Here is a 60,948-nt window from a genome sequence, read left to right on the forward strand (position 1 = left end):
TCAATAAATACGGCAAGGTTATTTGTTTCTTCTGGAACATATCTTTTTTGAACTTTAGTTAATCGGCCATCAAGACGCACTGCGGAAATCGAATCGAGACAGTAGCTGAAGAGGAAATAGGATTTTCATAGAAAAACCACAATAAGGTCTTTTAAATCAACCGGCGAATCGGATGGAAGATTCATCAGTGATAGTCTGATAACCACCTTCGACTTTAGGTATTACATGTGACCTAAAATAGCAAAACCTCACGTCAAATTTTAATCTACACTAGGCCGCGGAAAATTGTCATTAAAGAGAAAAGATATCGTAATTTAGTTTTATTTACAGCTATTGCCAGTAAGATTATCTGTAAAGGTGGTGCGAAATGCGAATATGGGCGACCGCCAATTATCTATCGTGGTTCAAAAGAACGATGACTTTGACGTCAATTCTTAAAAATTTATATTTGACGTCAGAGATAATCTTATACAGTACAGTATCTTTACTTCAGCATTTAGTTGAAAAAGGACATTCTGCAATAAAGTCAGAAGTTGGTTTCAAGAAAAAAGTACAAATCAAAGTCGCATATTTCAATCTTTTCAAATCTTTGCAAGTAAAAATGTCTTCGATAAAAGCAACCGCAACCGCAACAGTCTCCGACGAAAAATTATTGACAAAAAATTACCAAAACTCTGGAACATCCAAACGAACATCTGGAACATTATTCTTATCCCAAGAAAAATACACTGAACAACACATCACAATGACAGAAAAAGAAGAACAAATTAAGAAGCTTCAAAATCAGATCGCCCTTGTTGAAGTTCGTTTTGCATGGGAGATGGAAGGTTTGGTGAATCAAGTGGCAGAACAATCTGAAGCGATTACGTCATTGACCGATGCGAATAAAATGTTGAGAGGAGAGTTGGAAAATTGGAAGAAAATGCTTGAGAAACTTTCTGAATAATGTCTATTAATTTTAACCTTAACTTTAGTATGTAAAAATATTTTTAATTCATAGCAGTATTATCTTTTCATAAATACAAAATTTATTTATAACTCCCCGAAAATGGATCATTATTATATCGAGTTTGTAAAGACTCTCTACATGATATCAAGCTGCATATCCGGCCAAACCAATTGCCTGACACTGCATAGTCTCGGGTTAATAAACGGGCTGAAATAGGGTAGTGGATGGATGGTCTAAATCTAGTGGTCGAAGGGGTGGTCAGAAAATTAAATGTCCTGGGTGGAAAATCTTAAGAAATTTCTTAATATAGTTTTATATAGTCTTTAACCCTATTCGGCCTAGGGGGGGGCTCTTTCTGTTCGGACGTCAAACTATTGGTAATAGCTCCTGAAATAATAGAGCTTTTGCCTTGAAATTTTCTGTAAATTCCTAACTTTTATTTAGCTTCAAAATAAAAAAAAATTTGACACCTAAGAATTTTCACACCTTGAGTATGATGACATTTCTGACAGTAAGGTGTCACAAAAATTGACACTTTTCCAATACAAATTTATTTTTAATGTCTAATATATCGTTTAAACCGTAATTTATTGAATATTTAGGATAAAATAAGCATTTTAAACTCAGACAACTTTTTTCTAAAGCTTTTGTTAGAATACAATAGCTATTTATAAGAACAAAGGAAATTTTCGGTTTTTGCTCACCTTTGGCATGATGAGTGACGTCATCAAAAAATTTTTTTTGTCAAAAGTTACCTTACGTGACAAAGATCTTGTGTGCCAAATTTCACCCAAAAAGACCAACTAGATCAAAAGTTAAGGGGTGGTACAGGAAAAGCCCCCCCCTAGTTCTGAACCGCCCCTAAAAGCCTAGGTTGAATAGGGTTAAATTACTTTATCTTTTTTTCATCTATCTATTTTCTGTTCCATTAGCGAAAATGTTAGTAAAAAGTTAGTTCATGCTAATCAAGTTCCTTGTGCTAATAAAGAAATGGAAAATAGAAAAAAGGAAGGAAATTAGGCTTTTCCAGATAAAGTTCGTACCCTGTTGAGGATTTTATTTTTTTTCGGTCGTACCCTTGGAATTCCAGGTAACAGATTCCTGACCCCCTTGGAAATCCGGGCCTGCATGACTCCTTACCTCTATGGAATTCTTTAATCAAAATTTCTGATCCCCTGGAATTCCGAGCCTACATGACCCCTGTGGAATTCTTTAATCTAAATACTCTTTACCCTATGGAATTCGTCTTGATTTTTAGAGACCCCATGACTCCCACTCCCTTAATTTGAGGTATCCTATGGAATTCTGGAATTCCCAACTACAGGGAGGGGGGTGTACGGACTTTATCTGGAAAAGTACATTCAAAATATTTCTCTGAAAATTATTAGGCAGGGGGTTTGAGAAAAACAATTACCGAATAGGGCCCTTATTAAGTACCCGAAACCCTTCCCTTAAGCATGCCTAAAAGCACACACTCCCAAGGCCTCTGCGCTTTTCAAAGTTAGAAAACAAAGTGTTTTGATTAACTTCACTATTAACCGCCTTAGAAATGGGCGACAAATTTATTGCAAATTCGACCGATGCCCCTTTGAAAGTACAAAAGTAGAGAGTGCAACCCTGAATAGAGTAGGAAAGAATGTGGACCCACCCCTTTAAACCTATTTCTGAAGACAATATCCAGTCTCCCCTTTCTTCAGTTTTTCAGAAAGCGGCATCCCTCATTGAAGGAATTGAAGAAAAGTTCAGTCAGACCATGAAAAAAACAACTGTAAAAATCGAGGTAAAAAACCGCAGGAACCGAGTCAGGACATAATAACAATGCGTATCGATACTCTGAAAGCAATACAGGGTTAATCTAATCACCTCAAAGTCAATTTTGGACAAACAGACAATGGATTTCATATGGGAATGAAATGTGCCCTGCTAGCGCGACGGCCGTTCACCTTCAAATAAATTGTTCCGTCAAATAAATCAAAAAAATGTTTTGACGTCAAATATAATAACCAATTTTTGAGTTTAAAAAATTATCGTTTGTATTATTGTTTAAAGTCAAGTCCAGGTACTGGTAGAGTACTTAAATACAGTACTTAAATATCAAAACAAGATGTCTTCTAACATTAACGATTGTGGAAATTCCAGCATTGGTAAACTTGCAACAACAGCAACTTTACACCATGGTGGTTGCAATTTTACCAGAGATTCACCAGAGCTGAAGGACGATCGACCAAAGAAATATCAAAAGTTAGAAGCGAACAATACAGATATCAGTGAACTACAAGATCAGTTAGAAGAGGTTGAAATCAACTTAGCGTGGAATGTAAATTGCTTGCAAGACAAAATTGTCAATCAGTCCAAAAAGATTTCAACCCTTACTATGGAAAATGAAGAACTGAAAAGGGATTTGATCGATTATAAGGCGAAAATTGAACATCTTATTCAAAACAAGACTTGATGTGATGTAATTATATCAAAAACTGCGAGACAAAGATGTATATTTAGCTTTTCTAAACCACGGTAGTTTCCTAGTATCTTTCATTATCAATTTCCATCTTATCTTGCACCAGAGTGGACCCAATTTTTATTTCTAACGCCATTGTAGGCGTATATTTGTGAGCTTGTTCAAGTGTTGCTCTACAATCTCCCAAACAAAATTAATCTGTAGAAATACTCGCTAGTAATAGTTTCTTTACCAAACACATACAGATGTTCTTGAACTCTGTGTCATTATAGTCCTTATAAAAAACACTGGTCTGGAAGTTTGTTGTTTTAACTTTTTGTTAGATTTTTAATTTCGCATAGCGAAAGTATTACAATCGGTTTTCTGCGGTTGTAGTGCTAAAAATCAACACTCAGCACTCGTTCTTCGTGTTCATAGTGCTCCACATGTTCTTCTAGAACATTCTAGAATATTCTAAAGATGGACTCACGCACAAAGATGAATAACAGCGTTTCTTTAATGGTTCTACAAGGTGAATGTAACCAAGGGTGTGTAAACATTCCTTGTGAAAGCTTTTTAATGGCTGCTTGAAGTCAACACTTTTTGTACACTTTTCTCCTGCTGTGTATATATTTTTATTATGTTTTCTGGTAACTTGTAGAGTATTTAAAGAGGTTTGTCATTCGTTTACTACTTAGTATTTTATGTTTGTGTAGTTATTGAATGCACCAATAAGCTTTTACAGTGCTCAGTAGAGTTTTTTGGCTATTTTTTGATCACACCCCCACAACAGACAACAGAACCCTTCAATACAAAAACACAGGTATAATATTTTTTAACAATTAGTCATAGGTGTTGATAGTGAGATGAATAGAGCTTTTCGTCGTTGATCACATTCATATGGAAGCAGCCATTTTTTATACAAATCATAGATTGCCGAAATAGATTTGCATGGTTTTGCATATATAAATGTAGAAAATGACGTCATTTTCAAAATGATTTATCTTTTTTCAATTTATGATTCACCTGTACCTGTACCTCAAGCGCTGTTTCGTGGAAATAGGGCTTTCTGTGGTTATATAGACCACAAACTTTTTGATTTTTGGTAATATTCGATCGTGTGTTCGATTGTGCGTTGTTCGAGTAAAACGTTTGATTGGTTTGATTGATTGTAAATTACCTTCGATTTTGTTTGATTACGATTATGTTCTATAAGTTTGATTGGGATTAAATTAAATTGGATCACTTCTTTAGAGCTTTTTTAGCGTGGAAGGCCAAGCGCGTAAGTATATACGGTACGATAGTGAATAAAATCAAAAAAATGAAGAATTTGAGATTGACAACAACCGTTGTACGGAGCATAATTGCATTAAAGATAATGAAAAAATGAAGATTCAATGCCATAAATGTCAAAGAATGCTACATTATGCCTGCACTGGACTACCATCATACCAGCTGAATATGTTTTTGAATAAAGGTTACAGAAAATACCAATGCATAACTTGTTGTTCTCTGGCAAAATACCTCAGCATAAAAATCCATCATCAAGCAGAAAGAATAGAGTGCTGTACACACAGCTATAAAAAAATTGACGCATGTGAAACCATTATACACCATAAAAGTGAGAATGAAAAGAGACTTAACACCGTGGTCAAGGACTTACAGGCAAAATGTCAGGAATACCTAAAAGACAAAAATCAAGTAACTGATCTAATCCAGAGCCAATTTTCCGTCCTGGAAAAGAAGCTATCCACCAAAATTGAAGAGACAATGAATGCTAAGATTTCGAAAGTTCAAGTGGCTAAAGAACCAAAAAGTTTTGCCGACGCTGCGAAAGTAAATAGTTCGTTGAACCTAAACAACATGAAGCAGTTACTCAGAAGGGAGAAAGTCGAAGAACAAATCGAAGACCAAAGAAAGCTTTCAATAGACGCAAACATCATCATCCACGGGGTGCGTGAAAAAGAAAATGAAGAAGATATCGATTTCGTAAACGAACTTTTGAACGACGTCAACGTAAAAACTCAACCAACCTTCGTTTCTCGAGTTGGAGAACAATCAAATGGTGTGCGTCCAATCAAAGTCGCCTTCAAAGACAGCCATATAAAGTACCGCTTCATGAAGAAGTTGACTGAACTAAGACAGCACGAGAAGTACGTAAAATTGAGCATCACCGACGACTTAACGAAAATGGAGAGAGAGCAAATCAAAGAATGGAAAAGAAGAGCAGACGAGATGAATAAAGCCAAATGAAGATTTTAATTGGAGGGTGCGGGGAAGTCCTCGTGACAAACTGTACCTAAAAAAGATTTTTTGTACAAGATCGGTTTAGAGGCCCTCGTGTGCCTGGACTGTAATTCTTTAATAAATAAATAAATAGATTCATTCGATTGACACCGTCTGTCCATAACATGTGAAGGTGGAAATCAATCTACAGTATATCTTATCCACCATTGTTGTCATTGTTGGAAAAACTTTTGGTTGTAACGAGTGGGAGAATGTTAAATAGATCTATTGCTAGTCCGGATGTCCTGTTGAATAATTAAAAACTCTAGCACTAAAACAATGACCACATATAGCACATAATTATTCTGATTATGCATATATTTTTCTTACAGTAATCATTGTTTTGAGGCTGGTCTTTTTAAATTATTCAACATCCTGACTAGCAAAAGGTCTATCTTGAATAGACCTTTGTTTTCATAGGACACTGCCTGGACATGTCCAGGTTAATTAAGGCTACAACCCTGCCAGCACAGCAGCCTTGCTGAAGCACCGGACACAAAATGGCTGGTGTCAACCGAGAAAACTTTGTTTCACTGAACAAGGGACCAGATTTGAATAGACCTTTTTTCAAAGAAGCCACCCTTTTGAATAATTATGTAGTCCAGCAGAAAAACAATAATAAAACCATGCATAATTATTACAATATACATGATACAGTAATTATGCATGGCTCTATCATTGTTTTTATGGCTGGACTACATAATTATTCCACAGGACGTCCTCTTTGAAAAAAGGTCTCTGTTGCTCGGTAAAAGGAAAAAGTCTGGTGCTTGTCCAGCTTCAAGTATTTGTGCAACTTAACACTAGACAAACACCAGACAGTTTTGAGCGGTGTAATCTAATAATACTTTTCAGCATCCAACAGAAGATGAGCAACAGTCTGGTGCATCGGCAGGGTAGATGAAGCTCCAACATCACAACAACAAAACACAAAAGAATAATTTATAAATGAGTTTATTCATTCTTATTGTTGCTTTGATATTGATGCTGGAGTCTGGAGTTTTTAATTGTATTCAACTTGACATTGCACTCCTGAAGGGGCCATCAACAAATCATTTTCAATTTTTAATGGCATTCGGCTGTTAACGGGTAGAGGAAGGTTGACCCCATGCTGCTAAGAAGATTTGTAAAGGTCAATAATATTTTTTTTCCATAAGCATAACATTGCCTTTCTATAAGCATGCATTTTGATATCCAAACAATGGCTCTTATTGTTTAATAAAATTCGAACCTGGAATAGGGGTACAGCAGGTGGGAAAAAAATTGAGTGACAGTGCTAAATAAGCCCGTTATTCTGTCTTGGCCACAAGCCTTGGTTGAGCTTTTTTAACATATTTTCATTCGGTTGGAAAATTTGGGCTTAAAACAGCCAAATTTAATTTATTTTATTAATTGATACTCTCATTTTTCAGTTTGGAAAAACTTAACTCAGATTGAGCCTTTGGGTAGGTATATTAACTTTTTTTGAGTGCAAGTTACACTTATTCTGTATACTTTGTAAGAAGTATATTCCTAAGAAGTATAAAGGGGGGTATAAAGTGTTAGACTACTGTAGCCTAGGATAATTTATACTATTCTTCTGTATGAAGTCAATTGTGAAATTGCCATCTATAGAAAGCCTTTTCTACGCTTATAAAAAAGATGGAAAGGTTTTAGGGGGGTTGTACTTTTACAGTGTGACGGGATTGGCCCTTTTTAACTACGGTATTACGGGATTTGACGAAAAAAAGACGGGAAAACGGTATTTTAAAATCAGACGGTGACGGTATTTAGTCTATTTTTTGCCAATCTGCCGGTATTTTAACCTCTACAAACTGGTGTGACAGTGTTATCATTTTTTTCAATTTTCGGGATTACGGGATTCAGCCAAAATTTTGACGGGAAAACGGTATTTCGAACCCCTACAAACCAATGAAGTATAAACCCGAAGGGCTAGAAGTCAATCTCTTTGGTAGGATTTGAAGCCAACAAATCCTACCAAACTTGCGCGGCCTTGAGCGGCTCCTCTGTTTTTTACACAAATGACAGATTGAAACTAAAATTTACCGCTAAATTTCGAAAAAAATATCAATCGTAAACAAAGGAATTGCTACATTCAATCTGTCGTCAAAAATGCACTTTTTCTTGCCTGAGAAAGGTTTCGGGCTTTAAACTCAATGCTACAAACCCCCCCCCCCATTTAGGTTCTCTATGAAAAAGTATATAGTATGGTATCTACAACCTCGTGTACAATATTCTTCATGCATGATGATTGTACAGATGATTGTCTGTCGTTGTACAGCAGATACCCCCCCTGCTTGACCTCGTTATTTTATGGTGAATTTCTCTCATTTCGAATATTATGCGAAATTTTCGACTTCCGAGTCGTCTTGTTTCCTTTGGTATTATCAAAGGACGAAAATCGATTTGCTCAGTTTTTTATGACGTTACCGAGTACTCCTCTTGGGATTGGTTTAAGATTTAATCACATGAGCAAAAAGTGAGCAAAACAAATCTATCAACGCAAGTTCAAGTAAGAAACAAGGGAATAAAATATAAGGCTTCCAGACCGGGATTTTTATACGGACTATGGTGTCATGATGTGTCTTACAAATGAATATTTTGGTGACTTACTCTATACCATGGCCTATTTCTTCCCTTGCTTCTGTATATTCCAGTTTCTTGATCTTTTCTGTGAAAAAAAAAACGTATAACATTTTAGCTTATGCAATCTTTAGACCAGAGATAATACGTAGGAATACAACTAAATCACTGTCTCCTGTAATTGTATAAGAGCATGCGACTCAGTTTTGGTCAAAACCTTAACAATTCCAGCCTCAGATTTCAGAAATGGCTGATTTTAAGTCCATAAGTGCGAATAAAGTAAGCATATATTATATCAAGAACATTTCATTCTGAAAGTCACAGAATAAAATAAGAATAGTTGAGCCTCATATAAAATTAACTTGTTCTTTTTAAAAGAATGTTTTGGTGAAGGAATAGGGCAGTATGAAGAGAGGGAAGTATAAAAAAATTATCACCTTCAGCTTTGAGGTTTTTGAACATTCGATCCATGATGATGGGTACAGGTTGTAAATTCCTAACTGACGTTCGCCCGTCCTTCTCAAACATCTTTATGAATTGTGGAAAGATTTGCGCTGATTCTGCATTGTAAAGTGAAAGTTAGACACCTTTCAAGAGGTCAGGGTTCGATTCATACTCAGTGCTACGATTCACTTGGCAAGTGAATATACTTTCGCTCAGGCCAACCCTTGCCATGTGAGGGGAATTGGGTATACAGAAACTCGGTGACTTGCGTCAGTGTCTCGCATGCTGGCAGACAGTATAACCATAGCGAAGACAGATCTAACGAGACGATTAGACAGCTCAATACAAGACTGGGCTGTAAAAGAGAAACCATTCATCATCAAGAGATGAAAAGACACACTTATAGATTAGCGATTAAGAGCCATTTTTTTTAAGAGTCTTCAGGGTGTGATACCTCATCCTCTTGGATTTTGATGAAATTTTGACCAAATGATCCATCACACAAGAAAATAAGACCCTGAAAATTTCACCTTGATATCTCAAGTAGTTTTGAAGATACAGCGTCTCAAAGATAGGCTACTAAGCGGAAATTGACCCCTAAAAATCATGAACTCTGGTGGGGAGCAGATTTTGAAAGCCAATGAATTTTTATTCAAGTACATTAGAAAGCTGATTTACAGTGGATTTCAAGAACTTTTTGTAGGGAATCAGAAAAAATCAAATTGAGTCTCCAAAATTTTCCCCAAAAATCTCTAGCACCTCCTGTAGAGGGCTTCAAACTTTGTGTAATCTGGGTTTGGAAGCACTTTTAGCTGTCTGCTGATGGTCCTTGAGACTTTTTTGAAGCAAACTTTTGACCTGGAGTGGTTTACTGGTGGGTTTTGGCCACAAAAATAACATTTTCAGGATTTCTATTTTTGCGTAACCGTCAAAAATGGCCGAAAAATTGCTATTTTGGCTGATCTGGAGCAAAATTCAAGATGGCGTATCTTTTTGAACCCCCTACAAATTTTTTTGAAACTTTCAGTAATGCTTTCTTAGTAGGTCTAGTTTATAACCTCAAAAAATCTCAGTGGGGCCTTGAAGTCTCTTAAAGATATGATCGATTGAAAATTTGCTTAACTTCGTTGTTTTTTCCCTCCTAAAATGCTAAATCAGGCCCACTTAAGGGCTCTAAAGGTAAATTCTTGTCAAAATATTGGTTGATCTTCTCTAGCCAACTAATCATTGGCATTAAGGGAACAACTGTAAAAAAATTCAGGTCATTGCCATTAACAGATGACATTTTATGACTGTTTCTTTATTTTTAAGTATAGAATATGTAAAAAAATGAGACTGACATCTGGCCTTTCCTACCATTCCAGGGCCTATATTTTCAGGAAAAGCCTCAACCTTTCACAGTTTGGTGAATATTATTCTTAAATATAAGCAGGTTACTTCAACTAAATGGGTTTAACAGTACTTAATTCCTATTCAAAAACTTTTTAGACTCATTCAGAAATCCTACTTTGACAATAATTTGCGCTTTACCGCAAAATTTCTAAGTCCAAGTGTCGTGATTAACTTTAGACTTTCCAATATTTCTTGTCCAGAAGATTTAAACATCATTGTTTGCAGTATCTCATAAAATATCACCCTAGTAATGTTGCTTAGTTATTTAAGAATCAACAAGTAAGGCTGTCAGTGTACACAAATATAGAGATATTGGACAGTCTAAAGTTAATCACGACACTTGGACTTAGAAATTTTGCGGTAAAGCGCAAATTATTGTCAAAGTAGGATTTCTGAATGAGTCTAAAAAGTTTTTGAATAGGAATTAAGTACTGTTAAACCCATTTAGTTGAAGTAACCTGCTTATATTTAAGAATAATATTCACCAAACTGTGAAAGGTTGAGGCTTTTCCTGAAAATATAGGCCCTGGAATGGTAGGAAAGGCCAGATGTCAGTCTCATTTTTTTACATATTCTATACTTAAAAATAAAGAAACAGTCATAAAATGTCATCTGTTAATGGAAATGACCTGAATTTTTTTACAGTTGTTCCCTTAATGCCAATGATTAGTTGGCTAGAGAAGATCAACCAATATTTTGACAAGAATTTACCTTTAGAGCCCTTAAGTGGGCCTGATTTAGCATTTTAGGAGGGAAAAAACAACGAAGTTAAGCAAATTTTCAATCGATCATATCTTTAAGAGACTTCAAGGCCCCACTGAGATTTTTTGAGGTTATAAACTAGACCTACTAAGAAAGCATTACTGAAAGTTTCAAAAAAATTTGTAGGGGGTTCAAAAAGATACGCCATCTTGAATTTTGCTCCAGATCTGCCAAAATAGCAATTTTTTCGGCCATTTTTGACGGTTACGCAAAAATAGAAATCCTGAAAATGTTATTTTTGTGGCCAAAACCTACCAGTAAACCACTCCAGGTCAAAAGTTTGCTTCAAAAAAGTCTCCAAGGACCATCAGCAGACAGCTAAAAGTGCTTCTAAACCCAGATTACACAAAGTTTGAAGCCCTCTACAGGAGATGCTAAAGATTTTCGGGGAAAATTTTGGAGACTCAATTTGATTTTTTCTGATTCCCTACAAAAAGTTCTTGAAATCCACTGTAAATCAGCTTTCTAATGTACTTGAATAAAAATTCATTGGCTTTCAAAATCTGCTCCCCACCAGAGTTCATGATTTTTAGGGGTCAATTTTCGCTTAGTAGCCTATCTTTGAGACGCTGTATCTTCAAAACTACTTGAGATATCAAGGTGAAATTTTCATGGTCTTATTTTCTTGTGTTATGGATCATTCGGTCAAAATTTCATCAAAATCTAAGAGGGTGAGGTATCACACTTTCTTTATTCTGAAGATTTTTAAAAAAAATGGCTCTTAATTGTTATTGATTTTAGATAAAATAAACCAGCTGCGCTGGAAGGTCAGCCCAAGCTTAAAACGATTAGAAGGAAGTGAACAATCAAGAACAACAATCAAGAAACCTAATTCGATGTTAAAGCCAAAGAGGTTGAAAAGTTCATTTTGGTTGAACTTCAGACAAAAAAAAGTTTCACACAAAGTTGAATTTGTCCAAAGCAGACAGAGATGTGATAGATTATTTCATCCTTGGAATTTCACATAAATCTTTTCGTTAGAATGTCTAAAACCTGTTCTTTATTTTCTGAGAAAGTATCCGAGGCGGCCGCTTTATAATATGTTCACTGCGGCTTTCGTCACTTTTGTTCATTTTTGGCATTTTTATGTTAATTTATTTATTTTTTCTCCAGTCAAGGCCGCCCCTCGTTTATAGTTGAGTGTGCACGGTTCCCGGGGGGGGGGCATTTACCTTGACAGCCGACGGGGACGTGCCGCTGGAGTTTGAAAAGTGGACCCTGTCAGATATGAATTTTTGGCAAAATTGGGACCCTGTCAGAACGAAAAATTGAAAATTTTCCCATTTTCGACCTGAAAATAAAAGTACTGAAAATTTGAAAGATTTTCTGTTTTCCACCCTGAAAATTGTCCAAAATAATAAAAAAATCGAACCTGTCAGATACACATCTTGAAAATTACTAAATTTGGGAACCTGTCAGATATCTTCAGAGCCTAAAAAAGGAACCCTGACAAGCGACACATCCCCGTACCCAATTTTGCCTATGTGCCTCCCCCGGGGCACGGTTAGCTGTCTAGTACACGCTTTTTTTATAAGAATGGTGTACATCCATTTCATCAGGGATATTCTTATCTTTTTGGGGAAAATCATCCTAAAATATTCTTATAGCATTCTTAGGTTAGGACTAAACTTAAAATTTCGTACATACGTCTCAAGCGTAAAATGACATTTTTGTGAACTTACTTGGGGGTAATTGTCAATTTATAATTGAAAATGCTCTAAAAACTGTAAAAACAGGGGGGGGTCAACATCCAGATACCAGACCCATAGCCGGGTGGTGGTGTCTTTTTTTCCTTTAAAAGTCTGAAAAGTCAAGTTGGTATTGATGGGGGTGGGTCCCCCTTTTTTAGAAAAAAAGAGTTATCCTCGGTTGGTATTGATACCAAAATAGGGGGTGGGTACCCCTTTTTTTAAATAATATGATTCAGAAAGTTGGTATCCATATCAAAATGACAGCAAAACTTTCCTAATTTTTGCCCTTTATAGCTAGAAAATACCCCGGGGTACATATCAGTCTAAACAGGTTTCAATTGGATTTGTTTTAGCTTTTGAGTATAATGACTGTAAATGAGTAATAAGTATAAATGACTTTGAAGTTTGTTTATTTTGGACGTTTTCGATATTTTCAAGTTTTATTTTTGATCAAGCCTGAAGCGAAAATATTTTTTCTGTGATAGCATTTGGTAATGAGTGAATCTATTCTGTTCTAAAATTATGTACTAATAATAGCTTCTCCTAGTTTTTGCACATCAATTATATTCAGATAATATTGATTCAGATTGATTTTGCTAGCTTCATCGGGTTTGTTTTTATTGTATTGTCAGTTTTCAGTCATTTTCTATTGTAGCACATAACATTTTTTGTGTTGTGTTGAAGAAAGAGTATTTCAAAAATGAGTTTTTTTGAAGTTTCTCTTAGTACCCTGTTTGTGTGTGAGGGGGTGGGTCCCCTTTAAACAGCTTTAAACTCAAATTTGTCAGATTGGTATTGGTACTAAATTAGGGGGTGGGTCCCATGATATTTTGTCAAATTCAAAAAGCCATGTTGGTATCGATACCAAAATAAGGGGGTGGGTCCCCCCTTTTTTCTGAAAATTATGATTTTCAAGTTGGTATCGATACCAATTTTGGGGTGGTGGTGTTAACTTAGCTCAAAAGGTCAAAAGTCAGGTTTTTGGGCTATGGGTTGGTATTATAAATGTTGATCCCCCCCCCTGGTAAAAATGGCATTCTTAGCTTGAGTAGCAAAATTCCATGATGGTGATATTCTTAGCATTATTCTTAATTTTTTGGCCATTTTCATCATGGACATTCTTATAAAGTGTATTCTTATAAAAACAAGTGATACTTTTATGGACCTACCTGGTTATGCATATTTAAGCTAATACCTAAGTAATTGATAATGTGCTTATAAAAAATATCGAATTTGGCCAGTTTTTTAATGAAAGCACGCCAAGCAACCAAAATTTCATGTCTAAACACACATATTCTTCGAAAGTAAGCCCTCATGAGCAAAATAAACATCTTTCTCATAAAAAAATTGAGTAATTTGACTAAGAACATTGATGTATGCTTATTACAAGTAATTCTTATAGATAAACATGCGTTTTTTGAGCTAACAAAATTTTTTTGCAAAAATCTGCTTGAGCCATCTTTTACCTATGATGGTACCCTATTTTCATGCAAAAAATCAGAAAAAATTAATGATCCATTTTTTCACAGAGTCCAAAAAACCCGTTTTTTAGCCGTTTTTTGGCCCAAATTTGCCCAAAAATTTTTTTCCCGAAAATCGGGCTCCGTCACATTTTGCCCACCACCATTTTGCACCTTTGTTCCAAATATCAAAAGATTCCTATGATTCAATCCTGAGAAAAGTTGGTAACAGACGGACGGACGGACGGACGAACACAGGTTAATTTATAGGACCTCCAGGTAGGTCCAAAAAGCGTGTAATCACTTGAAAAGAATAGTCAATACACCGTTTAACAGTTTCGCCATCTCCACCGTAGAGGCGGTAGGTAAAAATGCTCACTTTAGTACTGTGGAAGTACTTGCGAAATTTGTAAACAAACTGTATGCAGCGGATACAAAATCAAAACAAATGTCACATGTCAAAATAAAAAATCAAACCAAATATGGCTAATTTTGATTGTTCAATTGTTTTACAAGTTTGTTTTGGACACGTGATTTTAATTGTTCTCTTTAATGACACGTGGTTCGCGCAATGTTTACTTTTTACTACTGTAATGTCCCTTTAAAGAGAATTTTTTAGATGTTTGAACGTGATATTAATGACAATTTTATGTATCTCTCCTGAAAATTTCACAACAATTTATCTAGAGGAAAAGAAGTTATGATTAAAAGGAGTTCTTTACCTACCATTTCTCTGCTGGGTTTTCTTATGAGAACTGGATGTTTACCTACCATTTTTTACGGGGGAGAGTGAAGTTTCCCGTGGTTGCCAAAATCAAAACAATGGCAAATTGTTCATACGCACGTGCGCAGTCGACACTGTTAAACGGTGTATTGATTCAGACTGATTTAAATGGCGTGTTGAACCTAGTATAATGTGAATGAATAGAGGCATTTTATATTGAGGAAGCTGCTTAGAAAATTCCGTCCAGTTTCGATCAAAAGTTATGACGATTCCAAGTTTATGTTGCAATAGCTTCTTTCAATTTATTGAATAAACAAAAAAAATCATTTTTCGCGCAAATCTTTTAATGATAAGTTATGTGTTTCTTTTCTCTTCCAAGAAAGAATATTTTTCGCGCCAAAGTTTTCCCGATAACTCGTTTTCCGAAAATAATCCGAAATCGGAATTATAAGTTGAGTCTTAAACGAAGAAAAAAATCGTGAAAGAGATTTGAAGGGTCGCCGGGGCAAATTTTTTTCCGTAGACGGGCGGAAATATCTTTAATGGTCGGAAATATCATAGCGTAATGGTCGGAAATATCATTTGATGGTCGGAAATATCTTTTGATGGTCGGAAATATCCAAAACTCTGAAAATTTGAAAATTTAATGGTCGGAAATATCATTTAATGTTCGGAAATATCTTTTGATAGTCGGAAATATCATTTGATGGTCGGAAATATCATTTCATGGTCGGAAATATCCAAAACTCTAAAAATTTGAAAATTTAATGGTCGGAAATATCCCGCGCTTTTAAAAATGCTTCAACAGCAAAAAAATGTAAACAAAGATGGTAGCAAAGGTGGTGTTGTGTGGCCAACTTGTTGTGTGTGCCAGACAAGCTTTTTAGGGAGATAAAGTGGTATTGACCTTTTTATTCAAACACGACTCTTGTCTTTTTTATATCCTTTCCTCCTCTAGCCCCCAATGTAAGGGTCATTTTTTGGCAAAATTTTCTCTGCATTCACTGCCAGCTGGATGCACTGTAAGGGTTCGATTTTGGAAGCCAAATTTTCCGCCGAACGTATGGTTTTCAGATCGATCCACCGGGGTAAGGTCTAGAATGGGAGGGTGTCCAGGTAGGGTTGGGACTAGCTTTAGGGTGATTTGAGAGCAGTGGGGGCTAGAGGAGGAAAGGATATAAAAAGACAAGAAAGAAAGAAGAGTCGTGTTTAAATAAAAAGGTTATACCACTTCTCTCCCTAAAAAGCTGTCTACGTATTGTGTATAATACTGTATAAAGAACTAAGAAACAGAACAGTTCTCAGTCAGTGTCCCAAAAACTTAAAATAAAAAGCTACTCTTGTCTGGCACACACAACAAGTTGGCCACACCACACCACCTTTGCTACCATCTTTGTTTACAATTTTTTTGCTGGATGAATCATTTTTAAAAGTGCGGGATATTTCCGACCATTAAATTTTCAAATTTTCAGAGTTTTGGATATTTCCGACCATCAAAAGATATTTCTGACCATCAAATGATATTTCCGACCATTACGCTATGATATTTCCGACCATTAAAGATATTTCCGCCCGTCTACGGAAAAAAAATTTGCGTCGCCGGGGCTGACCAATTACTATCAAACATCAAGAACATCTTCGTTTTATGAAAATTTCTCAAAGAACTTCAGGTTGGCAAAACAAAATGATAGGTATATGAAGCCCCCCAAGCGGTTTTCGTGATGACGTAATAGGGATTTTTTGCAGCGTGATTACGTGATTTGGAAATTTTTTCTTCGTGATTGCGTGATGAGAGGTCAAAAAGTCAAATCGTGATTTTTGAGCCGTGATACATGATTTGGACTTTTTCAAAGGGATGCGTGATTAGCCATTTTTTTGCTGATTTTCGTGATCGTGATTAAAGACAAAAAACTGCGTGATATCGTGATCAGAGTTACCGCTGGGGGCCTCGTATATCAAAACAAATATCCCAATAAGTTACGTAACTTTGTCAAACATGAATGACCTATAGAAGTTCGAGTAAGCGAGAGTCTGCTGCAATACAAAGAGCAAGAGTTTTCTAATCGACAGGCCAGGAGGGGGTCCGGTACTAAAATCTCGGGCATATATAAATACTGAATTCTTGCATACCACCACCCCAATTTTGAGAAGTGGCATTTTAGTACCCGTGTACTAAAATTTTTAGGGACATTTAGACACAGAGACCACCCAATTTTGGTATTTTCAGGACAAATTTTGTCTTCTGGGGACCATTTTTCATGTTGATTTTTGCAACATAATAATAGTATTAAAAGGATTTGAAAGTTTTTTTGGTATACCACCAAGTCACTAAACATCGTTATGTCCTAGACTTTAGTATCGACCCCCCAATGTTAGGTATCCAGTCACTGTTACTTCATTTGATATAAATACACCACTTACTTTCCAACGTTACTTGCATTTTCTCGTAGATACCACGCTTGTTTTTCACACCATTCAGATGGATGGATCAGTTCTATGGAACGGAGAAAACAAGAACTAATAAGATTCAAGATCCTGTCATCCACGAAATTAAGTCCTGGCGAAAACAAATTTCAGTATAAGCTGAACCCTGAAATCTCGCGAAATTTAGCGCCATAAAATAAGTAAAAAATGCTATGCCAAACTATTCAAATGCGAAGAAGATTTTTTCTGGGCTAGTTTATCACTGATTATTGCTTGATAGTAGCTGCCCAGCCTTTCCATCTCGAATTCACGGCGAATACGACGCAAAAATGTCCTGGTATAATTTTGTTAAATGAAGTTAATGAGAAAGTAAAATAGCGTGTCTTACCAACAGCCTGACTTGTGTACTGGTTTGAAGCTTCCAACCTGACGAGAAAAGATCAGATTTCGGGGTAAGCATACTGCATCTCTTTCAGCAAAAATTGAAACCTTTAAGCCCTTCCCAGAGTATCTGTTAATTTCCCAAGCCAACCTAACCTAAACCTGATTCACAAAGACGTGAGACTACAGTCGGTGCCGAAATATTTTGCCAATATGATTGGGTATTTTAACACTTGTCAGAATATAGTGCTCGGGCGAGAATTGGGATTTCAATACTTTCACTTTGTTTCATTGGTATTTTCGATAAACATTGCCGATATTCGGTATTTTAACGCTTGCGGTATTTTTTAGCATTAAAGTTCCTGAGATCTCAATACTTTCAAACCGTACTTTAAAGCATTTAAAAATCGCTAGCGGTTAAAAAAGCGGTTTCCGTTTATCAGGCTAGTGATTTACAAGTACTTTAAAAAAAGTACATAAATAAAAAGTTTCGCTAAAAAATCACTTGCGGTTTCAAGATTTTGAGGGAATTTTTGTGCTAAATATTACGGTGGGGATTGTAGAGGTATTTTGTCGCTCTAATTTTTCTGTGCAATGTGGCTGACTTATAAACAAATTGATGACGACGATTAGAACTTTGCATTTGGAACTCTCAATAAACAAAGAGATCCGTAAAAAAGATAAACAAATCTTACTTCTCGTCTGCAAGTGAATTCTCTAGACCATCATCGCATTTTTTCAATAGTTCCAAGTATCCATTAGCATTGAAAAACGGTCGATGTCGAAGAAAATATACATCTAATATACACGAGGACTCTGTTGATGTCTTGTCTTGATTATTCAGTTCAGAATATCTGACAAACATGACGCAATGATGGCGTAATCGAGACCAAGAATAGTCGACACCTAAGATGGACATACAAAAATCAGCATTAATATCAACTAAATAAATATAATGCTTAAAACGGCATTTTACGAGATAACCGAACGTGCTCATCGCATTTAACTCAACTTCTGTAGATCAGCCTTTCTGATTCAGATTTATTTGCGTCGGCAAAAAATTCCTGGAATTGTTGTACAGTAAGCACTTTTACATCGACAAATTAACCGAATGCCGACGCGAATTAGAATGGTTACAAACTTGAAATTATTTAAAGATCCCAACGTTGTATTTTGTCAGGCGGTGTTACATGATAATACGAAAATTGTTAGGTTATTTTTAATTGTTACAATAGTTAATTGTTACTAAAATCAAACAGTGGTAGGCGTGTCTGACATGTCTATAAATATAATGACATTCAGTTTGTGTTATAACCATACTCCAGACTTTCTGTTAAATTAGTCGTCGAGCTTACTAGACGAAAACACGAGAACAGTGGTCAAATTGTGAAAAATATGAGCCGATTCTGATTAATTTAGCATTTTAGTCTGCAGTTTACCTTTAGGACATTCTCAAACGTCAAACGGCGAACAACGGCGTTTTATCTTACACAGACGAAAAGTCTTATCGTAAGTCATAGTATAAGTTATTCATGATATGCACCATTGCAATGTCTTCACAGACCCAACAGCTGATTGATTGCAAGTGACGTATTGATTGATTTACGTCACTTAAACCCAATCAGCTGCTGGGTCCATGTAAGACATTGCAATGGTGGATATCATGAATAGAAGTGAAAGGTAGATTTCATTTACTTACATAAATAATGTGATAAAGATTCTTGGATATGTTGCATCCATTCTTCTCTCGTTCTTTCAGGTGTAATAGTTTGCTTGGAAAAATCATATCTTAAGAATGCCATGCACCAACAACCCTAAAGTCAAGAAGAGGTAGTAACTATTCATGATAGGCATTATTGCAAAATCTTCTAACATTACGTCACGGACCCAACCGCTGATTGGTTGCAAGTAACATAATGACTGATTTTACGTCATTTATATCCAATCAGCTGTTGGGTCTATGGTGTGATTTTGAAGACATTGCACTAAGTGATGCATATCATGAAGAGTCTTCATGACGCGAACTTGTATAGCTTGGATATCTCTTTAACTCGAACATGTTTAATGGTCCCTTTAACAATGTTTTATAAACCACTCTCCGTAACTGGAAATTTCACTTACTCGAACAAATTTGTATTCCCCGGACGGACGTGTTCAAGTTATGGAGACCGTTAAACAAAAATTCCACCAATTATAACGTTGGTAATTGTGGATGACCGTGGTTAAGAGCCCTTCAAACTTCAAATTTTTTTTGATATCTTTTATAGCCTTCAGCTTAGCCTCTTAGAATTCTCGTCTTTCGGGCTACGACCAGACTTTCAATACAAGCGATACATTTGCAACCGATAATTAATCACTAACCAATTGATAGATTGATATCGGTTGGTTTCAATAATCCATAGGTAATATATAACCATGATTTTGAGGGAAGCTCGATTAACTATCGATTACCTATCGATCAATTAATCATCGAATTTAAGAAGATTTAAAAAAAGCATCGAAAGGAATAATTAATGAATTTTCGACTCACCTTGATTTTGGAGCAGAATTTGAAGAAGTCGAACCCAGTCTTTTCATTCAAAGAATGACTTGTATAATATTCAAAAAATTCAAAAAGTTAAAGAAAAAGAATATTGGTATATAATAATAATATTATTACGCCAGCGACGAAAAATAACGTCTATTAGGGTCGGCAAAAAAGTGGCTGATAAGGTATATGATAAAAATTAGCATTTCAAATATGACGATGAAGCACAAGCAATGCCAAATCATGTTTCTAATTTGAGATTTTCCATACAACTGACGGTAGACTTCACTAAGAATAAAACATACTCACATGTACATGTTTTTTATATAAGAACAAACTATATAAGAACATAAGGCTTCGATGGCCAAAATGTTAAGAACAAGTTAAGAACATTTTAAGGCTTTGTGAACTCTTAAATACCCGTTTCTTCGGAATATTGTAGAAAAATAATCTTAAGAAAACGTATCCAAAAGCTTTGAAAATTCTGGATGTTCTTATATAAAAGATGGATATGAGCCCTCCGAATCATTTGGGATGGGTTCTACTCTCGAGGGAGTAGGAATCACAGTGCTGACAGACACTGCGACTTGACAGACGCGAGCTGCCAAGCCATTACGTATACCATGACACTCGAACAACGATGGGAGAACGATGCTCGCGCGAGGCCAAACCTTATGAGTGCACCGGCGCGTCACAATGCCAGTCTAATATAACCACACTCTTGTATCAGAGTAAAGGTACCTAATTCCTCTTACATGGCTCACTTATAAAAAATGTGAGGTAAACTACTCATCTAGTATAGAATGAGCCATTCCATTTTATGACCATACAGAGGGGTGAACAAACATTTCCAGGGGGTAATCAGAGAAGAATTTCCAGGGGGTCTAAAAAATTGTTTCTTTTAATTTTTCCAGGGGGTAAAAAGTTATTGTTGAATTTCCAGGGGGTGAACAACTGATTTAAGTTCGTCCACCCTAACTTTAAGACATGAAAAAAAAATTTTCCAAGGGTTCTTTTGCAAATTTTGCCATTTTCAGGGGGTATTTAAATTTTTCTAAGAAATTTTGTTTTCACTTGAAAAGGTTCGTCCAACTCCACCCCTCCCCCTGTATGGAAATTTTATGGAACAATCCAACAAAGTTAAATAAGAAAAGGATACAGCGTGTATTTGACAGGGTACATGAGATGATATGGAAGGTCCTCTTGTTGAACACACGCCGCAATCTCAATGTTATTCCCAAATGCGATTCCATTGGTTAATCTGAAATGGAAAACATAATGCTTAATTATATTCCATGAACAATTTAATGCCGGGTTAGATATTCGAATGCTGAGCTTGCGAAAACACTGCAATTGTAAACCAAATCATAAAAAACAGCACGTGCTACGTTAGTTGATTGTTCTATTTGACAAAAGAATATCTTTTTTCGAAACTAATATGAATTTAGAACACTAGAACGTTGAAAATGACGTGAATAAGAATTAAAACGAGTATTGGGCTATTCCAGAAAAAATTTGTACCCCTATGTTGAGGTATTTTTTTGGAAAAGTGACCCCCTGGATTTTATTTAAATTTTTTAGGACCCCTTGGATTTTTTTATTAATTTTTTTGGACCACCTTTTTTTGGATTTTCGACCTCGTTTTACTGACCACCCTGGATTTTTACACACGGAAAACCTGACTCCCCTGGATTGAATTTTCCTAACGACGGGGATCCCTGTGCAGTGTGGGCCCGTCGCTATGCGAAAAGAACCAATTGCATTGCGCCAAAAGCCTTGTAGCCCGCTTCGAAAAAGTAACCGGTTAACAATGTATTAGAATGATGATTAGAACAAATTACGATACAAATTTAGCCTAAAGTTATAATGATTTGTGTTTACCATATCGAATCTAAATAATTTCACCTTTTTCCTAAGATATTTTTGAAAAATTCATCTTTACGGTCCTTTCCATCTTTTGTAGATTCTTGAGTTGCCTGTAAATACCATTTTCCAATGGGTAGATGACTAGACCTCTAAAAAGAAAGATTTTCAATAAAACAAAATTCACCGAACCCCACTTTGACATTAGGCTCACTAGGCTTCGGAAAATTCAAATTCAAGCATAACTTCAAAAGAATGTTAGAGAAAAGCTAAAATCATCTTCAAACTAGCTATTAATTGAAGTTTGGAGTATCTAATTGTTGTTTACTTTCACTGCCATTTTTCGTATTTGGGACGATGTGGCAAAAACTTCTAACTCTCGATGGTTTCACTTGAGAGTCAGACATACCCGTCACATGCCAAACCTTTTACCCCCTGGGCATTTGCTTCACCATATTGGGCTTTTCCAGGAAAAAACCGTATACCCCTTGCTGAGGAGGTCCATCCCTATGTGGCTGGAAATGTTGTGGCCCCTGGAATTCCAGGCAATTTCAGGTTTAAACCCCTCTGGAATTCTGAATTGTAGTAGTATTTAAAAAGCTACCCCGATGGAATTCCAGTTATTTTTGACAGATTTTTGTATCTCCCTATGTAATTCCACCACATATTAAACCTTACCCCTTGGAACAGAAATGGCGACCTTCTCAACAGGGAGTATACGTTTTTTTTCTGCAGAAAAGCCCATTTGCACTTTGCACCCTAGCAGTACACAAAACGAAAACATCCTTGAGGAATGGGATTCGAACAAGTGTGCCAAAGTCTTTCACTGAAAGATGAAGCGAAGTCACAGACCCCACCAGACCCACTGATATTTTTGACCAGTGGAGTTTTATCTCAAGAAACGCGGCACCGGTAAAAATCAGATTACATTGCACTATTTTTAAATAAAAGCCAGTATTTTTTTGTTGAAGCTCGGCCGTCCTTATTTTTTGGCACTTTCAGCCTCAAAATTGTGATTATCATGTTCTCAGTTTCAGTGTAAAGGTAAGATATTTTGGGTCTTTTACCCGATTTTTACTACTTTGACCCATAAATTGATTGAAATTTAATATTTCAGGCTCAACATTTTTGTTCTCATTTTTTGATAATTTTGATCCTCATTGTTCTAGTAGAATTGTTTTTAAAAAAGGACTAAAACTAAAAAAGGACACGACACAATTTCATTATTTATCATCATTACGAGTCTAAAGCATCAAAAAAGTAAAAAAAAGCATCACTATGGAAATACTATTTAAAACAAAACTATTTTTTTTCAGAAACCCTCAATTCATCGAACTAATTCAAAATTGACATTTTTTACAATGAACATTGAATAAATAATAAATATATTGCAAACATTGTCAGCCTGTTAAAATTTGAAGTAATTTTTCAAAAAAATATTGAAAAATAAATCAGTTATATCTATTACATGCTATCATTAAAACATGCTTGCTTTTATTATTTTCGTTTTACGAGCTACCTTTGTTTATTCCCAATGGTATCAAAAGGACTTAAAAGACGTTATATCTTTTACTAATGATTCGACAAACGGGCTATCCGAGTCGATCCCCGTAAGATCATCAATCGAGTGTGTTTTAAAATGTAAAGTGAAATATATGACAAGTTATTATGTGGAGACGAATAAAAAATGTTTTTGTTTGAAGAATGAAGAACAAGAAATTTACTCGCCTAACGAAGAAAATTTGAATGGTGAATTACTTAAAGAACACGAAAGCTATGACTGCGAGTCCAAGGTGAGGACCCAGCCGGCACACATCCATTTGACATTCATAACGTCCAAATAACGTTATTTGAACGTTAAAACAACGTTGTGTGCCAGCTGGGGAAATTTCCAATGAATTACGCAGAGGTTTTTCTTTGTTTTCTTTAGACCGGCAAATGACAATTTAACTCCGGCAAATTCGAAAACTTACTTAGAAAATTCATTGAAATGATTACTATGACTTTCTCCGTGGACCGACAAATGAATTATCGGTAGAAAATACGTCGGTGACGTCGGTGGCTCTTTACCGACAATAAGCTTTTGCCGACGAATTATCTATCATAGTAGCGTCGGCTTTTTAGAGGAATTTTAAGATTGAAAAACACAAGTAAAATGATAAATTATTCCATTTCCGTTAATTTCTAGGTTAGTCCTTTGCAGTAAGTAACACATAAATACAAAATTTAGTATTCAATTTTAAACGAAAAAAGTCAAATCAATAAAAAATTTTACCGAGCAAAACATTTACGTTTATTTACTTGTGGCCTTACCCCCGCGGGTTGCGGGGCGGTCGTTAGGGCACATTGTTTTCTCTGATCGGACAACCAGATCACACTTTTTACCCTTATTCTGATGTGGGTAATTTTTGTACTACAGCCTGCAGTCTCCGTAACTCGACACACACACAGGGAACACAGATTTATTCGAGTTAAGTAATAAGGTTTATAAGGCATTGTTAGCTGAAGGGATCATAAGACTTGTTCAAGATAAGGAGGTATTCGGTTTATAGAGGTTAGAATTAAAGATTTCAACCAAATATAATGAAAGGTTTTGCGGTTTTTTTCAGAAGACTGATTCGTTGGAACCTATGCTATCCTGCAAAGAAGTTAAAGAGAAATGTCCTGATTGTTCATCAGGCTTTTACGATATCAAATTTGACAACTTTACACCAATCAAAGCCTTTTGTGATTTAGAGACCGACGGAGGTAAATTGATTTATTTTATGTACACTCTTTTTTTCATAAGCATACGGGAAAATCGGGTCAGGTCAGGCAAAATCTCATATGCTTAGACTTCGATTTGTTGGATTTCTTTGGGTTCATGGAAATTTCGAATTTTTAAGTCGGAATATTGATTCGGTTCAATGAATTAAAAAATCTTTTGTAATTGGCGCTGCATGCGAAAATCTTTGGTCCAAGAAAGCAAAAACAGTTTTAAAAGTATCCCTAAATATTATATCGTGCCGACTTCGTTGCCAGCAGTGTTTTAGAAAAGCTGAACAATTTCTTTTTGCATTTCAGCTCGGAGCTTATTTTTTACCAAAAAACTTGTTCGAGTTAAGGAGACATTCGATTTATAGAGGTTCGAGATAAAGAGACTCCACTGTAATTCAATACTGTTTTTTTTAAGGCAACTGGTTAAAAATCGTCAATATAAATGTCTCTATGGCAAACGAATGGTCAACCATTATGGATAACCCATACTCACTCGACCAACTGAAAGAGATTGAGAGCAAGCAGTTCCTGTTAAACCCTAATGATGTTCTCGATTTATTCAAAACCAAAGGATACACCGAAATGAGAGTGAAATGCTACAAAGATTATCATCAAAGAACATTACATGTGGTCATGTCTGGAGATCGACTCATCAACTTCATTGCGCATGACACCAAATCAAGCGGTTTGTGTGGTAATTTAAGATTCTTGGAAGACTCATCTGCCACATCTTCATACAATTGCAACAATCTCTCAATCGGTTACCATGGTCATACCAACCCTCCTTACTACAGCAACTTAATCATGTCAGCAGGCCCGCATATCAATTTTGAGAAAGGAAGCGGTAGATATGAATGCGATGATAACACCTGGCTTCACATTACAAAACAAGTAGCTGGCACTTGGGAATTTTATATTCGATGATTATTTTATTGATATCAAAGACCAATTTGAGTATTATGTTTTGTATATAATACATACGATGCAATTCGAGAATAGTGAATTTTCGAATTTTCGAGTTATATGTGCGATTACGAGCTAACGCACATGGCTTGACACTTTCCCCCGTGAGGAAAGAATTACAACTGAAATTTTTATATTTTTCTCTTTAATGTTTTTTATTGCTGGGAAAGATTTCTTTCTTACAAAATGAATTTCGAATGCAATTAAAACGTTCGATGAAAAACAAAATGTAAGAAAAACATCAAAATCAACCTTTGAAGGAGTGCCAAAAATAAGTCATCGGGCGATTATAAGCATAGATTTATAAAGCCCGAAGGGCTAGATATACTGCTTTTGACCAATAAGACGCTTCGCAGGTTTTCAAAAACAATCGCAGCAATATTTATTGCGATACTCACTTTTTTTGATTGGAAGAGCTTAACGCACTCCATCTAGCCCTTCGGGCTTTATAAATCTATGATTATAAGGTGTTATTCATTGTTATTAATTTCCATGGCATCAAACATCAGCCACTTTATCAATCTAAGATATCGTATTAATGATTTGGTCTTAAAATATAAGAAAACAAAACAAGATCCATGCAAAATTTAATTATTTTTATATTTTCCATAATCACGTGATTGCCCGTTGCCTACAAGGAGTCCCACGCTCCTTTATAGAAGTAGATCATTTCATCATGGATTTTCTTTTTTGGGAAATCATCCTAAAAAATCTTACGCATTTTAGGTTAGGATCCTAATTATTAACATTTAGTACATACGCGAGCCTTACTTAAGGGTAATTGACCATTTATAATTGAAAATGCTCTAAAATGTTTAAATTCTTAGCACGAGTAGCAAAATTCCATGATGGTGATATTCTTAGCATTATTCTTAATTTTTTGGCCATTTTCATCATGGACATTCTTATAAAGTGTATTCTTATACAAAAAGCATGTATCAGACTTTTTGCTATCTCTCGTGAAGTTAGACAGGAGAGAAAAGAATGGGAAACAATTCACAGACTTATCAGATTTTCAGATTTTACCTACATTCAGTTTCTATGCATAGAAGAAAAACAATGGATTAAATATTTAATTCACAGATTTTTTTCTAATTTTAGAAAAACCCGTGGATCTTGATTCTTAATTTAACTGATTTGTTTGGCACCATTAATTGTAAATAATTTATATCAAAATAAAAAAATTTTAAACCATAGCATGTAAAGTAAACAAAAATTCATAAAGACATTGTAATTGTATCAAAATACTTTTTCTCAATGATCTTTTTAGCCCTTCAATCCAGAGAAACGTGTATACATGTTCTAAATTTGCCAAATTACCGAGTCCCAGACTCAAGGCTATAACTCCTGACCACTTGATTTAAAAGGGCATAAATCGAATTATTTTAGGTAACGAAAACTATTGTCTAACTCTTAATTTACAAGCTTTTATGCCAGTTTGAAATTTGTTTGGATTAAAAAAAAAAATTTGAAATTTTCACGCTGGAAAGGTTAATAGTTTGATCAACCTTTGCATTAGACTAGAGTCTATGCAAAAGCTGAACTTAGCTTTTTAATAATTTCTTATGACGCTGAGTTCAATGCAGTAGACTAGGTCATTTGACAAGGTCACCGTTTTGAAAGAAAATGTTAAAATTACAAATAACAAAAAACTACTTTCAGTAAAGGAAAGAATGTGAAACAAACATGACAAACAGATTTGCAAAAGACATTTTCATAAATTACAAACGTCACGAACATCACTTGTCTCGTTTTAAAATTATTGCCATGTTGATTAATTTCCAGCGGATTTTATTACAACTACTTTCTATTCATAAAAAATCATTTAATGTCTCAAAGGGATATGATCACCATGGAAATTTTTTGAATACGAGGCAAGTGATGTTCGAGGAGAGTAAGGAAGAACAATTTCTGGATGCGCTGCGCGATTCTTTCTTACACCAACACGTCGATGAGCCGACAAGATGCCATGGATCTGATGATCCGTCGACCATCGATTTAATCTTTACAGAAGAAAAGAATCAAGTTCGTGATCTACAGTACCTAAGCCCGCTTGGAAAAAGCGACCATAATGTTCTAGCTTTCAACTTCACAGCCTACACTGAGCGCAAATCAAACTCAAAACGTTATGCTTATAACCTGGGCGACTACACCGCCATGAAACAAGAAGCTAGTGTATGGTCTAGAGAGTTTCTTGAAGGCATAGATCAAATACCAATAGGGGAAACTTGGAATTTATTTAAAAGTAAGCTGTTGGAGCTTAGGAATCTTTACGTCAAATAAAAACTGAACGGATGTGTTGTTAAAAGATGTAAAAATGGCGGAGAAAATTCAGGAAAATCTACAAAAATAGCCGAATTCAGCATCAATTTACGACCTTTGCAGCCCATCTGAATGTGTTACAAGTGAAGAAGGAAGATCCAAAGACACACTTGAATGTAAGAAGTGCAATCGAACCGTACACTACATTTGTTCAAAGCTCCCGGTCTATCAAATCCAGTTATGTCTAACATACAAATCGAGAGCTTTTATTTGTCAAAATTGTGTCGTGATCACTCCTGATCTATTGGAACGGGTCAATTCATGTGAAACATCAACAGTTTCAGGATTCCTAAAGGAGATAAAAGCTTGTGAGAACATAATGAAAGCCCAGGACGTAGAGATCACTCAATTAAAGTCCAAGCGAAATAAAGGATAGCTTTGAGACCAGAATGGCAACAATAGAAAAGAAGATGGACGACATAATTGAGAAGAAAGGAGAAAATAGATCACAAAGCTACGCAGCAGTCGCGTCGAGGCAAATCGAGAAGAACATAGAAAACGTATTTCGAAGGGTCAAAAATCTTACCTATGATGCTACGCTTAAGGAATATAAAAATCGAAGAAGCTCAAAGAATCGGAAAATTTTTCGAAGGAAAGAGAAGATGAGAAATGCTATCGACCAATAAAAGTCCGATTTGCAAACGAAGAAGACAAAAATACAGTGTTAAAGGCAATCACCAAAGGAGGATTACCCATAAGATTACCCTTCCGGGTGACAGAAGATCTTACGAAAAGTGAAAGGCAGACAATCAAAGAATGGTGCACCAAAGCCCAAGAAATGAATACCTCAATAAAGGACGCAAACTTCAAATTTAAAGTCAGGGGGAGCCCTAGGAAAAAACTCTATCTTAAGAAAATTGTAAACCGAACAAAGAGCGGTTCATAGAGGCCCATGTGCTCGCACGGTGGCCTGCGAACTTGTATAACATTATTATTATTATTGTTATTGTTATTATTTATGTGCCATTGAAAGAAATTGATCGTCAGAGTTGGAGAAGAAAAGGATCGATACCGAAAGGAAAAGACCTACAGAGAAAAGTAAGTGAAAAACGACGACTACATAGAAAATGGGCTAGATCGGTTTGCCCCATTGAAAAAAGACGCAACCGTCAAATCTACATAACAACAAGAAACAGGGTGAATTGCATGATGACAAGAGCTCGTCGGAACTACGAACAAAACATATGCAACAAAGCCAAGTCCAATCCGAAAGTTTTCTGGTCACACGTGCGAAGTAAGATGAAATCTGCTAGCGGAGTTTCCTCTCTTCTAGAAACACCAAAAGATAAATCATCCCTGCGACACGAAGATAATGAAAAGACGAATAATTCTCCAAAAACAGTTCTGCAGTGTTTTCACTAATGAACCAGAAGGCGAAGTCCCTGATTTTCCAAGGAGGACCAAGGAAATTATTGACGATATCGTCATAACCAAAGAAATGCTATCTAAGAAAATTAAAGAGCTTGATACCAATAAATCATTCGGTCCCGATGAAATCCACCCACAAATGCTAAAAGAGCTTGTAGACGAGATCGCAGAACCTCTTTCCCGTATAATGAACAAGACCTTGACTGAAGGAGAATTACCTGAGGATTGAAAACTTTCCCACGTTACTCCTATTTACAAAAACAAAGGTGCTCATAATGTAGCAGTCAACTATAGACCAGTGAGTCTAACATCAGTAGTTTGTAAACTAATGGAGTCTATCTTAAAAGAGCATATCACAAGATACCTTACAAACCTAAAGTTTCTATCCAAAAAGCAATACGGCTTCATTAGCAGACGTTCTACTGTCACTCAACTACTGATGTAAATAGACAAATGCTGTGAAAGTATGTCGGAAGGTAAAGTCGTCGACTGCATATATTTCGATTTCGCGAAAGCGTTCGATACTGTGCCCCATCGCCGACTTTGCAAAAAGTTAGAAGGATATGGAATCACTGGAACAACCAAAAATTGGATAACATCTTTTCTCAAGGGACGAAAGCAACTAGTGAAAGTGAACCAATCTCACTCGAAGCTAGACGATGTAATCAGCGGTATACCACAAGGAAGTGTATTAGGACCTCTACTTTTTTTGCTGTAAACGATCTTCCTGACAAAGTTGTTTCCGACCTATTACTTTTTGCAGATGACACAAAGATATATTCAAAGAGGTCAATTCCATCAATGATTCACTTGTCATTCAGAAGGATGTAGATACATTGAATGAATGGTCTAAAGATTGGCTCTTAAAGTTCCATCCCGATAAATGTCATGTTTTAACACTTGGCAAACTAGCAAACATAAAGCACGCACATCCATATTCTCTCGCTGGTAATCAACTGGAGCATGTTTTCGAGGAGAAGGACTTGGGAGTTTTGGTGGATGCTGAGCTGATGTTTGAAGAACATATAGCCAAACAGGTAAACAAAGCGAATTCGACACTTGGTATTATCAGAAGGGGGTTTGATAATCTTAGACCATAACCACACTATACTTTGTGAGGCCGCACCTTGAGTACGCGCAGTCAGTCTGGTCACCCAAACTACGCAAACATGTGAACATGCTCGAGGGAGTCCAAAGACAAGCTTCAAAACTTATCCAAATATATCGACACCTCCCGTACAGTGAAAGGCTAAAAAGGCTTGGATTACCAACCCTCGAATTTCGGAGACAGTTTTGTGATATGGTGCAGGTCTATAAACATCTTTCCTATTATGACAAAGATACTATATCTTCAAAACTAATCAGCCGTGCACGTCCTAAACGAAAACATTCCAACGAGCTTTTACCAAACTTTGCTAATGACGGCTTCAATGGACCCCAAACTAAGTCGTTTTACTATAGATGTGTGCCAACGTGGAATAAACTACCAAGAGAAGTTGTATCTGCACAATCGATTAAGTCGTTTAAAGAGAAACTGAATGATGCATGGAAAAACCATACCCACAAAAATTTGTTACAAGAGGAATGTGAAAGAAGATCGGTTAGAGGCCCACCGTGAGCCTAGCTTGTAAATCTGTATAATAATAATAATAATAATAATAGTAACGAAATTTATGAAAAGGTCTATTCGAGCCTAGTCCCCTTGAAGCGTTAGGATTGATAGATTGATAGGTGTATTAAATAAAGCGAAAATTAAAGTATTAGTCACCTTTTCCATCAGAAGCGTCACAGCTCCTCCCCAGAGAGGAGTTAAAGTGTGATGTTTGTGAAACATCTCATGAGTGATCACTTCAAAGTTAAAAAGATCTGTCCAACTCCTCCTAAAAATAAAGAAAACCTCATCAGAAAATAGAATTAAAACCAAAAAATATTAGCAAACTTGATTCAAACCAAAGTGTTTTTTAGTCTAGCAAGCTAGACGACTAAATCAGACATAATAGAAATAGTCGAACGTGCGCAACGCACTGGGCTCAACTTCAGTGCCTTCAAACTATTCATAGGCCCAATTGTAGAGCCCCAGATATTCACCCAATGAACAAGTGTGCAAAATTTCAGCCAAATCGAACAATTTTTGAAGTCTCCAGGCTGCCCCAAATTTTTAGCCTCGTTTTGGCGAAAAACTTGTTCCCAGGCCCCAAAAATCAAAATTTTTGAAAAATGAAAGAAATGCCCTCAGATATTCACCCAAGGAACAAGTGTGAAAAATTTCAGCCAAAACAAACAATTTTTGAAGTCTCCAGGCTGTCCCAAAGTTTTAGCCTCGTTTTGGCGAAAAACTCGTCCCTAAGCCCCAAAAATCAAAATTTTTCAAAAAATGAAAAAACACCCCCAGATATTCACCCAAGGAACAATTGTGCCAAATTTCAGCCAAATCCAAGCATTTTTGAAGTCTCCAGGCTGCCCTAAAGTTTTTGTGACAGACAGACAGACACACACACGGACAGACACACAGACATTGTCAGATTGTAGCTCAACTGAAGTTGAGAATAAAGCAAAAAATAATGGAGGGAACAAATTTTAGTTTATACAAACTAAATGCCGTAACAATAATCGTATTATCATATAACACCTATACTACTGTATTACACGCATTATGAACGACTCCAGTCTAGAGTGTTTTCAGTTACTTTTTTAGAATAAAAAGATGCGAACAGAGAGTTCTGGTCTTTTTCCTTAGCTGATCACTTGATAAGATAAACGAATGAATAACCTTTAGAATATTTATCCAATTGACTTCAAATTTTACAATTGTGTACTAAATATAAATTGGCATCTTCGGTTAAAAAACTTTGGCACCATTGATGAAACATCACTACCTCATGATGTCACAATTATTGGAAATACCGGCGCAAATGCATCCAACATTTCATCCAACATTATTGTTGCATGGGATGTTGGGTTCATTTGCGCAAGTCATAAAATTGCAACTTTTTAATAAAAATGTAGCCAGTGCCTTCCCACAAACCAAATTTTTTCTTTGTTTTAAATCGCGATAAAAAAGCGGTTTTTGTCTAACAGGCTAATAAAAATGCGGATCATGTTGATCGCCACCAAACATTTCATCCATGAGATTGACGTCATTTTGTCGGCTTCAATGTTGGATGCATTTGCATAATCATATCGGATAAAAATGTTTGACGTTTTTGAGCAAATGACTTTTCATGCAACTTTTCGAATTTTTCCACGTGACTTTCATCCAACAAAGAATTTGAAATGTTGGATCAAATATTGGATGCATTTCATTTCTTTTTTTCAATTTCATTTTCTTTTTATCAATTTTTTTGTGGCATCTCTGGGCAACTCCACCTAACATATTTTTTGAGGTGCAGGGTATGTTTTATTCAACCTGCCCAGTATCGTGAGTTTTACAGACCAGCCTTAAATTGCCCTATTGGGCTTAACCTTAGGTTATAGTATCATCGGATTGGGAATTGCTATTGGTTTGAAATTTTTAAAAGTCTAAAGTATTTATGACAGGTCAAAATTGACAGGTTAAAATTGGTAAGTGGTTCTGCTGAAAATGAGCATTTTGGGTCTGTAAAATATCAACCACGTGCGTGACCAATTTTAAATTGTGCACAAGTCCTAGATGGCCAATATCTTTCAATGGTTCACCCTGTAACTTCCAGTTTTGTCACCTTTTTGGCCACCATCTTGAATTTTCTGCCAATTTTTTGTGCTACATGTTTTTTTATAAGCATTGCACTTGTAAGCATATCTAGGCTCAGATATGGGAAAAAATTAAGCATATGGCAAACATTACTCGAGCCTGCGAAAAATGTTTTTTTCCTGATTTTGGCTTTTTTGGCTGGAATTTTACGGATTTTCAGTATTTCCCTAAATTTATGCTTTGGATTTAAGCATCCCTCAAGCATTTTTTCAGCCTTATTGAAGCTTTCGACCTAAGCATCTCTGAGCCTGTTTTCGGATTTTTGTATGCTTATAAAAAAAAACATGTAATTTTGGAAAGTACATGCCAAATCAGAAAGCAAAAATAAGAAAAAAACAAGAGGAGTTTATCCGCTGAATTTCATAAATGACCTGGTGAATTTTAATCATTTATTTTTCTTTAAAACAGACATCAGCTATTTATCTTCCACAGCCATTTTTTAGTGCTCAAAGCCAACTTTCCCGATTGGAAAATATGCTTCCCTGCTGAATCGAAAACTCTGGCCGTTTCGAGAAGTTTTCCACATTACTGTTAGGTAAATGTTTCTTGTTATGGTAATATTTACCATTTGAATATAGTTTTGCCGACTGCCAAGTGCAAACTCATTAATATATAGCCATGCTCGCTGAGAAAAAGATTTATTACCTTTTGGTTTCGGTCAGCTTCCAAACATACAAAACAGGGGCCGCGGCTCCACTTTGAAAGTGATGGGGCCATGATATACTGACAAAGGAGACGCCACCATAATTGGCGCCGACGTGTGGAAATTTTTTAATTTTAGCCCTTCTAGATCCCCTAAAACATGTCTGTTTTAACGTTATTAAACAAAATATGGCTTGATTAGTAAATTGTCTTTTTACTTTGAAAAAATGTGGTCGGGCCAAGGCACGGGTGCCCCCTCCCGGTGCTGCGGCCCCTGCAAAAGATGATATTAAGTAAAAAAAGTTTCTTACGTGGAGCCGTCATTTCCATCCTCTTCTATTAACATCATTAGAGCGTTATTCCACAACTCCAATCGTTTCAATGCCAAGAAGAGATCCATATGTAGGCTACAAAATAGAAATTTATACTTTACAACACTAGCAATATAGAAAGATAAAGATATCATGCCCTAATCTTCTCTGATATTTCCCAGAGCAAATCGAAGTAGTGATCACAGTGCTCCAAAGGATGATAAAATACTCGCAAAAAATAACAGTTTATACTTTGATATTAAAAGTTTTATCGGTTCCCATTTTATTTATTTTCTTTTTTAATAATTGTCTTTCAGGCTCTTCCATATTTTACAATGGCTATTCGTCCTATGTAAAAATAATCATATTTAAATAAAAAGATAATTATATTCTATGAAAAAAATATGCTGTAGAAACAAAACACAAAACACAAAACAAAACTCAAGGATACTGACAGAGCTCGCAAAATTGCAGAAAAAAAAACAGAAAGTATAGCTTGTGGTGTTGTAGTGGTTTATTAGGAAAAGTTCGGTTGAGTTGTAGTAGTATTAAGTGGCTAATCCTGCGAAAATTTCAGTGTTGATCAGACCACCAGACTAAAATATCAAGTAAATATTGTAAGGTAAATATTAATAATATAACCACTAGACCTCTTGATCATAGAATCTACAATATATTGGCTTGAAATAGGAAAAATTTTGAAAGTGAGTGAGGTGCCAAGATTGAAAAAAGAAAAAAAAACAAAAAAAGCCTGGCACGACCCGAAAAACGTTGCTAAGACTTGAACATGATGAGAACTTGTATAGAGTTGAATACTGCTAACTCGAACGAAGAAAACTATAAGATTGAGTAATGTATAGATTGCTGTGAGTAGAAGAAAAAAAATTAGATATAATGTGTATAAAATATTGCCAGAATACGATCTAATAAATACTTTTTTTAAATATTACGAAATTTTTTGTGATCAGGTTCTTCCCTGATCGCTTTTGAAATATCATTCAAAAGGCGACTTACCTTGCCAACAAATAATTTTTCCGATACATTAGTCTCGTATTTAGATTCAACTTCCTCAACATTACGAGTATTACGTCCAGCGACTCTTAATTTAAAACCTTTTAAGTACGATGGAAACTCATCATGGTGAATCGATTTGTGTGCGAGTTTCAAAAGTTCAAAATTAATTTGCTGCTGGATCGGTAACCAACCAAGCTGTACTACATCCTCGATTGTAGAATATCTTAGCGTCACAAAAGCTGCAATTCTGCATAGCAGTTTATCAAGTTTTTTCAACTGGATTTGTGGCAGGTTCCAGAACAATGAACAACAGTAGTGTAACTTCGATATAAGAAGGGCTTCGGCCAGTTGCTTCCGCAGACGAAAAGTTGCTGTACGACGAAGATAGCGTAGCACGTATAATTTTGCGTAAACTGACTGACAGAGTTTATCGAAATGAGTTTGCCTATTTAGATTTTGATCGAATTGGATGCCAAGAAGTTTATAAACGGTAACTCGTTCTATCAGTTGGTCTGTGTGAAAGATATGAAAGGTTGCGTGATCGGGGTTCATGAAATCGTGAAGGTTTGACATTCTCAGTGTTGACAGTAGCATGATTTTGGTTTTTTTGTTGTTAAACGCCAGATTATTAGTGCTTGACCATTCTCTAAGTGGGTTTAAACGATGTGTTAAGTTGACGATTGAAGCTGGGAGGTTTACTGTCTTACAGTGTTCATAGATACCGGGTGCGCCACAAAAAAGTTTCTCTCTTTAAAACTAATTTTCCCGAAATCTAAAAATTTTAAAAGAACCATTCCTATTCCATTGGAAAGAAGAAAGATAAACTTAAATTTTGATGGGTCATTTATTAAAGTCGGCTCATTAGATCGAAAGTTATGCTCTATTGAATAAAAAAGTTACTTTCTGAAAGTGCTCGAAAACGTTAAAAATCGACCTATCAAATTAAACAGAAGCATAATAACAAGATGCATCAGTATTTTCGCTTCAGCCATTAAAAATGATAATTAGCTGTCTAAATTACCGTTTGTTATATAAAGGAAGATTGAATTTCAATAAAAGGCAGAAAATTCGTCGAAAAAAGCTAAAAAATCTGGTAAAATTCATAAAAATACATCAAATATGAGTTTCGAGGTATATAAAGCCTTACAAAGACTTATTCCAGTCTAGAATCAAAAATCTGAGGAAAATTTCGTTAAAAGTAAATTGAAATGATTTTGGTGAACATTTTAAACCCTTTCGTTCCATCGGTTTCAAAATTTATTTGTTTAGTTACTGAAAAATGGTCTTAATCATGTAAAGCCTCTTGCGATTGCCAATTTTAAAATTAAATTTGTAGGTTGATTTTTAACGCTTTCGGGCACTTTCTGAAAGTAACTTTTTTATTCGATTGAGCATAACTTTTGATCTAATGAATCGAATTTAATAAATGACCCATCAAAATTTAAGTTTATCTTTCTTCTTTCTGATGGAATAGTGATGGTTGTTTCTTAATTCTTAGATTTTGAAAAAATCAGTTTCAAAGAGAGAAACTTTTTTGTGGCGCACCCGGTAGTAGTGTCGTCTGCATATTGGTTTTTACTCCCACCATCAACGTTATCTTGTAGGTCGACGGTATAAAGGTTGAATAGAATTGGTCCAAGTATATAGCCTTGAGGTACCCCAAACGATACAGTTCCGTAGTCAGATTTTTTGTCGTCAATCTGGACGAATTGGCGACGATTACATAAGCACGAAAGCATAAGCATGGCAGCACTGTTCGAAAAGCCTATCTTTCGTAGTTTTACCAGTAGCGTTTTGTAATCGACGGTATCGAAGGCTTTGGAATAATCAAGAAAGGCGGCTAGTGTGACTTCGCTTTTGTTCATCGCACCAATGATGTCGTCTCGTATCTTCATTAGGAGCGTTTCGGTAGAATGACGCTTGCGGAAACCAGACATGGTTTGTTTCTTTCGATGTACTCAACGATCTACTTTGCCATTAAACGTTCGTAAAGTTTTGATAAGATAGGCAAAACAGTGACGGGTCTGAATTGGTCAAGTCTGCGGTAGAAAGTCTTTTTAGTGTGTTTTATCTTTCTTTTTAATGCAATGCGAGCGTCACGAAATTCATTCCAGTCGGAGTCTGATTAAGTTCGATGAGCAGCGATGCGCTTCTGGTGGCAGCTTTGCTGTAGATCGTTGATTTGTAAGTCTTTCATCCAGGGTGCTTGCGGACGAGTGACTTTGATTCTTTTTAAGGGTGCGTGGCGTTCGACGCACTCAAAGAGTAGATGATTGAGTGTGCTTAGACTATCATCTGTACAATCGGTTGCATCGTCATCATCATCATTGCTCGACCGCAGTCGAGACAATGGATTCCACTCGCTGGCGCCAGGAGTCGCGGTTGCGCATAGCAGTGCCCAGGTCGCTAAGATCAAGGCCTGTATCCCTGCTCACCACATCCGGAAAGGTAAGTTTTCTCGATCTCTGAGCCACACGTTTAGGTTTCCAAAGCAATAGGGAGGAAATAACCTCAGATGAGGCACGGAAACAATGACCAGCAAATTGAACGCGCTTGGCTTTAAGGAGGATAGAGATTGGTTTCAAGGAACCGTATATGGTACGTTTTGTTGGATGGTCACGCCAAGAGAGATTTTTAACCCTTCTCAGAAGTCTGGTATAGGTACCGTCTAGTTGCTTTTCAAACTTTTTGGTAAGGGACCAGGTTTCTGAACCATACATAAGAATTGGCTCAATAGTTGACTTGAAAATTTTAACTTTGAGACTAGGGTCGATGAAGGAAGATGACCAAATACTATGCAGCTTATTGCATGCACTCCAAGCTAAACCTTTGCGAATTTTAAAGTCTTTTTCAGAAGAAGAGATGTAAGAACCAAGATATTTGTAGTCTTCTACCTTTCGTAGGTTTGTACCAGATATTGTTTTAATATTGTCTGATGATTCGTTAACATTAAGAGTCAAATATTCGGTTTTGGACTCATTGAGGTATAGGCCTGTACAGTTTGCAGCAGATTCAAGAGCAATTAGAAGATTTTGTGCATCCTCTAGGGTAGAGCTGATAAGTGCTATGTCGTCAGCAAAGTCTGTATCTGTTAAATGAACGGCAGGATTACGTGGACCAAGCCTACGTTGAAGAAGAAAACCGCAGCTAGATATTTTATCAACAGAAACGCGCATAAGGTAATCGACAACTAGAATAAAGAGAAATGGTGCAAGGGTATCACCCTGGAGAATACCAGCTAAAATAGAAAAAGTTGAAGTCTCACCATCAGGTGTTTGTACGCTACCAGTGAAAATTCCAAGCACTTTTCTGTGGCCGTTATACGGCCAGAAAACTCAATTTTAAATTTTGAGTCATAAAAAGTCGGAAAAATATAGACAGTAAACCTTAGTAAACAATAGTCAAAGTTATTTACTCTATAATCAAAGCTTTCAACAATATAATATTTTTTCTTCTCTCTTTGTGTGTTTTTCTCTCTTGCCGTTCTTTTGACGAAATCAAAACATCAAAACATTCGAATCGAAGGCTCATTAGAAAAATATCAAAAAATTTGTTTTTTTAGGGCCATTCTTTTTATTGTTACCTACAGTTTTATTTTTTTATTCTATTGTAGAGTAGAATTATTAACTGTTTTATTGATTTACTAAGAAGGCCGCTAGAAATATGTCCCATTTTCTGATCAATTTTTCTTTTATATTCACTTTTAAAACTCCAGATTTGTTAGAATAATATCGAGTGGAAAGTACATTCCACAATGTTTGCTCCTTTTTTATTTTGAAATCTTACTTTAATAAATAAAGCTTTGTTTCTTTTGTTCTTGAAGCATTTCTTTTGTTCTTCAAGCATTTCTTTCCATCAGGGGCCGTAAGCTTTAAAAAAGACCTGTTTTAACCAGTCTAGAAGGGCTAATTTTCAAAAATTTTCTCCCGTCGGTGCCAACCATCGTGGCGCCTCCTTAGACACTAATTAAGGGACACTAAACTACGGCCCTATCACCCTAATACCTACCACTTTCAAAGTGGAGCCGCGGCCCCTATCCATGCATGTTTAAAGTGTATTCTATTATAGTTACTAGTAAACGATAATTTTGTTTATGTTACGAAAGAAAAGTACTTATTTTTGTTGCATTTTAATTCTTGATATCATTAATAAACTCTTAACTAGGAGTCTGTTAGGGGGGGGTCTCAGATAATAGCAATGGCATGGCTGAAACTCAATTTCTAGATAAAAAAACGGCCAGTGGGAAAAGTGCTTGGAATTTTGCCTGGGTGGAAGCATCAGCTACGTATGTAGGTAAGTTGAAGTTTTTCATGTCACGTATTACTTTGTACCGTGGTTCGAATAGGGCGACACGAGTGTTCAAGCAGGCAAACACGGCATCATGATCACTGATTTCTGGTGTTGGTAGAACTTCGCAGAATTTGACTTTGCATGACGAGTTGGTCGAAATGTAGTCAATGAGCGACACTCCTTTACGTGATGGAGATTTGACATGCTGGGTGAGGTCGAACGAACGAAGGGTTTCGAGATACGAATCTTTTATTTGAGAGTTCGATAATAGATCGATATTAAAATCACCCGTTATTACCACGTTTCCTGTCCAGTCAAGAATAGCTGTTCCAACGATTCTGTCGAAGCTTTCAAGCCAATCCGCTTTTTCTTGGTTCGTGAAGTTCGGTTGATACGCAACATTGAGGAGTAGTTTAGAATGTTTGTTTTTTCCTTCAATTTCAACCCATAGGGCTGGGTTGATTTTGGTGATATATTTGCGTATTTTGTGCTTGGTGTCATTTTTGATGTATATGCCGACACCACCACCACGCCTGTTGTCTCGGTTATGATAGTAAAGTTTGTAACCTTCAATTTTAACATAATCAAGCAAGAAAGGATTGTCTTTTAGCCAGGTTTCGGTGAGTGTTACTGCATCGAATTTGTATTTATTAACAAAGAGCACATTTTCATATCAGGTGTCTGCCCTATTGTTATATTGTGCTGATATAATAAAAAAAATGTTCATTTCCTTTTCTTGCTCCACATCCGTGTCAATTCAATATCAAAAAGTTTGTAAATTAAAACTGATGAGTGAACAAACGATATCACTCTTATTTAAAAACAAAACCTTAAAAAAAAATTTACAAATAAATACTTACTCATCGTTGTAGACTTCATCACCAAGAAAAACATAAATTTCTAGAAGCGATATACCTAGAAGAGAAAAAATGGAGATCTAAACTTGCACTTACTTCAGATAGAGAAATCCAGAAAAGTTTTTCACTTTTTCCACATCGCTTTTAAATTTGGTTGACATCATTCTGTGGAGATATTAGAGATATTTTTTGCATTGAAACCTTCCCACTTAAAACCTTATTTCAAAATGTAAAAATTTTCAACTTTTTTCGAACAATAATGTCAAAATTTTATTTTAGGACCAAAATTTAAATTTGGTTACATCCTTGGTTGATATTTTACAGACCGGTCCTTATTTTAGAATGTGAAAATTTTCAATTTTTTCGAACAATACTGTAAAAAGTTGTTAATGATTTTACCCGTTGAAGGAATTTCATTGGCAAGTTGATGAACACAGTCAGTTATGAACTCAACGTCATCTTCATGATTGTTGCATTCACTGTTGTCTTTGTTCCTGGGTAAAAGAAAAATGTTTTTTATAAAGAGTAGGAGACCCATCTTTTGCAAATCCTTTATAATCAATAGTAATCCGAAACTGGGACTTAAAAATGTGTAACTTCAAAGTGAAGCATTGAGATCATCTCAGGAACTATCTCTTAGCCCAACCAGGATTTGATGGTTATCTTAGTTAAATTATTTGGTGTCAAGAATAAAATTCAAAAAAACTCTTTATTTATAAGGTTATTATTTTTAAGTGTCTTATTAAGAAATTACTTAAAGATCATGCCCATGCACTGCATCTTTGAATTAGCCCTCGTGGTACTTTAAAACTACAATACTCACAAATGTTTAAAAGTATTAGTCATTTCCTGTAAAGTGTCATGTTGAAAATTCTTGTTCCACGTGTAGCAACAATGCCATGTATCACTTGAATTTGATCCATTCTAAAAAGGGAGCAGCAGCAAAGTCGTAAAAAAAGAGATGAATTAGTTCTGTACTAGAGCCCATATTTAACTGGATGTTTTTATTATTATTTTATGCAATTTAATAGTTCCAATTAGTAGAGACAATTTTGAAGGTTTGTTTAGAGAAACAAAAATGTCCACTTTTAGAGAAAGAATGAAAGAGCCATACCAAGAGGAAACTTGGAGGAAATACAATCGCAGCTGAAATAAAGAATAAACAAAAATATTTTATATTGAAGATAAATCCAAAGAAAGCCAAAATAAAATAACGAACTAGAAATGAATGCGGCTAGTTCGAAACGCAGGTCACAGGTCACAGGTCAGTGATGACAGGTTGACTCTAATCAATGTCATTGCAGAAGAAAATGTTTGGAAAACACAAAGAATTATCAAAAACATAATTCTCAAGCGATTTCATCCATATAAAACCATTTCAAACATCAAAATTTAACCATGTGCTTTTATCGATCTTTCGCAGTTTGCGCCGTGTATAACGCAGACCAGAAAATTTAAAACCATATTATACGTATAACAGGTATATTACATATTGTAATGTTTGTAATGTTATATGATGGTTACATATAATAAAACTCATCGCTCTAAAACTACCTTCTCAGAGAACTCACGAGCTTCTGATTGGTGTAATTTTATATCCAGCCATATTGTTATCATCACATTCGGTATGCTAAATATTTTTGGTGTTTTTCTCTTGTAAGACATGATATTTTGTGATTCTGTCAACATTTTTGTCAAAAATTGTCATTAAGTCATTAAAATAACAATTGAATGATTAATTAGTTTCATCCTTCTAAAACCACTCTCTTAGGGACCTCACAAGCTTCTGATTGGTGCCGTTTTATATCCATTCACACTATCAACATCACATTCTGTATAATAAATATTTTTCGTGCTTTTGTCTTGTTAGGCATCATATTTTATGATTTTGTCATTATTTTTGTAAGTAAGTGTCACTAGGTTGTTATTTTATTCAATTGTCATTTTATAATATCTAAATAACATGTATTACTTTTTTGTAATTTAATGCGTTATGTATTGATGATATGTTATGTATATGTTACGATCTTATTATCTTTTTTCCGGTCTGCACTTTGTTGACCTATGACCTGTGACCTGTTGACCTGTGACCTGTGACCTGCGTTTCGAACTAGCCGAAATGAATGACATGACCTAATAATTTGGAGAAAAATTGTCTTAACAATACAGTTTTTTAAAGTAAAAATTCCTCAATATTACCATTTGAGAGTTTGGGTTCATCCACCTCACTCAGTATATGAAATAATTTTTGAGTGCCTTAAAATGAAAAAAAATACATTTAGTGAATTAGAGGGCTATATAATTTCACCAAAAAGTTTGATCAAATCTTCTAAAAAGAGAGGACGTGGCCAAAAGCCAAGGAAAGAGTAACATTTTCTCTGTTTCCATCATTTCACATGCAAATAGACCAATTTCAGGAAACGGATGATAAAATGGAAAAAAATTTTGTTTTGGTGCCCTGAAAAAATATCCAAATGCAAGGCCAAGGGCATAATCTTTTAAAGATAATATTTTTTAAGCTTGAAACTTTGTCAATGTTTCTTTTCGCGAAGGCGAGTAGCGTAGTGGTCATTGTTCTTGACTTCCATGATGCAGTACACTTGGCAAGTGAATGTACCTTGGCCCGGGTCAACCCATACCATGTGAGGGGAATAGGGTACCATCACTCTGATACAAGAGTATGGAGAGATATGCTGGACATTGAATGTGGTGTGGTGATGGTACTCATATGTTCAGTACCTGCGAGAATGCAAGGTTCTCCCGTACTGTTAGAGTGTCATCATCGATACAGCATGGCTCTGATTTGTCGCGAGCACAGAGTACAATGTCTGGTGAGCGCTGTGATTTCCCTATCTAGGGGTAGGAAACTATCCCGGGATAGGGCCCAGTCCGATGATATCGGAGGGTCAGCTTCTCTCTTCTCTTCTCTGTTTCTTTTCCAGTTTTCCTTTAACATTTAGGGGAGCCATCCAAACTCAGACTTGCCAAGAAAATTGACGATCGAAAGTTTTGTTTACAAACAACCATCCCCTTACAAAAACATCCTCAAACTCAATATCAAGATAACCAACCCTTCTTCCATTGCTGTAAATATTCCATTGCTGTTTTGTCAGCCTTTTTTATTTTTGCTACAGCTCACATAGTTTACATTTAAAAAATAACAGGACAATTTCTAAACTTTTTCACATATATCCGGAATTAATTTTCTCCATATTTTAAAGCAGCAGAAAAAAACGGCCATCTGTAAAAATCTGTAGGCTCTGTGAGCCGTCAAACAAAGAAAACCCAACAAATAAAAATTGTGGCCTGTTTGTTTCGGTTTTGAAAACAGCCAAAGCGATCAAAAAGTAACATTTGGCACGGAATGAACTTCTCTAAAATTGATATTTCTGGTAAAAATTTCTTTGACCGGAATAACGTCAAACGCTCCATCGTTATGCCACTAATTTAGTCTTCTTCTTTCCAAACATTTGCATGTGACAACTTCCAAAAGCTTCACCACTTTCGTTTTTGTTGCAGATTTTGATATAAATTTCTCCCAGGGATTATTTGTCAATGCGTTGTGTCAACTTGTCAGTATTGTATTGATGTGAAGGCAAAGATAAATAAGGTAAAAAGACTAGCCTACTAAGAACGTAGTGGTCTAAAGAAACGACTATTCTTTTTTAGAATCAACCTTACAATCTAGTTTTTATATTTATAAAAACTAGAATGCTAACGTGTGAAAAGGAATGTCGGCGTGAATGATCCTTATGTTTCGATAATAACATCAAAGCGGGAACTAATTTTCTTCTCGTTTCTTTCTTTCCTTTTTCGTTCTCATAACTTCAAGCTTTCCTTCAGTCTCTCCCAAGCGTGGTTAGCTCAACTGGTTAGAGCATCTGTCTCATAAGCATGGGTTTCCGAGTTCGATCCCTCTGGATGTCAAATTTTTCAACTCTTCAAATTTCTTATTTTAATTCTCTTTCTATTAAAATAAAGGTCAATCAAACAAGTAACTAGCATATATTACCTCCGCTCTCTGTGTAAGGTTTAGATAAGCTATGATAGCATCACTTAATAAGAACTTTTTTAAGTTTTTTTTTTCTTCAATCTTTTTTTTACCACAAGCGATTATTCAAGCCTGAGATATAGAAAAACGGGTATAGGCGTTTGCGCCTGCGTTTGGTGACTGACAGTTTCAGTTTCAGTTTCACTACTTTCACTTTCACTTTCACTTTCAGCCAGCGAGTGAGCGAGCATGATAATTGATTTCCGGGTCAAAATGTTTGACACTTGATCCAATCGTTTGCTTATCTTTCTTGCGTGGTCGTCATTTGAATTTCAGTATTCAGTGCTTATAAAATACGGTTGTTATAAGGGTATCAAACTCCTCACTAAGAGGGAACAGATCATAGATTCGAATTGAACGCGTAATTACTAATAGCAATTAACATTACATAACGTGTCGATATCTCTTCACTCCCATGAAATGTGATTCAAAATTAAAGTGAAAACAAAATCAAGAATTGGAAAATTTGACACCCAGAGGGATCGAACTCGGAAACACATGCTTCTGAGACAAACGCTCTAACCAGTTGAGCTAACCACGCTTGGGAGAGACTGAGGGAAAGCTTGAACTTATGAGAAAGAAAAAGGAAAGAAAGAAACGAGAAGAAAATTAGTTCCCGCTTTGATGTTATTATCGAAACAAAAGGATCATTCACACCGACATTCCTTTTCACACGTCAGCAATCTAGTTTTTATAAATATAAAAACTAGATTGTAAGGTTGATTCTAAAAAAGAATAGTCGTTTCTTTAGACCACTACGTTTAAGGTAACCTTAAGTTTCTTATCATGATATAGGAGTTTAAGTCTAGACTGCATGTACTTTTAGCTAACACTCACTACACTTTGATATGAACAGAACAATTTTTAGATGGCCGTCTTAGACCAAAAAAGGTGAGTATTAGGACATAACCGTCAACTGCTCTAAGTTGGGACTATCTGACAAAACATGGGACGGAAATTTGGCCACCATTTCACCAAACCTCCAAAGTCATTTGATTTGAGTTAATGAACGGCGTATTAAAAAATACACGATTTCTCTTTCGCATCGAGTAGGCTTTTAAATCAAAATATGAAAAAATCTGTAGTGGAACACACGTGAATGTCTGGAAAGAAGAAGACCAAATTAGTGGCATAATGATGGAGTGTTTGACGTCACTTGCGTGGCAAGTTACACACTCGTTAATTTGTTAATAGGCCGTTAGGCAGCGAGCGTTCTGTAATTTTCCATTCAGCGTTCAGTCATTTTGAATGAAAACAAAAAAGTTAAAAAGGGCACGCTATCAGTGAAAGTTATTGTGACATGTTATGAAAGAAAGTATGATTGATAAACTTGGTGGAGTTATCAAAACAACCTTGATGTCAAAGAGATTTAACAGTATATAAGTGAAAATACAGGCCAGATATCAACAGTCCCATGTTTCGACCAATTGTCCCAAGTTAGAGCAGTTGACGGAACTCCATGGGTCAGACCAACGAGCAGATTTACCCGAAAGCGAAATATCTGTTTCCTTTTTCCAGGAGAGAACTTTTTTTGAAGAATGGGGAAACAGATTTCGATTTTGCAGGAAAGACCCAGTTTGCAGAGTATGGCAAGACTGCACTCGAGGAAAAATTCGGAAATACCAAGCTCCGCACTGGAAGAGTGCACCTGATAAATATTGGTCCGGACAAGGTGCACCTATACCTCGGAAATTGGTCCAAGAAGGCAAAAAATTGCTAAAATTAGCTGCACAAACTCGCTTCCTCGTTTTTTCTCTTCGCTCCGTAACGGTCTGTCCAATTGCGTGCGTCCGTATTCAATACATCGGATACGCGTTTGACAGAGAAGTAATAGTACCGTAGAATCGTCTAATATCGACATGCGTCTTCTAAAGTCGACACCGGATCTGTAAAATAATCAAAACAAATCTTGATTGAAATTCTTGGTATTATTCTTATCAAACAAGTTCATCCATCAAACTAGAAGTTCAATAAACATTGCAATCCTTTCAATTAAAAAAACAGCCAAATTATAAGAAGTTTTACACAGCACACGAAACGCATGCAAACTTCCTTGTAACTTTCTCATGTCCATCATTAAAATTTTACAACTTCATCAGTGCTGCAAATAACGGCCCGTGACCGTTAATAACCGGTCATTTTAAGCTAATATGTGTGTTTTTTCCCATGAAATTTTGATGGTTTCATTATTAGTGCTTTCTGATTGAGTAATCACCGGCCAACTTGAAATTCCTTATTTGCAGCACTGCTTCATTACGCTTCAAGTCACGTGATAAAAATAATTCGCGCGCTTAGCCTGGTTTCCCCTTCCTTATTTATCAAAAACAAATGCTTTAGGCGCTAACAGGCCGCACGCCGTGATGGCCAGTATGGCGGTCACGTTAAATTCAAAAGGAAATCGGTTTATTTTTATTATTTTCGGTTCACGGTAAAAAAGTCTACTAAAAAATTCCTTGCGTGCAAAATGTTGATTTGATTTGAATATCTTTGTTCCGTTGAATGAAAGCAGGCTAATTAGTTTTTAGTGACTACATCGTCAAAGTTTTCTTTTCGAAAAAATCCCACTTCACGTTTCTTACATTTCAACAATCTGTGATGTGATAGGGATAGTACAATTTAGTAATTGATTGATAACTTTGGTATGTATTTGTTTATGTTTGATTTTTTATTTCGAAGACCAGCCTACAGTTATGTCCAAATAACAAGACGCATATGTCGATATTAAACGACTCTACGGTACTACATGAACCATGTCCAGTAATGTCCACTGGGGTGTCTACCTAATATTTATTGAGGCTAATTCGCGGCTAAAGATGGTATTGCTCCACAACAGTGTTTTTTTCTTTGTTTTGAATTGTTTCTAGCCATTCGTACATCATTTTAGGCCCAAAACCCCAGCTCAATTTTTCTTGCTCGCTCTGCTTGCTCGTTGTCCCGCATTTCCATTTTCAGAAACAGATTTTCATTTCTAGGAATAAGATGTGACCAACCAAGATCTGTTTGACCAACAGATCAAATTTTCCAGGAAGGCTATGATGCCTCTGGGAAACATATGTTTAACAGTGTGTCTCAAACCGCGATATTTCGAGAGCACGGAAGCGCATCAAAACACCAGCTTTTTTAGAGTTTTGTCTCGTTTACCCAAACGCTGCAATCCTGCGTAGGCTTTGGGCTCAAGACTAGAACCCCCAATACGAGACATTGGCCTGACCGAAAAAAAATCATCATCATCAATTTTGTTAATTGTCAGAGTCGTTTACTCACTGGAAATACGCAACTTTCTGAAGTTTCGTTTTTTTTCGGTTGTGCTTCATTTTAAAAATAACGAAGATGAAAAGTTACCATCAATCCCGCGAGTAAAAGAAAGTACTCCGACTAGTCTACGAAAAGTGCGCTCGCGCGGCGAATAGAATATCTCGCAAATTAATATATGCATAAAACTGACGAAATCCTTTCTTTTTTATGCTTAGGTGACGTCACCATTGATCCTGACTCGACAATGGAGAAACCAAATTTGGGCAATGTATAATTATTACGAGCGGCCGAGAAAGTTTGTGTGACGCAAAAATTGCGCGATAAACGAAGCCCTAGAAGAACGCCCACTGAAAATTGAAACCAGGAATTTATTGAATATTTCACTAATGAAGTATCAAACTTTTTGTTTTTTGTAATTATTATAAATTCATAATTTTTAAATACTATTTTTTGAATGTCAAAGGACAATTAAAGTGAATTTAAGCTGATTGGGTGGATATTGGGCGGACGGGCGTTTTGCACGTGCCGAGATTGGAAATTAAATCAGAGTAAAAGACGGGGGCGTCTTTAGTATGTAATATTAATTCATTATTCTTTTATTTTTATTTTTCGCGAATGAAAAATGAATTTTTGATTTTTGAATTAAGAAAATATAGTATAATATATTGTATTTGATTGTCAATGCCAAAAGATACTTACGAATAATCTGCTGTGTTGCTTCGCTATTTACCCCCGGATTGTTTTAGTAGGCACTTCGGTCACGTAAATAAAAACACGTGTATATGTTGAAGCCGACTGTGGACTGACCGCAATTGCAATTACATAAATTATTGTGGAGGGAACGCTTGAGACGAATGTTTGGGAAATCAAAAAGACAACTTTTGTGAGAATGTTGAGTTTTGTTTATATGGCTGCTGTTTGTGACGCACTGTTTAAAAAAGGTCCTCGCTGGATGCTTTTGATGGGTTAATTTATCAAAACACTCTCTGGTCTAAAATGCTTACAAAGAGTACTCTTTTAATGACTCGAGTAGCTACTAAGAAGAAGAAGCGAATGGGTCATTCATATTGACCTTTTTTCAAAGAGGACGTCCTGTTGAATAATTATGTAATCCAGCCATAAAAACAATGATAGAGCCATGCATAATTACTGTATCATACATATTGTAATAATTATGCATGGTTTTATCATTGTTTTTCTGCTGGACTACATGTTTATTCAACAGGGTGGCCTCTTTTTGAAAAAAGGTCTATTCTTTATAGAAGTAAAGTAAAAAAGAAAGTTTGAAAAAAATATGTGAAATATTATACCTTTCAATGAAAATGAGAGGTAGACTCTCCAGGTATTCATGACTTTTATGGTCCTAAAAATTCATCTATGGCTTTAATATAAAAGCTGAGAGTAATCGAAACATTTAAAACTTTCGTGCATGTTCCATTTTTTCTCGCCGTAGCAAGTCTACCATTTTAGATATTTCGCGCGCTTTTTGAAATCGAAAGTGATTAGTTGGGATTTATTGATAAAAATTGACCGTCAAGGCCGGTGTCCACTTTCGCGCGAAGCGCGCGAAACTTTTCACGGTATTTGTAACGTCATTGGTTTTTAACCTTTTTGCTCAGCGACACATCAATTCCAAAGTTGAGAACTGCTTGAAGACGAACGAAAACGAGAAGAAGCGTATGTACGGAGAACGCGTTCGACAATCCGAAAATGGAACATTCACACCAATCGTTTTCGCGGCTAAAGTTGCAATGGGCGTGGAATGCATTCGTTTCTATCAACGACTATCCGAGTTGTTGGCCGACAAGCGAAAGGTTCCCCAGTCAATCGTGACGAATAAATTGAGAACATTGATTTGCTTTTCACTTTTACGTTCAACCGTAAGGTGTTTACGTGGATCACGGGGAAAAATATTCACCCCAAAAAACATTTTATAGATTATTATTTTACTTTTTATCTTTCGAGTCTTTTCAGTTTCTTGTCGTTCTGGTCTTTTCAGGTTGTTTTTTGTGTGTGTGGCCCAATTTTTTGGGGTTTTTCTCTTTTTTTTATATATAGTGCAATATATATAAAAAAAGTATAGAAAAATTAATTGTATATATCTTCTTTTGTGTTTAGTTAAAATTTGTAACGTCATTGGTTGCTTCTTCGCGCGAAACTTTTTTATGACGTAATCATCTTTTCTTCAGGCAAAAAGGGTTAAGAAAAATCTTTCGCGCGCTTCGCACGAAAGTGGACATCGGGCTTCAGTCGAACATGATTTTTTCTTAACTACGATTTTGTGTTTCCGGGGGTTTTGTTGTTAGGAATTGATTAACTAACAGTTAGGTAGGGTCAGGGTTGCTAGTAACGGCTTGTCACTGTGCCGTGTGCATACTCGGCGCCTTGAGCCCCGCAGGGTTGCTAGTAACGGCTCGAATTTCAGTCAGGTTAAAAAAGGGGTACTTTTACCCATATTATAATAACATTATCCCTGTCTTTTTTGTCATTCTATAAGTATTTACAAATTTTTTTTCTGTGCGAGTGTGACTCAACAGATAGCGCGCTGGGTTTCTGATCAGAGATTCTTTCATTTGGTGGTTCGAATCCCGGTCGGGTTGATATTTGGAGAAAGTTTAAATATCAAATTCATAGAAAAGCTAGTAGAAATCAGAAAACAATTCTCAGAAAGTCAGAAAATAGAAAAGGAGATAGAGAGATAGGAAGTAGAAAAACAGAAGGGGAATGTTCGGTTGACGGTCAATTTCTATCACCTTCCTTATAATTTGGGGGCTACTTCTGTGAAGGACCGGTGCGGTGAGGCCCGGAATTCCCGAGTTATTTTTTCCAAGTTAAAAAAAACCGAGTTATCCCGAGTTATGACGTCATTTTTGAAATTTAGTGACGTCATTTTACATTTCGTAACTCGGTTTATCTTGCTTCCTTTAGTTTAACTTTCCGAGTTATTTTCCATTTTTTAACTCGGGTATTTTTTCTTTCTTTAGCTTTCCAAGTTATTTTTCTTCATAAAAAACACCAGCTTTAATCTATTGATCGAAACCATATGTCTGAGCAAGAGTTTTTGCAATACCCCTTGAGAGACTATTTTTCCGATTTTTAACACAAAATTACCAGATTTTTCATATTTCGTAATTTTTTGATGGTTTCAGAAAGTCAATTGCTATTTTTTTACCCAAAGCCCATTTTGTTCAAGTACTCTGCCCCTGGATCTCTTGGATGTGGCAAAGACCCGGTGAGAGACCCCTACCCGCTAGAAAATTTGATATACACCCTACAGTTTCAGCCCCTCTGGAAAATTGTCTTCGTTGTCATCCCTGTTTGAATCTTAATGGAAAAAAATGCATTCCGAAACCATCCCCACTAAATTGTTTGACCTAAAAACAATAAAATTTTTATTCCCATTGTAAGATTTCCATAGAATGAAATTTTCATCCCACTGTGGGAAGCAAGCAGCTCCATGGGGCTGTGAGACAGGGTGTCTTGGATCGGAATTTAGCGAAAAATGGTTGGAATTTAGGCACTTATTGACATCATGTAGGTATACTCATTGGGAGTTTGGCTATGCTATTAGATCTTCAACTCAAGACTTCTAACTAGCAATAACTTTCATTAAGGTGCCACTGCAGCAAACCAAACACATAGAGTTGAATTTGTGTTCAAAAGGAATGATCTTAGCCCTACAGTAATTTTTGTTAAGAGTGACCTCTCATCTGAGACAAAATTCTTTCAAATGCTAACAAATGTGTCAAGGGAGTGATTTACAGTCTACTTAGAGTGACATCCATGCCTTGTCTTACACGTTTTTTGTAAGAACAATTTCATAAGAATAAGAGGCTGAAATTTGGCCAAAACCTAAGAACAAATTAAGAAGAATCTGAGCCTCAGATTTCAGAAATTACTGAAAAGTACAAGTTTCCATTTTCATTAATATTGACATTTAAGCCTTAAAAACTCATATGAAATTAAGAGCAGCCCAACCAGAATCATATGACTTACTGGTTTTTCCTATAAAAAGCGTGTATCTGAAGATACTGCAAAATAACTGTTCAAATGCCTTGAGTAGAGTAATATTTTTAACCTATGAAGAGCGCTTACTGCGCTTTATAACTACTTGTGGGTATAAAAAGGGAATTTCCCAGAAAAGGGAATTTCCTTAGATTCATTAACTCTCCAGGGATAAGAAAAAGACAAACTGACATTTCAAAATGAGTAATCAGATCAAAATAACTCCGGAAAGGTCTTTTTGATGATGATAAAACAATAGAGAGACCGTAAGATAAGAATGCTACCGTTAAGCGGAACTAAAATACTGAAAAACGCGCAAACGCAAACGCAAAATTATGAGATGTTTGCCCAACTTCCTTATGCGTGAAGCTACGAATGCCATCCTCGGTCGCTTTAGGCTCCCTGCGGTGGCAATAAGCTTGACTTGCAAAAAAGAATTACTCCGGTCTTCCCCATATGATATTTCGAAAAACTTATTGCTGATGAGTCGGTGATGAGTCTACGAAAAGAGAAATGAGTGAACCGGATCTTAAAAACCATGAAAAATGAAGTTGAAACTGACTTTGGCATCGGAACAAACAAAGGGTAGTTTTTTTCTTTTCTTCCGTTTCTTACTGAAAGAGAATATTTTGTTTTATGCATCCTGTCTCGGAAGAAGAAAACCGATTCAAAAAAAAAATATGCGGTTAAATGAATTTGACCTAAATTTTTGCCTAAATCTGATGTTTCTGAATTAAAGATTTTAAACTGCGGTGGGTTGTTGTATTGATATCATAAATTAAAAAAAAAATGCTAATAACTTCTAAGAAGTGACAACCGAACAGCTGACAGAAGTCGAGAACTGGAAAAACAATGACAGCACTCAGTGGAAAAAGGAAACATCATGCTTTTTTCTCTATCATTAGTAAAACAAAAGCATCAACAATAGCGCTAAGGAAATAATGCAATTCCTTTTCTTCACAAAAATGTGATTCATAATGTAATCCCGCAGACAGATGTAAGGCGCCTGTTGGAATTCAGTAAGGAGGGAATCAATACGTTAGTCTCCAGGGTAACATCTGCATCATCATCTTTGAACGTTCGTCAATGTGTTGTGAAAATACTCTATTCTTTTAATTATCAGCATTTTTTGTTTAGATAGTTAATCAGCAAAGGCTATACTTTTTGTATGCGTGTATCCCCTAATGCTGCTATTCCTACACGTAGATGCAGATAAGAACTTTACAAAGTAATTTTGCATTTCGAAATAAATAGTTCATCATCATTCATGTGTGCATGTATTACACGTTTTTTTTTTTATAAGAACAAACTATATAAGAACATAAGGCTTCGAGGCCCAAAAATTTAAGAACATTCTAAGAACATTCTAAGGCTTTGGAGACTTAAAACATGCATTTTCTTAAGAAATTACATCAAAATGCTCAAAAAATGTTGAAAATAAGAACATTTTAAGAACATTTTTAGGCTTCAAATCCAAAAAACTAAGAACATCCGAAGCCTTCGAAAAATTTTGACGTTCTTATAAAAAAAAAAACGTGTAAGGAAAGTCTTAAATAATCCTGAAAATACGTCATTGCAATCCACAAGCTCTGATTGTTAAAATATATTCCAACCTTCATACGCCTATTATGGAGTTGGTATTTTGCGGCGCCCTATTAAGAAATATATTTTTGGAAATTCGGGGAGAGAAGCGAGAATGAAAATTTTTTTAAATACTTTTCCCTTTTGGGCTTGAAACTGCTAATTTTAGAGTGTAAAAAAGCGAAGGGGTACCAAAATTAGCCATCAGAGTTGCCTTTAACGCCCCTTTTAACGCTACCCAAAAGTCGGCTAATGAGAGAGGACTGCCCCCCCCCTGCCCAACGCTATTGTATTACACGTGTCTTTTCTGCTCTAAGAGTTGTAATTAGAAGTCTATCCATTTAAACGTTTATAGCTGATGATGTAAATAATTGTGAAAAAAGAATTAAATAGCTATAGAAATGTATATGAGATAATTGCAGTCTTCACAGGGTTAAAATAACAAAATACCATTTAATGGACATGGAATATAATTATACTTAATGATGGTACCGTGAACTTTGTGTTGTTCAATTTAGAGCACAAAGATAATTAGAAAATGGAAAACAAAACTGATTAAACTATTATAAATTACCCGTTTTCAATAAATTGCTATAATTTGCTTATTGTTTTCTAAAAGATAATTTGTGTTTGTTTTATCAGTTTGGAATTAATTGTTTCCTTTCCTAGTATTTATAAATACCAGTTTGCCAGACAAGTTCAATTATGAAAATGATCTATAATTAGTACAAACAGAACTTAAAAATTGTGATGTATACACCCCTTCTCACAGACCCGGTAGGATTTTTCAGCCAGTAGGGGTAAATGTAATGGACTGAAACTCGATGGGGTTGACATTCCAATATTTTTCATGACCGGGGACTTGAACTATTTTTGTTTTCAAGTCAGAAGATTCAGTGGGGATTGAAAAATAGCATAACATTTTGCAGTGAGGATTGCTTTATTTGATTATTTTCAGTGGGGACAAAAATGGGAGGATAATTTTCCACCGGGGGATATTTTGGCCAGTTGTTTCAGTGGGAAGGGTTCCTAGTGGGTTTGTGAGAAAGAGGTTATATATTATGTGTTTGGCCTACCTTTTCTGAGGGTTGTTTTTGGAATTTATTTTAGCTTGAAAGATTTTAAGTCACCATAACCCCAAGAGAAACTTACCCTAATTTTTGTCTTTAAGTTAGGGTGGTTGGTTCAAAAGAAAAGAATAAGAGATTCGCCATTGACGGACACTATTGATTTTATAAGAACAAAGAGGCTTGAAATCGGAAAAAAATAAGAACAATGCTGAGCCTAGAATTACTCAATTTAAAGCAATTTAGTGGTCAAAGTAGTAAAAATTGGGTATAACGCCTAAAATACTTCAATTTCACCCTATGAATAAGAACAGGATAAGAACAATTTGAGGCTCAAATTACCAAAAAAAGCCTCGTCAAAAATCTAATAGTTCTTGTAAAAAAAATGAGTGTATTGCATAGGCTTTAACGTTTTTCTAAATATAAAGTAGGGGCGGGAGATCATGACTTTCAATTTCCACGACGGGTTATCGAGGCAGGGGTGTCTATGTGACAGCTTTGAAACATCATGAAAGGAAACATTGTCGTGAAAGTTAACTTTGCTACGGTATTTCGACATTTTTCATCATTAAATTCTCAAGGATATATCCTAAATTAAAAATTAACTAACAAAAAAAATGGAGTTAGTATTTACACAAGAGGTATTTCTAGCAAAAACATTATATACATTAAATGCTAAGATAAAAACATTTCGTAAAATTTCATTAAAATTCACAACCTTTTTGTATTTATTTTGATTTTAGATGTAAAGAAAATGAAGAATAGAAAGAAACGAGCGTGACATTGTAAACCGGCATACAAGCTACTGACAAAATTATTTTTATAACTCAGAATTTAAGTGACGACTAAATTTTGACATTTGAAAATTAAACGCTACTGATTCGTGACCGAAATTTAACCTATGATCGGTCAATGTCATATTTTTAGAAACGGTGACATCTATATTGCCATTGCAACTTCTATTCATTCAAAAATGCGTTTCAAAGCTCCAATTCTCTACAAAGCGGTATGAGTAATAATTTTTAGTTCAAACGTATGAGAAAATTTTGAAAAAAAAAATGAAAAATTTCATTAAAAAATCTAGAAAAAAGGTTTATATGCATGATTGTGATTGATTATACATAGATTGAGCTGCTTGACTTAGTAAGTCCATGTTTGGAAACATTGGAAAAGATGATGTCGTTGAGGTAGTCGGAAGTGCTGCTTCCGGGGAGCTATCTGCATTTGTTAGGTCTCCTCCTGTTGGTGGGGGAACTGGGGGAGGATTGTACCACATATTTGCATACATTGATGATTGGACTGCAGACTGGAAGAAGCTGGATGCAGTAGTCGGGATTGCGTGTACTGAAGAGGCCGGAGTATGCGAGTAGGTGGGTGCAGACGATGAAAAGGTGATTGCTGAAGGTGATGGAGGGGTTAGATGACTAGCTGCCAGTGCGGACGCAGCCTTTAGTGAGTTCTCCCATTGAGTGACAGGGACCCGCGTTTCACCGTTGTATACTGATTGTATAGTTGGACTAATAGGTGGGACGCCTCCACTTTTGACGATCTTCTTCAGTTTGGATCGTTTGTTTTGAAACCAGATTTTGATTTGTGTTTGTGTGAGATTGAGTTCAGCTGAAAACGAAATTGAAACAGATTAAATAAGATGATTTTTATTGAACAAATTATCCCAATGACCCCCAATGAACGCAACGAATTCAAGCACAGTGAACTCTCGAACTAGAAAGGGGAATCTTATTCGGTCGAATTACGGAGAGATTAGAGTTATAGAAAGTATTTTTACGAGGGTTTGTCCTTGACGAAAACTTGGAACAAGTTCAAATCATAGAAAGATTCGGATAATAAAAGTTCGAATAAGCGAGAGTCTACTGTATTGCGGTTTCCTACAAAGTAAAGATTTTCAGGCAAAAATATTGGATTGAAGTATTGTAAGTATGGAAAAAACATCTTCGAAAGATTAAATATTCAAATTACATACCTGCTAGTTCAGCTCGTTCTGGTAAAGCTAAATATTGTGTTCTACTGAATCGTCGGTTAAGTTCGCGTAGTTGATGACTACTGTATATCGTTCTTGGCTTGCGTGATTTCCGCCCTCCAGCTCCGCCCTTCTTGTTGTTGTTTTTGTCGTTTTTATCATCACCATCTTTTGATTCTAGAAAGATTAAACAAGGCGAAATTATTTTCAAAGTTTCAGTTTTACAACTTACAGAAGAGGCTTTTCAGTTACACGTTTTTTATAAGAACACAAGGCTTCGATGGCCAAAATCTTAAGAACAAGTTAAGAACATTTTTAGACATTTTTAAAACTCAAAAAGATTAAGACATCGTTCTTCTATTACATCTTTAAAAAAACGTAGGTTTCGAAAGAAGAAGAAAATTTTAGAATAGAAAACGAAAGTGATTGCCATGCCAAGAAAATATTGTTTAAGTTAAATTGAGAGACCTCCTTAAATTTGATGATGGAATGGTTTAAAGACCTCCCATGGGTAATTAAGTCAATTTTATCAGTGTTAGATAAAGTTTGGAGAGTCACGTCGAAAGAAATTTTCTGTCAAGCTACTTTATTAAAGTCCCGTCACAAGGTCTTGTTAACGGTCATAAACGTCGAGACATTTACGTTGAATTCCAACTGAATTTGAATTCTTTATGAAGACTTTTGAGAAGTTGAGATCCAATATTAATTTTATATATTAAGTTTTTAGGAAAATAAGGAATGCTCGAGTGAAAACAGGAATAGATTGTAATTTGAATATTGTCATTTTTCTAAATAAACACAGCAATATATTCAAAAATTATTTTTGTGAGAGAAGTTTTTTGACAAGATTTGCTTTCGCAGTGCTTTATGCTTTTATTGTACAATTTTTTTTGAATTCGTATTTTCTCGCAGATAATAAAAAGGCGATGATAATTAGTGATGTGCATTTAACAATAACCCGATGTAATTTAGCGGTCTTTCTTTTATCTTAATTGCATTGCACTTATCAAGTCCCAATTGGGCATGCGAGCAACATATGATATCGTACAAAAATATTTCACAGTTTTTGAGATTTATCAATTTTTAACAACATTTTTAGATTCAAATACTTCTACGCCTAATATAAAAATCAAATCTAGTGTTTGAATGTCATCTAAAGATTTTTTTTTTTACGCCGTTTGAATTATTTCCCAAGGTCTTTTTCAATGATTTTCTTGAAATAATTAGTAAAATTTTTAAAAAATGAGCCTTTCTGACACATTTAAGTCTCCAATTGTTCTTGTTGTGTCCTTTATTTTTACCGCAAAATTGAGGTATTTTAGGCTTTACACCCTATACCGTAACTTGGTCTAATGTCGACACCCTTCTTTAGAGATAGAAATAGTGGGAGGGAGTCGCTGATGGAAACTATATTTCTTTGCTTAGCGGCCAGAGAGGAGAAATCTTTTGTACAAGCGATTTCGACCTTCCTAATATTCCTACCTCTAAAACTGGATGTCGGAATTATAAAAGGGATGTCGACATTAGACCAACTTAAAGTATATTTACGATTTAGACAAGAATAAAAAGAATTTCATAATAAAACTGAAATATTTTCTTACCATCATCCGAACTTCCAGCTTTATCGTCTTCAGATTGATCTTCTGGTTTCGGGGAAACCGGTTTCAAATACGGGACATGTGACATCGTTGTAAAAGGCAACGAGAATCCAAATGGATTCATTTTCATTGTATCGTCCATCATCATTCCACCAAATCGGGGAATTTTCAACCCAGAAGGTGGCAGTAGTCCTTGAAATTGTGGCGGTGGTGGAAAACTCATTGCCGCACTTGCTAAACTTGGTGAAATAGCATCGCTAGGTTTTTCATCGCTTGTTACAACCATTCTTGCAAATGAAACTCGATGTTTACTCTATGTGGATATCCTTTTGCTTCAAATTCCTTCAATACTTTGCAGTCGATGTGAATTAAATAGATTATCAGCGTCAGTGATGTGTCTCTGTTAATTAGAATTCTTGTTCTATACAAGAGTCGTCAAATGTGAGTCCTTTCCACACACAAACAAAAAAATAGCACCAATATACAAAAGCCCTTCTCTAAGCTCCTTGTCTCCTGTAGCGTGTATTTGAGCTAAAATAAATTTACTTGTCTTGCGCTCTTTGACATTGCAATTAAAAACTAATTCTCTCGTGTATAGGACTGTGAAACAATAGAGTGACGCTCATTTGCATATGAATAAGAAAAGAGCAATTTGACATAATGATCAATTACCGTAGAAACACAAAAGAAAAATGTCCATACTCCTTTTTATTCAAAATCAATGTTATGATGTGTTTTTATAAAAGTGGATTTTTTGTGGAGAGTGATTTGCTGTTTATCCCGTTTATTCATTTTCGGTCACGGTATATCAAAATAATGCATGAACCAAATTTTATGTACATTGTGCAACTAAAAAATGGAAAAAAAATTCGTAAATTTCATCAATTTTTCCTGAAAGTAAACTATTATCTATGTAATGAAGAAAAAGTAAAAAGTACTATACGCCCCTAGCAGTTTGCGTGAATGGGCTTTTTCACTTAAACACGTGAAAATTAAAAAAACGCAAATTTGCGTGAATGTGTGAATTCGGAAAACATTTGCGTGAATTGAAGGTCCACTGGGGTTACTACTGACAGAACAGACAATAAAACATAGCTGACCTTTCTAAATTTTTTAAAAACCCAGGCTTTTTAGTTGCATTTTAACTTCAATTCGGTCAAAAGTCAAAATAGGGCCCCCCCCCAAAAAAAAAAAAAAAATTGTCAACATTCAAAATCTGGTCCAGATTTTAACTTCTGACGGCCTCTTTGCAACCTACCTGACTTAGTCTGCTCGTCTGCTTTTAAAACTTAACAAAATTGATTTTGTTATTAGAATTTCTTGTGATATTCAAAAATAAAATCGTAATGTAAAATCGAACCAACTACACGGTATTTTCGAACTCTATAACACAACATCAGATCAACAATCTGATTTTGCTGCAAATTGCAAGTTGTAAATTGGACTTAATTACCACATCTTAATAAATTTCAGCATTATTTCTAATCATTCGGTAATTTCTCAGAAACACTTCTAATTGAGACGATTAAATTATTTAAAAAATATACACCCGCTCCCAACGTGGTTTCAAATATGAACACCATACCCATTTTTTTTATAAGGAACATACAAAATATTTGAAGTTTTAAGACTCAAAATGTTTTTAACATGCTCTTAACATATTCTTAATTTCGCCATTTTTTGAGTATTTTTTGTCCATTTTCCTAAGAAATTGGGTATTTTAAGGTCTGCAAAGCCCCAAAATCTTCTTTAAACTTGTTCTTAAAAATTTGGCCATCAAAGCCTTCTTTTTCTACAAGAATAAGAGTGGCTTTAACGGCGTCGAGATCCGTCAAAATCCGTACACTGACTTTTAATCTGTATAATTTTTCATCCTGTCAGGACAAAAATATTTGACAATACTTTAAGTAGCATTCAGGTGTTTTAAGATACCATCCTGTCATGTCTCGCCTTTTTGTATAATACTTTTTCCATTTCTATGGAAAAGAAATAGCAGAATAACACAAACTTTATCAAAAGACAATTGTTATCGGAATTCGAAAACGGAATTGCCCGGATAATCCTTGATTTTAATCTCTCAAAAAATGAAAAAAAAGAAAGTCTTCCTTATCTTCTGATGCTGACGTGAGTCTAGAGGGAAAGTAGAAGAAGTTATGTAAAAAAGACATGCGACTTTTCTAAACATCTTTGAACGTCTCTTTTAACATCACATATGGCTGTACAAAAGAGTTTCGATTTACCAAATATTTGACTTTAGTGATTCTTCCCTCGTGGGGGGGGGGGCTACTGACCTTGAAGGCCGACGTGGAAAGTGGACCTTATAAGATATGAATGTTTAGTAAATTTGGTACCTGTCAAAACGATAAAATTGAAATATTTTCCAATTTCGACCCTGAAAATTGTCCAAAATAACTAAAAGTTAACCCTGTCAGATACACATACTTATTGAGGATTAATGAATTTGGGAGCCTGTCAGATATCTTCAGTGCCTAAAAAGGAACCCTGATCAGCGGCACTTCTCCCCGTACCCAATTTGCCTAAGTACCACCCCACCTACCCCCCCCCCCGGGTTCTTCTCTTTATTTCAGGACCGTTTTTAATTACAAATTTGATATTTCGAAATGCATCTCCTTACGATTTTCAATCTAAACTTGGAGACAAACTGATTTTCCAATCTAGGAAAACACTCCTGTTGTGTCACAGGTCTGCTAAGACCCCAACCCGATTAAAAAGTTGACCGCCAAGATTTCGTCCCCGGTTAGTCTGAATCGCAGACCTCTACAAAACTGCAGATATAAGAAGCACGGATTCGATCGTGTTCATTAGAGGATGTCAGCAGCGTAAATCCTCAGTGGAAAATTACTCTGCAATTTCAGCCCCACTGGGAAATTGACTTTGATTCTATCCCCATTTGAAATTGATAGGAAAAAAATTGCACTCCAAAACCATCTTCACTGCAATTTTTCGACTTAGGAACAAAAGAAATTCTACCCCAATTGAGATTTCAATATAAATTTTCATTCCCACTGTGGGGAAAATTCTCACCGTCAAAAGTCCTGAAAAATTGAAAAGGAGTATTTTGTTTCAATGATTCTTAGATACTGCGGGTTTTAAGCATCGGTATAAAGAGAAAACTTTCCTGGCATCAAAACAAAAGGAGAAAAAAAAAGAGAAAAAAAAACAAAAGAGGAAAGAGGGTTCGTAATTTCCAAACCACAACAAAAAACCATCAGAGA

General features: G+C 35.7%; 4 protein-coding genes across 4 annotated transcripts in view; 1 reads left to right on the forward strand and 3 right to left on the reverse strand.

The window, feature by feature from the left end:
- Positions 1-8,839, reverse strand: part of LOC136798944 (mdm2-binding protein-like) — an 11,986-nt gene extending 3,147 nt beyond the window's left edge. Inside the window, exons 1-3 of the mRNA XM_067055621.1 lie at positions 8,693-8,839; positions 8,286-8,343; positions 1-105 (exon numbers count right to left, since the gene is read on the reverse strand). The exon at positions 1-105 is cut by the window's left edge and continues 179 nt beyond it. Coding sequence (XP_066911722.1) covers positions 1-105; positions 8,286-8,343; positions 8,693-8,783 — 254 coding nt within the window. The 5' untranslated portion in view covers positions 8,784-8,839. The remainder of the gene's footprint in view (positions 106-8,285; positions 8,344-8,692) is intronic.
- An 8,306-nt stretch (positions 8,840-17,145) lies between these two features.
- LOC136798989 (uncharacterized) lies at positions 17,146-48,924 on the reverse strand. The gene is made up of 16 exons (XM_067055675.1): positions 48,794-48,924; positions 42,377-42,433; positions 41,292-41,323; positions 41,001-41,101; positions 40,577-40,671; positions 40,181-40,235; positions 39,362-39,853; positions 34,017-34,112; positions 31,102-31,213; positions 21,966-22,075; positions 21,220-21,321; positions 20,064-20,121; positions 19,233-19,347; positions 18,229-18,439; positions 17,541-17,578; positions 17,146-17,222 (listed from the first exon to the last, which is right to left on the reverse strand). The coding sequence occupies exons 1-16, from the start codon at positions 48,831-48,833 to the stop codon at positions 17,146-17,148; spliced, it is 1,791 nt and encodes a 596-aa protein (XP_066911776.1). The 5' UTR covers positions 48,834-48,924.
- LOC136798873 (uncharacterized) lies at positions 23,347-25,646 on the forward strand. The gene is made up of 3 exons (XM_067055537.1): positions 23,347-23,716; positions 24,533-24,671; positions 25,096-25,646. The coding sequence occupies exons 1-3, from the start codon at positions 23,408-23,410 to the stop codon at positions 25,602-25,604; spliced, it is 957 nt and encodes a 318-aa protein (XP_066911638.1). The 5' UTR covers positions 23,347-23,407; the 3' UTR covers positions 25,605-25,646.
- A 5,742-nt stretch (positions 48,925-54,666) lies between the features above and the next one.
- LOC136798945 (homeobox protein Dlx1a-like) lies at positions 54,667-58,108 on the reverse strand. The gene is made up of 3 exons (XM_067055622.1): positions 57,716-58,108; positions 56,118-56,291; positions 54,667-55,753 (listed from the first exon to the last, which is right to left on the reverse strand). Exons 1-3 carry the CDS (start codon positions 57,996-57,998, stop codon positions 55,230-55,232), a joined length of 981 nt encoding a protein of 326 aa, XP_066911723.1. The 5' UTR covers positions 57,999-58,108; the 3' UTR covers positions 54,667-55,229.
- Between the last annotated feature and the right edge of the window lie 2,840 nt (positions 58,109-60,948).

This window comes from Clytia hemisphaerica, unplaced genomic scaffold, assembly GCF_902728285.1.
Source record: "Clytia hemisphaerica strain Z4C2 unplaced genomic scaffold, Clytia hemisphaerica genome assembly, whole genome shotgun sequence".
Classification (NCBI taxonomy): Eukaryota; Metazoa; Cnidaria; class Hydrozoa; order Leptothecata; family Clytiidae; genus Clytia; species Clytia hemisphaerica.

Excerpts from the sequence above, each read along its gene's own strand:
- LOC136798873 (XM_067055537.1), top strand. The coding sequence starts at position 23,408 with ATGCTTGCTTTTATTATTTTCGTTTTACGAGCTACCTTTGTTTATTCC. Across the intron at positions 23,717-24,532 it reads GCTATGACTGCGAGTCCAAG|AAGACTGATTCGTTGGAACC; the intron begins GTGAGGACCCAG and ends GGTTTTTTTCAG. Across the intron at positions 24,672-25,095 it reads TGATTTAGAGACCGACGGAG|GCAACTGGTTAAAAATCGTC; the intron begins GTAAATTGATTT and ends GTTTTTTTTAAG.
- LOC136798989 (XM_067055675.1), bottom strand. The coding sequence starts at position 48,833 with ATGAATACCTGGAGAGTCTACCTCTCATTTTCATTGAAAG. Across the intron at positions 41,324-42,376 it reads TGAACCCAAACTCTCAAATG|CTGCGATTGTATTTCCTCCA; the intron begins GTAATATTGAGG and ends TCTTTATTTCAG. Across the intron at positions 19,348-20,063 it reads AATTCTGCTCCAAAATCAAG|GGTTGTTGGTGCATGGCATT; the intron begins GTGAGTCGAAAA and ends TCTTGACTTTAG.
- LOC136798945 (XM_067055622.1), bottom strand. The coding sequence starts at position 57,998 with ATGGTTGTAACAAGCGATGAAAAACCTAGCGATGCTATTTCACCAAGT. Across the intron at positions 56,292-57,715 it reads AGCTGGAAGTTCGGATGATG|AATCAAAAGATGGTGATGAT; the intron begins GTAAGAAAATAT and ends TAATCTTTCTAG. Across the intron at positions 55,754-56,117 it reads AGAACGAGCTGAACTAGCAG|CTGAACTCAATCTCACACAA; the intron begins GTATGTAATTTG and ends TTTCGTTTTCAG.